Raw genomic sequence first — 72,089 nt, forward strand, 5'->3', positions numbered from 1 at the left:
AAAAGTTTATTATGATTGATAAAAGTTCATGATGTTTATTGATATGTTTACCTTTGTTTTCTGCTCCTGGCCGCCACATTCAATGAGCACGTAAGGGTCACTCTTCGAGAACCTCTCCTTGCTCGGAAGATTCTTTGCACTCAGAACCACACACTGCAGATGCGACATCTCTCAATCTTCTTATTCTAGTTATACTGATCGACCTCTACAAAAATGACTGAGCTTAATCTAACGTTGATAACTAATTATTGTAGTTCAAAAGTATAGGTGATTCTTAAATTTCAACTAGATCAAAGTTTGAACTTTTAGAAAGTTTGCAAAAATTGATATTCGAACTCAATAATCTATAATTTGTTGAATCACCGCTGGGTTTGAAATTTTAAGATTGCTTATTTTGTTTACGAAGCCAAAACCGATCCAAAATTTGTATGATTAGTTTAACCAAATTCTAGTTTTCTATGATATTTTTTGACAGAATGGTCTATGAATTAATAGTCATTTTATGGACAGTTTGGCATTTTATGGAAAACTAGATCACAAAAAGCTTTAGATAAATGATCAAATCTTCATCAAACTCACCGCTTTGCTTCGATTAATGTCGCTAACACTGACAGTTTATACAGAAATTTTTACTGTCGACACAAATTGAATCTGACCAAACACTATGATGTTACAAAAGATGACGTAGGTTTGTTTTGATAAATTTTTTGAACTACTAACCAGGTAAATTAATCTAGCGTGAGGTGTATAATTCTAGCTTAAACTCAGTTATAAGCTGTTTGCGTCAGAGATTCGGCTTCCTTTAGAGCTTTATTTGAAGACGCTACTTCAAAGTTTGTCCTGTAAACTTTCATTGATTAGTTTCATTGACGTTGGGGCAAACATAGACAGTAGAATAAGTATACAGTCTGTAACGAGTTACTTTATATCAAAGTCGAAACTATCAAACAATTTCTCGGGAAAAAAAAAGAAACCATTTGCGAAAGAAAATTATCTGCTTAGAAATTTCATTTTTTTAAATCCAATTTGTCCGAAAAAAGCGAAAACTGGATAAAAGCTTTTGTTCAAAGCTTTCCGTATAGTTTTCAAAAAGCATACATATTCATTTTTCGACCCGACTTTTTTTAAGTTAGTTATGATTTTCTAGCGAGCTAAAATTAGCTAATCCGATCACCATCTTTACTAAAAAAAAAAGAAAAACCAATTAAATAATAAAAAACTAGCAGTAATTGTTCTGTTCATGGGCTTTTATACCCATCGACTTACTTTTCTACAGCTGTGATGTTTAACAAACCAATATTGACAGAATGGTAAGAAAATGGTAAGAGCAAAGCAGAGTAGAATAGATTTGAGGCCACGCAAGTCAAAAGAGAGAAACGGTTAAACTGAAACGCAAACTGAGATCATGAGTAGGTCTTAAAACACACAAGAATATAATGAACTTTAATCTCGTTTTTGGTTCGTTCTTGATGAAAAGCATTTGCTCTGAGTCAGTCGTTGATTCAATGATGCTGATTAATAATGAAAAATAATGAACGTATCATTACGAATCCCTGCATGTTCAGGCGGTCCTTAAACTTTTGGAACAGTTTTGATTGCTAAGAAAAGATGAATATTTCGAAAAACAGTCTACATCATAACCCCCAACAGCTTATGTAATTTACAAATTGATGTATTTAGCGTCTGAGTGACTTTCGTTAAACCGGAAAAAATCACCTCGGTTCACCGGCGGATTTTGGAAAGCGGACGTCCCCCCCTCCCACCTCAGGGATTGCACCCCCTGCCGACCCAAAGTGTCCCCCCTTTTGTACTATTTTGAAACTTCCATTTTTGGCCAAAACAGAGTCATTATAGTGCTTCGGGATAGCTCGAAGAATCAAATCAGTCAACCTAAAAAAGGTCGACAAAATTTTCGAAAAAATTCTGAAAACCCTCCCTCCTCGTGAAAAACCTAAATTTGCCCCTGCGTCAGCTGGAACGACATCTGAGCCAGGTTTAATACCCGCTTACTCGTTCACACGTTATTACCCACACTGGAAATTCATAAACAATAATTGATTAAATTGGATTTTTATTGTCAGTATCTATATAATTTTGAAAAAATTGCATATTTACTATTAAAAATGATTATTCTCTTGACTTTTGTCATATCAATATAATCGATTTCAATATCTTATTGTTCCGACTTTCGATACGAAAGTAACGGAATATTTGTGCTCGGGGTGGGTTTTTTTCTTCAGACAAATTTCGACTTTTTAACTAGCCATTTTTGACGGATTTTTTTTATATCATTCGAAAGCCATTGTTGTCCTGAGCTTAAATTCGAAAAGATATTTCACCTGTGATCATTTTGCGTAAATTTATGAGGGTTTAAAGATTGCCATTTTGGCCATTTTGACTAATTTGGGACTATTAACGCGCGATATAATTTGCGCTATTAACGCGTAAGCGGAGATTTAATCCGTTTTATAAATCGTTCCAAATTGGTTGAACGAAGCTTATTTGCCGTACTTGATTTGTTACAAGAAACGAAATCTATCTTTTTGTACTTTATATGGCTTGTGGGGGGATGATTTTTATAAAAAAAGTTTCGAATTTAAAAAAATTTTAATTTTATAAATTTTTTATGTTATTACTGCTGCTCCATAAACCTTAAAAGGCAGTCGGAACATTCAGGGCTTCGCCCTGATACGAGCAGTCTTGTTTGTATTGTAATCCTTCTTGTTTGGAAGTTTTTCTGAATTATTCAAACCAAGTGAAGTGTTATCATAATTTATCAGTTGCTTTTGGGTTAATACACGTTACATCAGGTAAAAACAAATTCTCATAAAAACTTTAGAAAACTTCTCATAAAATCCTATCTTACCCCACCTCTCTTTTGCCCTCCTCCGCCTACTAATCCTCGTTTACATCCCAAAGTTTACACGCATCCTCCGCACCGGAGTTCCATATATAATAATCGATTATATTGAATTTCCGTATAGTCTGTCTCAATAAACTTCGATAATAACCGATTATAATCGATTAAAAATGGATTATAAGGAAACTATTTTTCTAATAATAAAAAATACGAATATAATAGATTATATTCGATTATTTTTGAAAGAAAATGAAACTTTTTTTCGAGGTAAAATAATCCATATTTAATTGATTATGATCGATTATAATGGAATTTTTCGAGGGGTTATTCATGAAAATTACAATTTTGTTCAAAATTATCTCATTTCCTGTTTAGTGCAATTGCTACGTATTACGTTTCATAAAATGTTACATTTCAGAATAAAACTTATATATGTTTTGTCTCTACTGTTTTAATTCATCACAGTTTAACTAACACTTCATTTCACTGTTTTTTTAACCACAACCCCCCTTTTTTTGTCTCTACTTGATCCCCCAGCTTACATTTTTTTTGTCTCGCTGTAATTCCACATCTCTTTCAACTTTAAGAGGAGGAGCGGCTTAGCGCATTTATATAATAGTGATTAGGTTTAAATTTCTAGTAGGTTGTGAGTATAGCGGATTATGTTAAAAATTTTGCAAATAATTTAAAATTCGATTTTAATGAAATATAACCCATTATAAAGGATTCTGATCGATTGTGTGTTGACGGAAGTAACCGATTAAAACTACCCCGTACCAAAGACCATGATTAATTTCATGTATGATCACTGTAAGTGCATTTCTAAAAATATTGCATTGGTGTACATGTCTGCTTTATATCTGGTCAGACTTGTTAAGTTAGTAAATGCATGGCGGGAGAATGTGCATGAAAAGTTAGACATTGTTCAGACTTGGACCAGACGTGTTTGAAAACAGAAGATAAAATAATTTGATTTCTCCTTTCCTCAAACTTTCTCTTAGTACTAATTTTCTTTTTAACAGATTTAGAAAGTTCTACGAGTTGCTTTCATTGATTCATTGTTTATTTTTTATTTTTCTCCATTCCTTTACGGATTCTAAGCAAATTTGTGTTGAGTTTCGGTGTCCATTGTGACTTAAATTTTTTATGATTTATTATTTAGTTTTCTCAAACGATGCTTGCACAGAAGCGGCATAACTATGCTTTAGAAGTGAGCAATCAAAAACAAAATATGCAACTGGTCTGCATCATACCTGATAAAATCATGTCAGTTTTCTGGTCTTACATGGAATTATAGTATTAATTTAACACGGGTCACCAATTTCAATTTTTCAAAAATTTGTCAAAATAGATAAATGACAATCAGTTATAATAACTAGAAATTAAAATCACTTTTCAATCATCAACACTTAGAAATGAATAAATTTGGCAAATCCAAGCAGATAGTCAAAAACTATCACATTCTGATAATTATCTAAAAGTCCAGATCGGAGCCTGTAACACAGTTTAGGTTCACACGAAATGGAGGAACATTTAATAGTATCGCATCTTCCGATATTCAAAAATTCTATTTATGAGCTGATATAAATTGATATAAAAAATATCGTTTCTATTTCTCTCTCTCTCCTTTTCTCTCCTCAGTGAATAACGATGTATATGATTGATGATTGAATACTTTGTCGCTTCGTGTTTCAGTTCATTCAAATTTTTCACGGTTAAATTAAAGAGGTCAGAACGTCAAAACTTGCTTAAGAGTGATTAACGTTTTCTGTTGTTGGCATTTGTTTTTTTTTAAATTTGCAAAAAACGATTTGCACTTTCAATCAGGTTTTTGCCTGTTTTATTGCTGAATTTTCAAACTAAAAAATCAACATACATTTTTTGATATTCCAAAGATAATAACTCTAACAAAATCAGTAATCTTGAGAAGAATTTCGCATTTCTATTTTTTTCATGGTCAAAACTGTCAACTGCTGTTAAAATCAACCAACTTGTAGAAACTGATCACCAAATTAGTCAATCACTGACAAGACTCGAGCCTACATATCTTCGAGCTAGTAGGAACTCTAAAGTACGTACACTGCTGAAACCAAGTTTAGTTTTTGTTGAAAAACGTAAGAAAATAGTCACCAAATTAAATGGAGGAAAGTGAGTTTTTTTTATTAATGGAAGAGACTGCAGCCCTTTTTTAAATCATCGTTCAACTATTTTGCTTTACCTGAAGGTCTCGTGATCACAGTTTTTGTTTTCATCACAGCTCAGTTCCAAAAAAAAGCAATAAACATTCTTCAATCCGGGTTAATTAGCAAATGACATACTCGTTATATTAAAGCGTTAGCGGCTATTCAATTCAACCATTACAAAAACCAAATTGTCTCGATACGAGCTCTATGGTTTTAATATTAGACCACAAGATATTAAACAGATGAGTTCCCGCATCCAAATTTAGGCGTAAGTAATGATTATAACGGATTATTATGATGATTTTAATTACTAAATTTAGGTGTTTAAGGGATTTATAATTGATTATAATAGTGATATTTTCCAAGAGATTATAATCCCTTATAATCGATTATAATTGGTTATAGTTCTTACTAAAAACCCTAAAAATCAATTATAATCGATTATAATTGATTATAATCGATTATAATCTCTTGTTTTGCCAAAACGTTCCCCATACTCGAATTATATGTTATGGGATATTATTTTTGTGTCAATAACAAAATCTCTAAAAGAGAGAACTCTTGAACACTTTGGTTCATCTGAACACAAAGTTTTACCACGAATTAAAAGTTTTATACAGATCCTTTCATTTTAGTGGAAAGGTTCCCGCGGTAGATGAAAAATAATTTTTCCGAATCAATCATGAAATTAAATCAACTTGCTGATGTTTTGTTTAAAAAAGCTTAAAATATGCATCACAAAACAAATTTAATGGGGAAGAAGTGAAAAAAAAACTTATAAATTTGACTTAATTGGAAAACTTTAAAAATATTTTTCTCATTTTTCATAGGAATCAACGTCCACAAAAAGCATAAAATATAAGCAATTTAGATGCAACTTCGAAGACAAAAATGACCAAACAAAAGGGATTATAATGGATTTTTGTGTTTTGTGTAAAACTAATGAAATTGAAATTTGAATAAAAATAATGGTTTATAATCAATTATAATCGATTATAATTGTATCGAAAAATAGACGAATAAATAATCGATTATAATCGATTATAATGGATTATAAGTAATTATAATTTGATTCTAAAAAGAGGGATTATAATTGATTAATAAAAGATTAAAATTGATTGTTTCTCAGTTTTAGTAAGACTGGTACTAAAATCGTAAAGTAATCGATTATTAACGCTTGAAACTTAAAGCGGGTTTGTTCCATATAAAGTATAATGTGTATTCGGTGAAGTGATAAAACCAGTCGAAAATATCCAAATCACTTGTTTCTGTCCTGAACATTTTATCAGTTTTTCTAAAATTAAAAAAGTATAGGGCAATGAAATGAGCGGTCTTGTTCTATAAGTATCTAATTTTATTCAATTCGAGGCCATTAGCGGTTGAGTAAGCTTTGCACAATTCTGGATGTTCTCATTATTGTTGTGTTTTTGAAAAATTCAAGGTTTTATTACCAATATGGTATATTTTTGTCTGATTAGTTGAAGTTACCTGATAGTTGTATTTTTAAATCTTATGTATAACATTGTTCTGATTTTGGATTTTACCTAAAAAAATCGAAAAAACAACTGCGATTAAAAGTTTTGTCAAATAAAACAGACTGATTGCATCATTACTGAAAATTGATGCTCACGACTGCCCTTCATCTATCTTAAGTAATTCCTGGTGAAAAAAAAGTAAGACAAGAAATTTTTATCGTTTATCTTAAAGATTCTACCACTCCTCGATTATAAAATTTTCCTCTTCTATGGCAAAATTTCTGGACTCATGAAATTGTCGTACTTGATTTTTCAAAATTTATGCATAGTAAATAGAAAATTGATGATTTGAAACATTTTTTGGCACATTTATTCAAATTTAAATTCAATTATCAGTGTTTTTCAAAAAAAATACTTTTGGTTGAGAGCTCATACTGCGCCTGGATGAAATTATTACACCAAATTGAGCGCAATGATTATCTGGTAAAATATTGAAAGTACTAAATTGCTTATTGGTAGTTGACTATTTTAAAACTGTTCTCGATTGTATTTTTAATCCACTTATAGAAAAATGGTATGCTCATAAAGTAAATTTCCATCTCGCGGTCCACTGATCGTTTCAGTCTGTGACTCGCAACCCCATACAGACACTGTACCCTCTGAGGCTCACACCAGCTATGTCCCATTAGGTAGAGCGGGGAACCACTGTCACCTGGAAAAAATCGAGAGACAATTAAGGGAAGTAAGTTTGAGTTAACTGTCCATGAAAGTAAGTTTGAAATGTAAGTAAGCTTAAACGATCTGTCCATTTAATTACACAATCAACAATAGGCCAAGCTTACAATTTTACAGAGTTCACAAAGTAGAATTTTACAAAGTAGAATTCAAACTTTTTTTGAAGAAAATGTGAATACTCATTCTTGCTGTTTTTTTATCAGTTTCAGTCAGCTTTTATTCTACAAAAAATAAAGAACAAAAAACAAACTGAAAAAGCGATCAAAGTTCTGTGCTATTTTCAACATATTTAAAATGATCAGTCCACTTTCAGGCCGCATACATTTATGAAAACCGCACATCACGCAAACTAGAATAAACAAGGTTAGGCCACAAAAAATATCATGTAAACCGACTCTTAGTATGGCTGGCATCGTTAACAAATGAACTTGTACGCTGTTTTTGTTGATAACAGAACACATTTATTGGAAAGAATAGTCTTTATAATCAGGCATAGACAAAGAGCACAGATCCTGTGACTGTATTCTTAACAACTTCCAAAAATAGTCTACTTTTTTCAAATTTTTGTCGTTTTTTTTTGTGATGAGAAAACTATACAAACGCGTAGAATTTTATTAATCTGGAGACAATCGAAACAGGAAACTTTTTGTCAATCAGCCATTCAAAGCTAACTTTTCTGGAGATTTTTCTGGAGATAAATATTTTTTTTTTTCATGAGACAGACTTACTCGATTGCATTACTTGCTCGAAATTAAACTGAAACTCAGCTCAAAACTTTGAACCAGTTTTTCTCATCATTGGGAAAGTTTCTGGAAAATTTTCTCATCATTGGAAAAACTTGTGTTTTTCCCCTTCCGAAAACAATTTGTGGCACCTGATTTTGCGTGAAGAAATGAAATTAAAAGAAAATAACTAGTCAAAAGTCCTTGGAACTCTAATGGTTAAACTTGCGATCAATTACGCCGGATAAACTCATGGATGTTCTATTTTAGCTATCGAAGTTTTAAAATGTAGTCGCTTGACTGGATTGTTCTCCATTTCGAAGTTTTCAAGTTTTCGGAGTGACTAGCAATTTTATTGTGTAAGAGACTTATTTTGCGCGTATATGACCATGAACCCTATTTTTATTCAGCTGTGATTCGGGTTCTAAAAGATATAAAAGTTGTTATTTAAAAAATTGCTCTGATTTTTTTTTGTTTTTAGAGAAAATCTTCTGATTTTGCTTTTAATGATGCCCGACCAAATGATATAAGATCATGTTTTTTTTCTTTTAAACTTTTTCCTTTTTTAATTGTTTTTATTGAAAAACCAACAAAAACAACGAACAATCGAAAACAATTAGAGACAACAAAAGGCTCGATTTTTTTGGAATTGTAGAAAAAAGTGTTTAAGTTTTGATTGTTTTATTTTAAACACTTGTGATTAAACAATATGTGCGCTACTTGAACAGCAATCAGCGATCTTTGCTTCTGCTTCAGATGCTAGTTTATTCAAATACACGATGAAGTGATTCAAAATATCATTTCTGATCTCAAAGAAGATCAAAAACTGCCGCGTTGTAGTCAAACTTCTGGAATTGGGAGCGAGATGGTCAAATTAAGTTATTACGCAAAAAACTCACTTTTTGTACATCAGTTGCGGATTTAGGGTAACGCCGTTCCCTCTACCGGGATTTGACCCCCTAACCACTAAAAGTCTTTTCTTGGTACTGTTTTAGGACATATATATTCGGCCGACTCTTTCTTGAACTTCTCTATAGCGCTTTCGGGGTGGGGGAAGGGATGGGAAGACCGCAAAAAATTGGCTATCATGAGCTGATTACAGTTGGTATAGACAACCTTATTTTATTGATTGACAAATGTTGGTTATTTTCAAAACTTGTGTAATGTAATGGACATTACCTTGACATGGGACACTGTCTCTGATAGTGTTGTCTGTGCAAATGAACTCCTCTCTGCATTGTGCTTTTATCCATCCCGGTCGCTGCTCGAACAAGAACGTCTCCTGTAGTGTTTCCGGGCTAAAGTCAACAGAAATATAATCTTGTTGAAAATTTCTAACATATTGGTGCATAATAAGAAATTTGGAACCAGATCTAATCTAGAACTATTTATTTAATATTATTCTGAATATAATATAAAATATTGAATACTAACCAATCATACTCCATCAAACTAACAATCCACTTATTTGTAAGTGCTGAAACTCTTTGTAGTTTCAGCACCAGAGAGATTTGAATTAAACTTAGAATATAGTTGCCTTTTCTAAAGAGACCGACTCGTATAAACCAGTATACACTAGATCTATTGAGACTAGGAGATAAAAGAGTAAGATTAAGATTGGTATTAGACTAAGGAGTTGCACGAATCTATCCGGCCGAAAATAAGCGTGACGAGCAGACGGTATACCTTATCTGAAATTACTCTATAAGTATTACCAAAAAGGTCTTAACTCATCTGGTGCGACCGAAAGTCTCGAACAAGACCCTAACCAACTTAGATTAGAAACAATAACTATAACATTAGATTAGAATTAGACAAATACAGCATTTTAAAAATATTATATGACAAAAATTTAGTAGAAATGTCTCTAAGACTCAATAGATTATCGCCAATTTTCCAAACAATACGAGAAGTTCCCGGTATTGGAAGAAAACCTCGGACAAAGTACGACATGCGATTAGGAAGAAAGCTACCAATCGATTTCATGATTGTGCGACAAAAACCAGATCAAACTTTTTTTATTTAGAATACTTCCAGCAGTAAATTTAAATTTTCATTTACTGACATAAAATTTTGAAGAAAAAACTTCAATAACCTTTAATGGCGCTAAACTTAATAATTATACAATAACGACCGATAAAAACAACACTAGTCGTTCTCTTCGAAAAATCTGCAGTAAATTAAAAACATCTTGGAAAAAATATTCATTGAAAATAAAAATACAAAAATTAGTTAGTTCAAAGCATAAATTGTTGGTATATATAAATCATTCTTCCATCACATAAATCATTCCTCATCACCTAAAATCAAAACAGCAAATCTAAAAAACTAACAAACATCAAAACTAAAATCTAAACCCTTTTTTAACTTATCCTTTTATCAAAAAAAAATTATCAAGGCTTGTCCTTGTTTTCACTTAAATTAATTTCATTTAAAAAAACAGATCATCAAGGCTTCCCTTGGACCTTTATATTAAATTAAATTAAATCTTAACTTCTGATCATCAAGGCGTATCCTTGGATCAAATAGAACAATTTTGTTATTCCCCTCCCAAATCAGTTAGTGTCTAACGACCTCAAACGTCAATTCACTACCCAACCCTTATTAATGACCCAGATTTAACAGATATTTTTAAAAAAACTAACCATTCTAATTAAGATAAACAGTGAAGATTTTCGGTTACTCAGCCTTCATTTGATTCCCTTCCTCTTGAACGACCCAGGCTAAAACACTTAAACTCAGTAAATCATAAAATAGTATCTAACGAACTACTTGCGTATTAATTATACCTGAACCTTTTGGATCGATTTAATATTCTCCAACCCTTGATCACAAATCACAACCCCTAAGCAAGTTTAGGTAAGTCTATCTTAACTTAGATTTATCACGAGAAAGTAAAAATCATTCTGACGAATCGTTATATGCTTTTCTCTCCAACCCGACAATTTACGCCCCAAGTTAAGCTAACCACAAAAACGTGTAAGAACTAGCAGCTTAAGACATGAAAAATTACTAACCCCAATATTGCATCCATCATCCTAAACTTTATGTCAAGAGATAATTTAGGAAACAAACAAACAATTATATTTTACAACTGTAAATTTAACGACGACAGATACGACCTCATAATCACACCACACAGAGAAACAATAGGATACATAATAACAAAAATACAAACACTAAGAAACAAAAGTAACCACAAACAAAACAAATTATTAGGAAACGATTTTCAAAAAGAAGAAACGCAGTCTCAGAATCGGAAACGAGCGCAATACAAGAACTCCACACTTTAAAAGACTCAATAAACAAAAAAATCATCAAATTGACAATCAAATATTATTTTCTGACTCAAAAATGACATCACCAGCGTCAAAAAAAAAATGTAGAATAAAAAAGTCATACATAAACAAACTAATACGTCTGTACAATTGGAATCAACCAATAAGACACATTGAAAACTACACGCTAACAGTAATAAAACACAAAAAGGATTCGAAATGAAGAAAACCTTGAAGAAAGTTCCACATTAACATTTTTAAACATCCACAAGCTAAAGCTCAAGGACAAGTACAATTTTGCCAAAATTTAATCGTAATTTTTTTTTTCGAAAAAGGAGATAGTCCAAGCACAAACAAACTTCCCGATGTGAAAACAAAAAGACAACTTCTTGACCACATGCCAAGAAAGCCATATGTAGTCTTACATCACAATATGGAATCTACACAATAGAAACCAACTCACCAAACGCATTTCATGACAAATATCTCCTTCAAACTGATGACGTAGATTTTGAGTTTTTAGAGAATACATAAAAAATATACAACATCAAATATCACATAGCGCAAATTCAAAATTCACAAACGATTATTTTCGCTTGTCTATAGCTATTTATCGATATTATAATTGAAAGAACTTCAAGGCAATTCACCAACTCAAACATCCCGACATACAACCGTACGACATGAAATATCAAGCTAAACAGATATATCAAGCTAAACAATTAGCACAATCTCTATTCACAAAGATTATGTTACAGTATACTCACTTACAATTGACGCAACGCCTTTAAACTTTAGTTCATTTTTTCCTGAAAGAGCAGGAAATAAGAGTTTGAACTCTACTTTCATAAATCATGTAAACTTAAAAGGAACAAGAAATCTTAAACAACAAGATATACAAACTCCATCACATTTCATAAATGAAGAAATTGTTGAAACAATAACAACAACAGCACATAAAAGCATTCCACCTATCCAACCAAATTTTACAACTCCGAAAACAAAAAAACCCAACCTTACAACAAACAACTACCCAATCCATGGTACAACCTTTTGTAGCTCAAAAATACTCACAAATGGTTTACTAAACGTTTCGACCAGTCACAAAGCCATCATATAAGCAAAAAACATCACATAAAAATAATTTCGCAGAACATGATTATAATTATGTAAATAGATCAAAACCAATAAAACTTTCTAATATGAATATTCAGAACTACTCATATTCAAAAGTCAAAATATACCAATACCAACTCCAAACTCAGTAAATTTTAATGACCAACCACAATCTTCACACAATCGAAGTGAAAATTACCCATTCTTTCATCAAAACAAAAATAATACAAATAGATACTATATTAGAAATCAACCCCCTTATTATACAGCTAAATATTTTCCATGAGATGACGAGGAATATTATAATAAAAATCATCAATGATTCTATTCAAGCCAAAGACCTCGTTCTTACAGCTGTGATCAACCAGATACTTTTGAACCATATACACGAGATGAACAAATACGACAACATAGAAATAATCATACTAATAATAATTTTCAACCACAAAATCCAGTCAACACACAATCTCACCAACCAACTCAAATACATAAGGAAAAGTCACTGCCGTATTATTTACAACAACATGAAATAACAAAAAGTCAACTTACAAACTTTTCTCAAATACCAAATGCCGCAGAATCACTACAAATGACTATGAATCCATACTAATGGGTGGATCATCAATATCATCGAATAAGCCACTAGGGATATTCACAGGCACAGATCCTGAAAACTCTGTAGAAGATTATCTGAATGCAGTCACATCAAATTTAATTTTAAATATAGGACCTGAACCAGTAAATAGGCCGCTTCATCAAAATTTGATACATAGACGAACAGCCTTAATCCAAACCACACTTGACGGCGCAGCTCAAAAAAATGTTTTTCAGTTTTACCTGTAAAAATAAAATCAGATTGGAAAAGATTCACACAAGATTTTTTTTTAATGTTTGATTCTGAAAGAAACAAACAACATCAAAGAGTTTTATGCAAGGAAAATCGTAGACTACTCAATAAAACAATTAAACAACTTACAGTAAGAATTGAAACAGTAGTCCAAAAAGCAAATTTACTCAATATCCATGATTATAAAAAGACGAAGATGACAGAAATCTTAATGATGACCTTAACACCTCAATCACGAAAAACAGCAATGAAAAAGGGAGCATCACATCCTTCCTCAATCCAAGAACCAGATTGAGACTTTAGGAAACTAGTAGATAAAGTAGAGCAAGCCGAAGTCACTATGAAATTATAAGAAACAGAAAACCTAAAGCTAGAAATTGTCAACAACATCCAAATCACTACTTCGCAAATAAAATATATTCATGACTCCGATACAGAATTATCTGAACAAATCACTGAAATCTTAAACATCTACGAGAAAAACCCATATTTTATAGGTAAACCATCATTCAAAAAACGGTGCGAAATTGCCCAAGGTACGGACACAGCGTTGCCAAATGGAGACAAAACAACAAGCTAATCAAAATAAACCACAAAAATATAATCAAAATAAACCACAACAAAAATTTCCATAAAAATAATAGTTCAGAAAAACCCACTCACAATTAACTCAATTTACTCTAGGCAGAAATCACTTTACAATTCAAACTATCGAAGACGATCACCAAACCAAAGAAATTCACGAAATTTCTCACAAAACAGATATTGTCGATCAATAATTAATCAGTATCGAAATTACTATTCAAGATCAAATTCAAACCGACCTGAGTTTTCGTTTGATACCAGTTTCCATTCAAAATCTCGAAATAAAAACTATTCAAATGATCGATCTAGAAACTCTTCATATGATAGACACAGAAATTATATCAACGATAGGAATAGAAACCATTCAAATGATCAAAATTATATGAAAAAACAATAGATCTAAACATTTAAGGCAAATCAATCAAGTACAAACGACTGAAGAAACTCAACCAGACCCACCTGGTATTGATATTTCAGAAAGCACAGAATTGCAACTAAATCACATAAATTGCGAATCAAACGACAGTGAAAGCGAAACAGACAATGCAGTTTCATTTAACATGATACATGTTGGAAATGACTACGAACATATTAAATCATGATCACTTCCTCCTAAATTACCATTCAAGAATAATAACCAATAACAAGACAATAGAAAAAATAGTAGAGGAAATAACTGAAGAAAAACCCACAGAATATTCAAGCACAAATCACATTTACCAAATATACCAAAAGAAACGCAATTCACTAAATAAGAAAGTTGGACAATCCCACTCCTCTTCGAAAGTCCAAAAAGCAAAGAACTTCAAACACCAGACCTTGAAATTTATTTTTCATTAGATTCGGGAGCGGAATCAAACATCATTAACATCCCCACTTGGAATGAAATAAAAATTTTACATCCAAAATTAATACCCTTCAATACAACAAGCAGGCTAGCAACAGCACAAGGATCAACCTTAACAAACTATGGAAAAATCTTCCTTGTTCTCACTCGAACAATGGAACAGAATGAACTCTTGAGCAAACCATTTAAACAAACCTTCCAATCACAGATAAAAAACATAGTATCAATGGAATCCCATTTGTTACTAAATATATACCAACAACAAATATTTTAAACAGCAGAATCCATATAGAAGATAAATACACAAGAATGAAAAACACAGCTTTAACCTTTTTCCAAAGAATAAATAAGCAACCACCAATTTTTTCTAAATTCTACCCTCTATACAATTAGGAGCGGAAACACCTGAAACCGCTAGCAGGTTATGAATACAACTTCTCAATCAAACAAGTTCACCAATACAATACGGAACAAAAAAAACAACATCTCTATATGTCTTACCTTGAATTCAGACCAATTCATAAGTTTTTTCGAGTAATAATTTCGTCTATCAAATACATGATGAAATCAAACCCAGACATAATTTCCTTACATGTATAAAACAATTCTCCATAAAAAGTAACCCTACCTCTAAGACTCTAAGTTTATTGCGAAACTAACGCAACAACTTCTTCCACAAAAGAAGTAGCGTATAGCGTAAATAATATTTTAAAACTATTAGATACATGTCAATCTACAATTCTTGACAAAAATTTATCGATAATTAATATAATAAGCAATGAAAAACGAAAAACAGATTATTTCACGAAAACACTTTACTTTAAACCAACGTTTCAATTATTAAAACACACAGAAGAACAACAAAAATTCCTAACAATGTTCAATTTTCAACACTACTCTCAAATAAAAAAAAGAATTTGAACAATTAGCCGATTTACTATTGAAATACCCAAAAGTTCACACAACATCTAAGTTTGATGGATGTTGGAAAAGTAAATTCACTACTAAATTTACCTCTAAAACCTGATGCACTTTTCAAAAAACAACGAGCAAGTAAAATTTCAATTCAGTTGCAAGACAAAGTTAACCAATTACTCTACATACTGGAACAATATGAAATCATTTTTTTCCAGTAAAAAAAGAAGAACATCCAAAAGGCAACACATTTATAAACCCCGTTAGCAAAAGGAGAACCACTGAAAATAGTTCTAGATGCAAGATAACTCAATTCACTCAATGATGAATCTAATTGTAATTGGCCTATTGAACCAATTCGAGTAATTCTCACAAAAACAAAAGGTAAATATTCCACAATAGCAGACATGAATAGTGCATATAATCAAACGCCGTTAGACAAAAAACTACGACGATTAAGACAATTCGTTATTGGAAATCAACAATATGAATTCAAAAGACTATTCTATGGAATCTCCATAAGACCAGCAGCATTCTCATCATTCATGAATAAAATTTTCCGACCACTCATACTCAAAAAAATGCAATCACAAAATTAAACGATGTTTTAATGCAGTCACAAACAAAACTTTTAGTACCTTGTCTTAGAAAAATATCATCAGGTATTACTACCTGAAAAAATGAAAGCAGCCCCGGATAAATCACATTTTTTTCTAACACGTGTAAGAGTTCTTGGTTATATTACAGAAGGAAACACTATAACTACATTGAAGTCTCGCATAGTTGCATTCCAAAATATTCAACCCCTTTCCAATATAAAGAAAACACAAGAGTTTCTTAGAATGTTAAAATTCTCAAGTAAATACGTATATAAAATGCAGGTTTACTTAAGACCAATCTAAAACATCCTTAGACAACAAAAAAATTTTGAATGGACAGCAGAACATCAAACACAATTTGAAGAAATCAAAATTCTTCTCACTGAACAAACTTCAGACACAATCCCAGATCGCGATCAGTCATTTTATGCTATGTGCGACGCCTCTTACTTTGGCATCGGTGCAGCATTACTACAGTCTCATAACGGAACAAATAAAGCTAATCTCATTTCAGCACAGTCAAGACAATTCGCACAAGCTGAACTTAGACTCTCTACTCTTATGAGAGAATGCACAGCTATATTAAATATACTCACAGACTATGAATTTTTAATACTTGGAGCAAAACATCCAAATGTTTTACTTACAGATCATAATCCCATATTCTTCCTCTTTACACAGAAATCAAACCCAAACCATAGAGTTTATAGATTTCAACTAATTTTAATGAAGTTTGAACAGCAGGAAAAAACCTCGCACTACCCAATAATCTTAGTAGAAATACACCACTTGAATTAATAATGAAAAACAGTCGAAATACCACAAAAAAATGAGTTTTTCCTTGCAAAAGATGAAACTTCACCCAGATTACAATGCAAATATGCAGTAAAAACAACTTAAGATCAATAGATAGCAGTAGAAATAATTAAAAACAGATCAATCCCATTTTAACAACCTACAACAAATTCCAGTTATTTAGATTGTCAAAACAATCACTACGAAGTTAATTGTACTAGGAAAATATACATTTAAACCAATACCATATTCATCATAGAGTAAAAACAAAACACAACAAAAAACAATCAAACACAAATTGTACAAAACAGATCTATTCTCTTTAATAGAAAAAGAAAACCTAATTGATAATTTAAATTTATCAGGCCCAACGAATAATGACTCAAAATATACAATGAACCGAGTCTTTAACCTCCATGATCCTCTAGATACAATACCTCTATAAAAAAAAATTAAAAAAAAAATTTTTTTCTCCTAAACACAGAAAAAATAACACTAAAATTATCACAGAAACATCAAAACCTTGACCCAGTTATTAGACAATTAAAAGCTTGGCACAAACATAAAACCAAACCAATTAAAGCTGATATCACAATTCTAGGAAATAAAACCCTTCTTAGATATTTCGGAAATTTTAATTATACCTCTATCAACGAAAAAACAGATAATTTAGAATACCAAACATCTGATCTCAAAGTACCCTGCCTACTTTTAAGTATATTGCTTATATTTTTTCATACTTCCCATTCTTTACACACTAAAAGGACACTCAGGATCAGAAAAAACATACTCCTATTTCATTCAAATCGTTTACTTTCAAACTGCACCAATTTGGATTAAAGTTTTATGCAATGATTGCAAAACATGCCAATTAAACGAAACAAACCCAAATCAAAAATAAACTGCAGAAAAACAAGATTTTAAAGGACAAAGTCCATACTTCAATCACAGAATTTCAATCGATACAAAAGGACCAATATCACCATCCTCAGAAGAAAACTCATATATAATGGTCATAGTCGATGCATTCACACACTACGTAGCACTTAACCCAGTACCTCATTGTAATGCTTATTATGCATATACAACACTTTGTGAACACTGGATAGCAAAATTCGGATTACCCGAAATCCTTGTTACAAACAATGGCACTGAATTCATAAACAACGAAATTATCAAACTATGCCACCAATATAATATTAAACCACAACCACGTATATCTCATGCACCGTGGACTAATGGACTAGTCGAAGGCATGAACCGTTCTTTACAAGAATATCTCAGATGCATCAATAACGGAAATGACACACGATATACTGAATGGTCAACAGTTGTGAAACTATTCTTCGTATCTTATAATTCACAAATCACAACAACTTTAAGACTGTCACCCTATGAAATGGTTTTCGATCAAACATCACGAAAATTGATATTGTTCGCAGCAAATTCTTCAAAAAATACACAAAGCAATTGTCAAACCACTGAAGAATCAATATGTTATAATCTACCACTTCAAACCCACAATGAAGATCACTTCAATCAGCCACAAATTTTAAAATTAGCTTCCGATACACACACCGAATGGATTTTAAACAGAGATAAAAAACACAATGATATATATCAAAAAGTAACAAAAAATTATCAATGACAAAATATTTTTCTCCAAACAAATTCTCGATTCACAACAGCTACAAACTTGAAAATCGGAACATACGTTTCAATTCCAAATTTTACAACACAAAAAGGAATTTCTAAAAAATTACAGCCACTCCGAAAAGGACCATATCAAATAATTGATAAACCCACTGATGTAATATACACACTTATAGACCTAAACAAAAAAGAAATTGTTCAACACCGCAATAATCTTTTACCCTACTATCCGAAAGAGTACGCTCTTCGGGTGCTGACTCAATAATACTCCTTTACAGGACTAAAAGTTGTTGAAAACAACTCCGATTACAAACAAAATCAAAACACTGATTTGAAATATATTCAAAAGCCATTTGAACAAAAAAATAAAAAAGTACTTAACAAACAAACATTTCAAAATTTAGATGACAAAAAGATAACTCAAACAGAAATAAAAAATAAAAAATTAGCAAAAAAAATTCTAGAACAACATCAAAAAGAAAAATCTCAACATAGACAATCATCGCGACTTCAAAATCAGCCACGAAAAGATTAAAAAACATTCATTCCCTAATCTAAAATTTTAAAGAAAATTAAATTTCAGAAACCACTTTAAATTTAATTAACACTTTCACCTCTCGAAAGATCTTTTAAGCACCCGTACATTTTCTCAAATTCATGCTGAAAAGCACTTGGAAAACTAATTCAAATTCAGCCAATAAGAACTTTTCCAAATCATCACCTTCTTTTTGACACGACTTCTTTAGCCGTCAAATAATCACCTTCAAGCATATCTCTAACTATAACTAAAAGGCCTCCAGGTCCACAAATAAGCAACCTGCTTGAAATTGACCACCGAAACAAAAAAATCTCAATATTAAAACCCTCCCCTATCAAGTAGATCAAATATCAACAATATGATCTCAATTTAGATCTCAAAACCGCCTCAGGCACAAATATTAAATTAGCCTAAAGAACAAAATGGACATGATCATTTAGCCTAAAGTACCAATAACTTTTAGATACCCCCAATCAGCCAATAAATAAAAATAAAACCAGGAAGATCCTTCAGAGCCCTTCACTCCTCCCCGCACTAATAATTGCCGAAACCCAATAGACTTAACAAAAAACAAACAAATAATCCGACCACACTCGAATTTAGCCTCGAAATGCTTCTTTCACAAACAGTCAGCCATATTCAAGATATACTTTCAAATTTTCTTTCAATCAATTCAATTTTTTTTCAAACTCTGCATAATCCTAATAGTCGATACTCTAGAAATACTCATCCTCCGCCTGATAATTTTTTGCAATTTTTTCATTCTTTTTTATTCTCTAGCCCAAACGAACTTTAATTTTGCAAAAATCCTCAGGTACGATGTTTCAATAACTATCCAAATGTTCCAGCTTCTATTTTTTCATAATTGCTAATCAAGAACCCTCACATCGATCCCCACCAACAACATCCCAAGAACCTCCACAAACACCAAAAAATAGTCAAACAAATCACCACCAGTGATCAACACGCATCTCTTTCCAAGACAACCCATATACATTTGAAGAAAGACACGCACGATTGTCCGAACCACTAGAACCAGTAATTCGCGAAGCACCTCTAAGCGAACCACATATACGAACCAGTATATAATACATACCCCCTTTCCAACAAGATATTAATAGAGCGAGACACTTGAGTCAAAATCAAAACACAAACGAAATTAACAGACAAATTATACATCCAAGACGAAATAGAAATTTGCAAACCCCAGAGTTCAATTCATCATACCTCAGTCAACTATAGCAAATCCTATGAACTTTTCCAGTAGTACAATTCAAAGTACTCCTCCAACCAAATCATAACAAAACACCTCAAACATCCCATCAGATTACTAAGGTTCAACCCTTACAGTTGAACAAATTCCAGAAAATTTTGTTAATCACCCAGCTACTACAGAACATCGCCCATATTGGATGACACAAGTCTTCACTCAAGGTGAGCCAAATTTAGTGAACAATCCCATAGACATCTCATCTGACACAACTTTGTCACTAACAGAAACAATTTCACCTCCCCCAACCCCTTCCTTAAGTCAACTCTCACCAACACCATTTCCTCCAAATTTTCCTACAAATCTCGACGCTAGATACCGATAACATTCAGTAAATAACATACCCCTACGATTAGATTGGAATACATTTGTAGCACTCCCTCCATTATTTGGTCAAAATCACGAAAGTAACAGATTACACAACTGGGCACTAAATAGATTACAATACCGACACGATATCCACAGAGATAAACAGTAACATAACATAACAAAATTTTACACAAGAGAACTTGACTCTGAAACTTGAAATCACAGTAAGACTAAATATTATAATTCACCATCCCAGCTCAATTTTTACCTCCCCCATTTATGACCACAGAAATCATCTATAAAATGATAGATACACAAAAGAGACAATGGGATATATAACTGTTTTTAATCCAAACTCAGGTCTAACATACACATGTATCTTTTAAAGATACTATTTTTCCAAACCCTTCTCTTTCCTTATATTTCAGAACCCAATCATAACAACCCTTCCCTCCCAAACAGGACCCCAGGGTTTATTAGTCACACACTATGACTGTGAAGAAATTGAACAAAAAATCATTACTTAAATATGCAATAAATCAAGTCACTCAAAGCGAGTCCGAACCAAAGCTATAGAGACGACAAACATAATAGCTACACTTTACTTCACTCAAAAGCCCGAGCTACAACATAACAGGATAAAAATTCACAGCGACATTTTCCGAAAAGAAAGTACATTGTTCTCAAGTCTCAAACGGAAATAAGAATAGACTAGATCAAGAATCTTTCTAACAAAATAATACTGAAAGTTTGTTTACCTCTCAGCCCTGAGGATTATAAAAACGAACTTCGCCGATTAAAAATTACATCAAACAAAGGCACACACAGAAAATTGGTACATCTGCACATCAAGCCGAACTTGAAAGATACCAAGGTCATATAAAACTAGACGACAAAATTCCATTTCACGGCGCACATGGAAGACTAACATAAAATCTCCATGATAAAAATTGAATAGTACACATCGAAATAGACAAACCCTCAGATTTTAAAGCAGACACTAAGAAAAGGACACAAGAAATAAAGTTTTTCGATTGGAAAAAACAACTTGAAAAAGTACAATTAACACGAGATTTAAAAGCTGATACAATAATTTATCAAGAAATAAGACTCCCTTGCAAGAATGACCAGGGATACTGCGATCCCACTACACAAACACAAGCAACAATTGTTTGATTCCCAGAAGACAATTGTACCACATTTCAAGTAGCAAAAATACACGCTAAGATGAAAAATTTTCACTAAATTTTTTTTTATTAAATCAATCCCTTATGAAGACGTAAACTCTGAAAAAATCAGACACAGTTAATAGGAGTTTAGAAACAATAATAATATCGAAAATAAATTGACACGTTTCTAAATTTACCCAGAGACGGAACTTGCATGTAAATACAACAAACCACTTTATAAAACACAATTTTCAGAATTCTTGTCGACTATCGACTAAGAACAAGGTTTCGAAATGAATACAGGAAAATTACTCACAATTCCACATGTAACACATCTTACAACCAACAACAAAAACATCCCAGTAAACCTCCTAAAAACACAGGAAACACTGGTGGAAAAATAAAACCACAAGACAAAGACAGTACATGTTTACAAGAACTATCACTTTTGAACAACACTTATTTTGGCACAATTCATTATGACGTTCGTCTAGACGTAAAAGACTTGAAACTAGACTACACAATAAGAAGAACTTTTCAAGAAATGTCATTATGCGAACTTGAAAGAACACAAATTCTACAATCATTTGCACTAGCAGTACTAAACATCCCTTATGCAGGAAAGTTTATTATTAGGAAACAGATCAAATTTCATTGATTACGAAGGAATATACTATGTTTTTACAGTTGTACCAAAATAGTATCACCTTTATATGTTTTTGAAGACAAAAGATGCTATAAAAGAATCCCAATATTCTAAAAAAAATGAAGTACCTTTTGTTCATACACTTTCATGAAGAACTTGTTTTTGGGATACAGTAGTCCCATGTGGATCAGAGAACAGTCACAATGGTGTACATTTAAGTCCTGACGAAGATAAATACTGCATTCTCACACCATACCCTCCACTCATGCAACCATTAAAATAATTTTCACCAGAACGTATTAGAGCTATTGCTCGCAATCCTAACATCGATTTACAATCGATCGGCATATACTCTAAATCCGACATTCAACAGCATATCCGTACACGATAATTTCAAGAATTACTCACAAAAATGGACACAATACAATGACAATCCATAGATCAAAACTTACGCAAACTTGGAGAAACAGCAGGCTTTTCAGACATCTACGCACAAGACTACAGCGGATATTTTAAAAACATAAAAGATAACATTTATTTAAATGCATAAAAAATACATACTACAACGTATATTACCAAAATTGTTTTTAGTTTTGTAAATTTGAAAAACGAATTTCTTGCCTTTCTAGGATGGCTCTACTACATCTTAGGAAGATTGACTACATTATACGCAATGTTTAACTTTCTTGGATTTTTTTTTCTCTGCTAAAAGGAATCTACAAAACATGCACAATAACCACACAAGTAAAAAAAAACAAGCAAGCGTAGCACGCATACTTTTGGCAGGATTTTTTGGAATTTTCTCTACATCAAAAAATAAAATACTTTTAGACGCTCAAATAAAAGAATACAATACCAAACTATCGACAACACCGAACACGTATGATGATTCACAAAACAATACGAATACAACGCCTACGGCAACACAATTATCGTGGTACTAAAACACAACCATCCTTTATCATTAGTACCACGAAATTTCAAAAACATAGCCCTGACAGACCTCATAGCTTCAAGAACTAATTACCCACAAAGCCTAATTTAACACATAATATCCCAACAACCTAACATAGAAAACACATACGAGCAAATTATAGAACAACCACATAGCACAAACTTTCGTTCTCAGAACAACCATCTTTTTAGCCCACGATGAGCCGCTAAGTTGGATCAATCCATCGCTCAATTTCCTACCCAGCCAATCTTCAAAGCAACCTCCCCGTCACACCACTCTTAGCTTTCTCCCACCTGAATCACCTCACGATAACACCTCATCCGGCATGGATTCAGATACTAATTCAAACCCCACTATATATAATACCATTTCCCAGTTTATTAACTCAGATATCGAGACCCCTGACAAATTTGACAACTCCGAACCCAGCTCATCTACGATTTCCCAACCTCATTTTCAACCACTTCACTCCCAAATATGATTTGAACCTCCTTCAACTCCCTCTTGTATTTCCAATGTCACACCCACAAACTCCCCCTTGACCAGTGAAACTTCCGACAACAACAGCTCTGTAAATACACAAATATCTCAAGAAATTGACACTTTTATCACAGTTCAGCAAAAATTACAGCACCCTCAAACACTAACCTTTCACCATCTCTCACAATCCATAATATTATCGAACCCATCAACCCCAACTCCCTTTTCAACTTACACCCCTTCGCCAAGCCCAACCTTCTCGTCAAACCCATCCTCATCTAGTACAAACCGAGCCTATCGAACTTTTAAAAGTTTAAAAGAAAATTCCCTAATACTCCGTTTCCCTCTCACCCAGGAACAGCCAGATCATTTGTTAATCACCCACTTCACACTAACACAAAAGAATTCCTTTAAGTATATTGACCCTTTTTCCCTCAAAACACCTACTTTCATTCAGACCCTAATGACGAACACCCTAATTATGTTAATGAGCACGTATTATACCAAACACTTTCATTGGCATCACTTTATCACTTCACTAATCCACTGTTACTATCATTATATAACACTCCTTGTGATAACGAACAATGCAGCACTCAACTCTACCTTTTAACAAAAGCACTCACTCCAAAAAAACTGACGCAAATTGGATATAAACATTCACTTATCAGATTCACCGCACCCAAAGCTAATGAACATTCCATCAATCACTCCGACATCACATCGTAAGACCAAACGAAACACCTTTTTAAACGACGATAAATTTGCTAACCCACAACTAACAGAAAAATTCTTCTTTAAAACTCCATATGTTTTCACCCTCAATACTCTAGATAAAAAAAAACGACCACGTCATATCAGCAGCACTCCGTGATATTCAAGCTTATGATTCATACTTTAAGAAATTTAACAACTTTTCACTAACGTTTCATTTCCTCAAACCCAAAGAACGTGATTTGCACTGCTCACACGGCATCATGACTTACTAAACAGACACACACTTATACTTACTGTAAGTTCATCCAACATCATTACAATCATAATACACCAGCACGACAATTTCACCACAGATATCAATACTTTAAATCCAAATATAACTCAACATTCTTTCTTAACTTCACATATTGTTTTAAAAATACTAACATACAAGGCATCCTCCGCAATTATGGTCCCATCAACCAGATGTATATATTCTGTCCCTTAACCAAAACCTTCAACGTAGACAAATCCCTACAGCCCGGTGAAATCCCAATCCTAGAAATCATCCATAACACCAGATATACCCACAAACCTTTTGACTTCATCCAGAATACACCATATGAATTCTAACCTGGCCCTGAAGAACACAAAATCATAAAAGCACTCGAATTGCTTTGGCCACTTCTCCAAACTAAATACATCATTCGCTTGTTACCTAAATTAATAACATCATCAAAAGTCATCCATGACGTTTTTCCTCATGGATTTTTCCCAAACGAATAAACTAATTTGAATTAAATAATTGATATTAACAAATTAGAACAAAACTAACCATTCTTCAAAATGTTTTCCCTTTTTTTTTAGTCTTCACAGGCACGATCATCAATGAACTACAAAAAAGAAAAACGAAATAAAAAACAGAAAACTTTTTTCTAGGATCAAAAATTTATATTAACCAATTGCAATAAATTAAGCAGTAAAACTTACCCCAAAACAGCAATAACTTGATTTATAACTTTTTTCCCATATGCAGTAAATATTCTTAAAACGGAAATAAATTAATAAATTCAACTCCCCAAAAGAGATAAAATTAATATTTTGAGAACAGTAAATTAATAAAAATTGCCTATAAGTTTAAAGCAGTACTAACCTTTTCAAAGACGCTCCTTTATAGTTTTAAATATTCATTCGCCCACAATCCTATCCACAATCGCACAGCTCGCCCACGAAGAATTGCTTAAAATAATAAATTTAAGTTTTAACTTTCACTGATAACAACTCTAACCAGTTTTATAACATTTCAAACTTTCCTTTAACCCGGTTGGAAAAGATTTATATATCAATTCAAACTAACCAACGCAGCTTACTGAAACCCACAAACCACAACCTAACAGCATGACTAAGAAAAAAAACCCACAGTACTCAAATTGGATTAAAACCAGCTTAGAACTGGATAATTTATTCTTTTGAAGTCTACTGTCAAGTCTTAACACAAACGAATAAAACACAAAGAAGTCGAAAGACGAACCCAAACCAAACGATTTGATTTTTGAGAAAAGGTTACAACCAAAACAAAAAAAAACCAACACTTACAAAAAGGCACAAACGGTTGAACACAAAGAACCCTCCAAAAAAGAGAGCATGAATTTATACTCCACTCCTGGTTTAACCCACCAGAGAGGACGTCCTTAGCATGCTCAATAGCCGGCGTAACCCACCGTGCTACATCCACGCTTTGTCACCCACACTCTATTTTCGGCGAGAGTTACTCAAGGTTGAGTAGCTTTTAAAAATAACCGAACTAAACAAAAACGCCTTTGCGATAAAAATTAATACAAGATCATAACTAAAAACACAATTAACAAAGATTTGTATATGTAAATAATACAATGTACTCTATAGATTACATACAGCCCAAAGACGAGCAGCAAGGAACTTGACAACCCAATCACACTCCAACTACGGAATTGCAAACACACCCGATATGCTACCTACAGTCATTATACTCAAAGAATTTGAAGTACGACTTGGCATCGCAGCAAATGAAACCCATTGAAACAGAACAATGACCTCCTCGATGTTCAAGTATACGTACCGATCCAAGTTACCAAGCATTTCACTCGAAGTCAAGCCTCATGCCACATCCGAACGAGATTGGAGCATTGCTGTTCTCTAATTAACCAAATCAACACTCATCACAACCGATCAGAAATCATGATACAATCTACCGTGATAAAGAGCAACCGCTTAAGAACAAGTTCATAAAGACGATTCCAGCTTCCTGAAGCAACGGATACCAATCCGTCTTTCTAATCGGAAAAAAAAGAATATGCTCGCAACTTCTAAAGAAGAACACCATCATCCATCCTCCACTACAGTAGAACACTGAAAAACTAAAACTCTCTAAACCCCGGATGGGTGGAACCAGATCTAAACTAGAACTTATTACTGGATATTGTTCTGATATTTTATCTCTATAAAATATTGAATTACTTACCAATCATACTCCATCAAACTAACAATCATACTCCATCAACTCCATCAACTAACTATTTGTAAGTGCTGAAACTACTTATAGTTCCAGCACCATAGAGATTTGAAATGAACTTAGAATATAGTTGCCTTCTCCAGAGAGACCGGCTCGTATCAGCCAGTATACACTAGATCTTTTGAGACTAGGAGATATAAGAGTAAGATTAAGATTGGTATTAGATTAAGAAGTTGCACGAAACTGTCCGCCGAAAAAAAGATAGCGTAACGAGCAGACGGTATACCTTATCTGAAATTACTTTATGGGTATTACCAAATAGGTCTTAACTCAAATTAATATTCCAGAAGAAACTAATTCAACGGCAAAGCTTATGTTAATTTTGAACCTTTAACGAATCTGCCCCTTTTGCAAAAGTAAGGGTTAATTATCAATGTCACTAAGAAATGATCACTCTGTAACTTTGTAAGTAGATATCGTTTGGAAACAATTTATTATATTAATATAATGTGCCGTGATACATATACAGTTCAGTATATACAGTTCCGTGACTTATTTTAAATCCAATTCCACATTCGCTAATGTCAGGGTGTTTGTTTTTTGAGGAAAAGCCACCAAAAGACTGTCCTCAATAAGAAAAAAAAATCCGATTTACATTTCTGTACTAAAAAGTCGATGGTACCTTCAAAGTTATTTTTTGAGCACAATTGTCAGGGCATGAATGAGTTTAAAAACTATCAAATTGTCGATTCAATTAGCTTTTTTAAAAAGATTTTGCTACTTACTACAATTTCTTAGTTTGATTGACAAATCCAATTCCGCACATGCCGAGCAGTCTTCCGTAGGAGGGTTTCTTGTTACAGACTGGAATTACGAATCGTGGGTCGCCTACAGGCTCATTCAGCTTGAGTAGTGCTATGTCGTAGAAAGGCTCGAATTTTGGGTAACTGAAAAAAAACTAGAGGCATTAGTTAGAAGCTTTAAACACAGCAATAAAAATTCTCAAAGACACTCACAACAATTTAAAAAAATCGATAAAAATTCCTATCAACACTTATAGTTCAATTATTAATCAGTAGCGGATTTAAGGGGGGGGGGGAGGCGGAGACTTTAGGGGGAATTTTTCTAAAACTGCCTTTGACGCCAATATTAACTAATTTTAAGGGGGTAGCGCGCGCCGAAAAAATGCAATTTTTTGTCAAAATTTACCAACATTGTCTCAAAACGCCTTTTGTGATTTTTTTTCAAAATTTTGCCTGCGGCGCAGAAAATTGTTTCAAAACAGGGTCTTTTTAGTGCTTTGAGAGAGCTCAAAAAATCAATCAGTCAACATAAAAAAAAAGTCGACAAAGTTTTCGAAACTTTTTTGAAAATCCGCCCCCCTTGAGAAAATCCGGAATCCGCACCTGTTAATAATCATACACACAGCCAAAAATGTTAAGAAATTTGATTAAAAATTTTAACGAGGTGCCAGGGGGACGGATTTTCAAAAACTTTGTCAATTATTTTTTTTTGTTGTCTAAGTTGATTTTCCGAGCACTCCAGAACACTATACATAACCTGTTTTGACCAAAAATTTAGAGTCGCAGGCAACTTTTCGAAAAAGAGGTAAAAAAAACAATTTTAAAAACTTTTTCTAAAAATTTGACCAAATTTTTTTTGGCTTTTTTGGAGCGCTCTCTCCTTCAAATGTAGTATGTATTCGGCGCCAAAGGCGTCTTCAGAAACATTTTAGGCTTGGTCAATCTAAATTGGATGTCATAAAATAATACCCACAGGGGAATAAAACTACGTCTAGAAATAATTAAAATGGTTACGATCGCAAAAGAAAACAAATTACTACAGCTTTTCTTGAGATGTTTGCAGTTTTTTTTCCAATTTCAAAATCTCAGATTATGTCAATGATTTAGAAAGCACTCAAGACTACATAATCAATGAAGAGGTGAAAAATTAGCAGACAAAATAACTCGTGCAGATGATGTACTTTTATATGCCGGGTTTACTTTCAGGGCTAGTTATCGCTGATTCAGAATCAAATAATGAATCACTACTGCGAATTTACTGGTCATGGATAAGTGGCCACTGATCAGGGTCTGAAACAGCGATGATTTTCCTATGTAATTTGCAGCAATGAAGCATGGATAACTCATGGTGAAAATAGTTATTTCAAAATGCGCGCTGTTTTAGAAAGAAATCGGCGCTAGGTCATGAAATGATAGATGTTTCAGTGATGATTTAACGCTAATTCAGGGCTGATATTTTCAGGGCTGATTCAGAGATGATTCGATGCTAAATCCAAAAAGTTAATTATGTTTTAGTCCTGATCATGGAAAAATGGCTACCGATCAGAGCCTGAACCTCTTTTTTTTTGGTTTTAGAACGTTCAGCACATTTGATTCAATTTCTATCAATTGAGCCATACATTATCAAATAAGTTTGCCTCAATTCAATTTTGGCTTGTTGAAGAGCCGGAGTAAAAAGCAGCTTATTCTATTCAATTATAGGATCAAGTTCCACCCCAGCGCATAATTCAATTTAAATTGAAGAGCGTTGCATGTGAAATGCTCGATTCTAGCTGAAAAATTCTAGCTTAAAAACAAGTTCAAACGGCTTTGGGGGAGGATAAAAACTCGGTCCCAATTATAATTTTATACTTCTCATCAATAAGTCTAGATAGCAGAAAACGAATCTTTTATACCTACGAATTTTTGTAAAAGTGATCACAGGCCGTGTCGTTTTTTAATCCATATGCTCAGGTTTGTAACAGTTTTCAGATGATTTGAAACATGTCTAGTTTGGCCCACAACAAAAGAAAACTAAGCATACATTTTGTGTAATTTTCTGAATATCAAGATTTGGAGTTGAAGACTCCAGCCAAAGATGATTGGAGTAAATAAGCAACGAATATTTAGAGCAAACCACTGTTCTGTGAATTTCTAGAGAAACAGGATCAATGTTTTTAAGTTTACTCACCCAATTTCAAAACACGCTTTATTGGTAAATAGCCGTTAAATTCATTGGTGTAAAGGTCATTAAAAAGGAAACTTAAAATTCAGAAAGAGGTGTAAAGGCGAAGCATGAAGTTGTGCTAAATCAACGAGTGTTTTCTACGTATTCTTTTTTTGAAAACTTACGCGTCTGTAACCCGAAAAGAATTTTCACACAAGCCGTGAGCTTAAAGGATTTCTTAAAATTTTGATATTTAAATTGTTCAGCTGTTTGAATAGGAGAAAATTAGTTCGAGAATTCGACCAATCAGAAACCGAGTTGGGGTGTTTTGGTAAAAATGGGACTGTTTTTCTTTCTATTTCAATTTAGTTTTCGTAAAAACTGGACTTCACCGATAAAAACAACCTAATACGGTTTTCGAATATCCAAATGATACTAAGCTCGAATATCCAAAGGATACAAATTTTTAGCTTCGGAAATCTTGATAGTTAGCGAGCAGTCTTTTGCAAACTTTAATGCTTATTGGCGCAAAAAAGAGCAACATTGAAAACAAGCATTCTTTTTGCAATGGTTTGAATTAAATTTTAACTAATCAATTAAAAAAAACTAGATAGACTCAATTTTAGAACAACAATTACTATTTTTTTTCAGCCGCTTTAAAAAGCACAAAACTCGAAACTTAGATAGCAAATCTTCAAAAAAGTATTTTCGGGATAAAAATACTACTTTCATTAGTTCAAACGCTGTAAATGCCCGCAATCAAGTTTAGCCGTAAGTAATCGATAATAACGGATTATTAGGATGATTTTTTGACAATTCTAATTGATTATAATTACCAAAATTAGGTGTTTAAAGGATTTATAATTGATTATAATCGTGATACATTCCAAGAGATTATAATCTTTTATATTGGATTATAATTGATTATAGTTCTTCTAAAAAACCACCCTTAAAATCAATTATAATCGATTATAATTGATTATAATCTCTTATTTTGCCAAAAATTTGTCAACTCAAAACTAAATTCGAATTATATCTTATGGGTTATTATTTTTGTGACAATGAGTAAATAAAATCTCTACTAGTGAGATCTCTTGAACACTTTGGTTCATCTGAACACAAAGTTTCACCACGAAACAAAAGTTTCATTGAGATCCTTTCATATTAGTGGAAATATTCCCGCGGTAGATGAAAATTAAATCTTCCGAATCAATCATGACGCTAAATCAATTTGCTGATGTTTTGGTGTTTAAAAAAGCTTAAAATATGCATCACAAAACAACTTTAATGGGGAAGAAATAAAAAAACGTATAAATTTGAATTAATTGGAAAAATTTAAAAAATTTTTACTCATTTTTCATAGGAAGCAACGTCTACAAAAAGCTTAAGATATAAGCAATTGAGATGCAATATCGAAGACAAAATGGACAAACAAAAGGGATTATAATCAATTCTATTTGATTATAATAGATTTTTGTGCAAAACTAATGAATTAGAATTTGAATAAAAATAAAGGATTATAATCAATTATAATCGATTATAATCGATTATAAATGTATCGAAAAATAGACGAATAAAAAATTGATTATAAGGGATTATAATTAATTATAATTTGATTTTACAAAGAGATTATAATCGATTATTAATTGATTAATATCGATTGTTTCTCAATTTTAGTAAGACTGGTACTAAAATCGTAATATAATCGATTATTAACGCTTGAAACTGGATGCGGGTGAACCCCTTAATCTGACATACCTTTCTGCATATTTTCTGTGCACGCGTTTGGCTCGTACTCCTATCTTGCGCGTCGGAGAATCGTTGACGGAAAAATCGCCCAAGTAAACAGACAACTGATCCACTAAAAAGAAGCAATTTTAAAAAGAAATACCTACACCAACGATTGAAAGTTGTTGAATCACCTGTTCCTCTTTCATACTGTTTTTCAAATGAAAAATTTTAGCTGAATTAATGTTTTCTGATTTGAACCGTAAATAGAGGTCACGGCGATTATTGACCAAGTTGATTTTCCGAGCACTCCCAGAACACTATACATAACCTGTTTTGACCGAAAATTTAGAGTCGCAGGCAACTTTTTGAAAAAGAGGTCAAAAAAGCCAATTTTAAGAACTTTTTCTAAAATTTTGACCAAAATATTGCGGTTTTTTTGGAGAGCTCTCTCTCCTTCAAATGTAGTATGTATTTAGATTTTTTATTGAATTGCGATGCTGCGCCAATGTTAGCTTCCCGACTGATCAAAACAAATAGTCGTGACTGGGTCTTATAACTGCGGATGATGTCTGGAAATATCATTTTCCGGTCACAATGACCTGAGAAGCAGTCGAATTACTTAGATATTTTTCCGTTTTGTCAGCCAGTTTTCAATTGTTTTTTTTTAATAGCGCTGGTTGCTTCGTTCGCGTACAACTTTTCCCGGCCCTGCCAGTCATTGACAAATTTTCATCGATGCCGGTTGATTATTTCTGAGTCTTGCCGGTCACTGAAAATTTTTTTGACCGCTGTCAAATTTTTTTGGTCTGATCTGTCGCGCAAAAGTTTTTTCGCTTATGCCGGTCGCGAAAAAATTTTCTTGGGGTCCACCGATCGAGGAAGATTGTTCATTCGTTCCCAATGTCACAGTTACTTTTCTCGGTCGCAGTGTTTGCGGACAAAATGCGTTCAGTTGCGTTGTTCGCTTAAAATTACTTAAATCGCACCGGTCGCGGATGGATTTCGCTTTAGGTGATTTTAATCGAATTTTATTTCACTTTTTTTTAAACACATTAAATTTTACTAACGTTTAAATGGGAACACACAGTGTGCTGCTGTTATAACCCAATATGCAGTAATGATAGACCCTCCGCATCTCTGACGATCTCGAATATTAACCACGACAAAAAAGGGGCGTTTTCCCGATACATTTTCGCCCTTTTCAATTAAGTTTCGGAGCGGAAACTTAAAATGTTCTTCGACTGAATAGGAAGAGTTTATACGCTGATTCAAATTTTTGTCAAAACTAACAGACTTTGAAACTGCTTCTGAGGAACTTAAAGAATATTTTAGAAGATATAAATTAAAAAATAGAAAACAAAGAGTATATAAAACAAAATTCAGCAGCTTCATCTCTATGTTTTGTTTGCTTGAGTTATGATGACTTGATTCAAATTGACTGTGACCTTTATTCAAAAGGCCATAATCGATCTTTTAACTTTATATCAAAAGAAGATATTCAGATTGTTTTATGAAACTTAAGTTTGTTTGCTAATTTCAATTTTGGTTGATCTCTGAACCGTTTGGGTAGAGGAGGTTGAAAAAAATCCGAAATCTTTGTCGACTTTTTTGACCTGCCGACTTTTTTTATCGACTTTTTTGTCAACTTTTTTTACTTGAGTGTCTGAAGGGTTTCGTAACATTAAAGAGGAGCCAATTTTAAAGAAAAAAAACTGTTCACGTTTCCATATTGGCTTTTTTTCGGATTTTTGTCGGCTCTCTTTTGGCGAATTCTCTCTCAAACTTGATATATTTTCGGGTCCTTTTCGGGTATCTTTTTCATTGAATCTTCAAGCAAAAAATAGTCCCTCACTCACTTACTGAGTTCAACAAATTTTTCGCTTTTGAAAAACTTTTTAACTTTTAATTTCCATAGGCATACGCACATTCATAGGTGCAGAAATTTGTGTGAAATTTTGTAAAATAAATTTTTTCATGAATGGAAGTTGTATGATAAGCAGTTTTTATGTTTCACATTAAAAGTGGAAACAATTTTTCTTTAAAAGAAAATCAGGAGAGAAAAATATTTTCTATGAAAGTAAAGAAAAATTTTTTGAGCCCCTGTTTAAGTTTTTGAGTTTTTTGTGTAAAACACAATAACCAAGATGCTTACCGTAAAAAGAAACCCATGTATGAGCTGAAAATTTTCACATATATAATCTGTTTTTGAATTTAACTGTACTTTTTTCATTTCAAATGTATTTCTTCTACAGAGAATTGAGAGCAAAAAAAAAAACCAAAATTTTTTTTGTAATGCTAGAGAGCTTCTACATTATAAAATTTAGCAACAGAAAACCGCTTCCTCTTTCTTATAGAGTTAAACAAATCTTAACAATTGAAAACAAAATATACCATTACAGTGCACAGACAGGACGTCCACTCCACAAAGGGGAATCCGGGAGCAAAAATCTGGTTAAACATTGTTGGAAACTCTAGAAAAGGCGATTCTTTAGATCTAGCGTGCAGTTAGAGAATCCGGAGTCACAGATATTCAACAGGAGGCAGATGGTTGATGAGAGAAACCGAGTTGATCATCTAATTTTGACTTCTGCTGTTGTGATTTGTTTTTAGCTGTTTTAAATGACCTTCGGTATTAACAAAATACGGGTTAACTTTGTTCGATACGACCATCGGTCGATCGCAGAGTGTTCGCTCAGCTATGGTTTTAGAACTTTTTAAATTAAAACACTATATTTTATCTGTTTTATTCTCTTAAGTAATTGTACAGTAGTTGTACATAACTCGTAGGTTAACATAATACTTTATAATGACCCAGCCGAATGATTTGAACGTGGAATCCCCCTTCTGGCCTAATCATACCCTAGAGCCACCGCATGCCTAGAACTAATGGAGCGACCAATTTCAATGTGCAATAATTGCAAAAGAAAATCTGGACAAAGAGAGCCGAAACGGACTAGAGGTTCCAGAAACGCATATCCTTATTTTGGAACAAGTAACAGGAAGCGAGTCGGACACGGACAGAGCCAGCAGAGAGACGAGGAATAAGAACGCAATGAAACAGTACGAAGCCGCCGAGGAAAAGCGGATCAAGGAAGAGAAAAGAAAATTCAACGGAATGAGATGGACGGAAGCGGATAAGAAACTGCGTTCAACATTTGAGAGTAAGTGTGTAAGTCAGCATTCATCAAATGACCAAATTTTCAGCAAGTTTAAAGAACTATTCAACAGAGTGGGAAAAATTTCCAATGATCACAAAGTAACTCACTTTCACTCACCGTTTAAACTGGTAAAAGTAAAAGGGAGGAGAGTTCCCCTTCACTTACTCGCAGGTGAAAATGAAGAACTGAAAAGAATGGAGACCGAAGGTCGCATGATAAAACTTGAAAAATGCGTCGAAGATTGTTTGATGAGCTCGATTGTAATTACCCGCAAGAAAGACGGTTCGATTAACTTGGCATTAGATTCCAAATTTTTAAACGATCACATTTTTAAAAATAAGTACCAAAATCCAAATATTCATGAACTCATAGACAACGTGGCCCGTCAAATTTCAAAAATCCAAAAGAAAAGTTTGGTTCAGCAACTTAGATCTGAAAAACGCCTACAGTCAACTTAAATTGGCGAGAAAACGAGCAAACAGTGTAATTTTAGTACAGTAGGAGATGAAACAACGGGAACTTATCGATTTTTAACTAGATTTTATGGACTGGGTGACATGCCCAATGAATTCCGACGGGTCATGGACACCTTTTTGAAGAACATACCTTTCACAAATTGTTATATAGATGACATTTTGGTAGCATCGAAGGAATCATTGGATGAACATAAAGCAATAGTCTATAAAATCTTAACAATTCTGTACAAGAACAATATGGCGGCGAAATGGGTGAAGTGTCCGTTTTTCCAAATTGAAACAGAATGGCTAGGCTTCGAAATCTCAGGCGAGGGAGTGCGACCGTTGGTCGGTAAAGCAGATGCCATCAAGATTTTATCAATTCCTACCAATCCCTAAGAACATTTCGGATTTGCGATTGTTTTTCGGCTCGCTAAATCAGTATGTGAAATTCGTCCCGAACTTATCGACGCTAAGTTCTCCACTACGTCCCCTGTTGAACAAACAAACTGTTTATAGTTTTCTTTCCCCAGCCTACGAAGAATTAAAATCTGAAATTGTAAATATCGCAGAAAACAACCACTTCGACATAAAAGAAAAAACCAGGTTAAAAACGGATGCTTCGCATAGTGGATTAGGCACAACTCTAGAACAGTTACAAGGGAACCAGTGAAAACGATTGCCTTCGCCTCAAGGTTTTTAATTACTCATGAAATGAAGTATTCCACGAATGAATTAGAATTACTGGGCGGGTTGTGGGCCTCAGAACACTTCAGGGATTACCTTCAGTCACGGACCACAAAGCCTTACTCTCTGCGCTTTCGGCAAACTACGGAAATACGACCATGCATAGTCGATTGACCCGCTCGGTAAACATACTATTGCCTTTTAATTTTAGAATTTCCCATATCCCAGGAAAAGATATGGAAATTAACGATCTTTTATCCAGATTACCTTCAGGCAAAGCCCTTCCACCTTCCCATTACGACGATGATTTTGTAGTCGCTTCAATCGACAAAATTCAGAATCCTCTATAATCGAACACATTTTAACTCTGTAGATGTATATTTTCTGATAGACCGCCGGTCGCTGTAAATAGTATAATTCTCGTGAACAGTAATATCCCGTGAGGAGTAGAAAATTCAAGCGACGTGATTAGTCAAGACTTTTCGAATAGCGCTTTAGCTATCTTCAAACTCAAAATTATTGTCGCTATTATATCTTGTATTGATCAGCTAATAAAGATTCGTGATAATTCTCACACAAGAGCAGAAAATTGCACCTCAAAATGTTTACCTATTGATAATTCTAAATCCAACTTCAAGAGCATCTTTTTTTCGGACAAGGTCCTTTTAAATTTTTCTTTTTTAAAATTATTAAGTTTTACCTCAAAACAAAAAAAAATTAGATGTTACGAAGATGGTGGATATTATCGGCCCTTTACTAAGTGTTCCCGAAGAACACAACATCGCTCTGAAATCTAAAGATGACCACCTTCCGGACGATCATGTGAAACTAGTCAAGAGTTACAAAGCAGACTTAAATTTACCCACGTCTCCCATACTCCCCGAAAACTACTGTTCTATGAAACTCCTACAACTGATGATGAGAGAAGTCAAAGTGATGTGGGACTTGATCGAGACAATAAAGACGACACGACCAACGACCAATGGGCATTCATGGATCGTATATGAAAAACTTTTCAAAGGATCTCCACGTAAAAAACGACCAACTATTTTTAGACAACAAACTAGTCGTTCCAGCTACTATCAGGGGAACTTTCAGCACAATGCTACGCGAGACCCACCCAGGGCAGTTTGGGATGAAGTCTCTCGCGGAATATATTTGGTGGCCTCACATTTACCGAGAGATTTACCATCACGGGAAGTCCTGTAGTCAATGCCTGAAGGCCGGTTAGAACCTCAAAGTTTTGTCAGGAACCGACAATATTACAAAACTGCCGGCTCTGACTTGTGCTAACAAAGAAATAAATCTGGATTTCGCGGAAACTTTGGACGCGTTTTGGGGAACACAAAAATACATTCTCTGATGTATCGACCGATTCACTAAATTCCCATAGGCCAGATTGTAAATAATACGTCCTCGAACACGGTGGTTTCATTCTTAAACGACTATTGTCACCTTCACGGATTCCCAAGGAAGACTAGAGTCGATCATGGTTCTTGCTCTGTATCACACGATTTTAAACATTTCTGCGAAAAACAACATCGAGATCATTTATTGTTTAGTCGGCGATCATACATCCAACGGGCTGGTGGAAAGACTGGTTTATACGATAAAGTCTAAACTATTAGCAATGTCATTTGATTTACCGAAACCTTCGTTAAACTCCTCGATCGAAAAAAATTATCTGGAACCTAAGAATCACAAAACAAGCTTCAACCTGTTGTATCCCGTTCGAGAAACACTTTAATAGAACGGCTAACACTATATGGAAATATCTAATTTCCTTTTAAGACCGTTTAGATAGAGAGAAGTTGATCCTATCCAACCGACGGGCCAGTAAATGGGAATTGCAGGCCGGTGCGGAAGACGGTTGCCTCAACGAAGATAGGACAGCCCATCGGACCCGGAAGACAACTTACCGTTAGCTCAAACAATCCCTAGCACACTTACACCAGAGGGCCACAACCAGTACAGAGGTCCTAATACGTCGAAGAAATTAGTTGCTGGAGGTGAACTATTTAGAAGGGCTACCAACAGAAAATTGGGGAAACTTATTTTAACTTATTAAAGAAGGATATGATTGACTCGTCCGACCACACGATAACTCTCGATAACGGTCATATTTTACAAAAATCGGACTTGGCTATTAAAGGAAAACTATTCCCCAGTCCCAAAAAAAATCGTGGTGAGCCAACCATCCATCGGGCACAAGTTACATGTACATTCGAGTTTAGCCAGAAAGAGGAAGCTATCTCCGCCAAAGAAGACGATATTGACAGACACCCGTCAGCTAAGGCAGGGCACCCAAGAGCGGGTAGGCCAACTCAGACGTCTTATTCGCCAACAGACGCCGAGATCACGCAAGATCTCATCCACATTTCCTCAGTTTCTTCTTCCTCTTTAAACTTAAACTCTTCGGATGGGATAATAGACGACTACTTCGACGACATGACTAACAATAACTTACCTCCCAGCCACCAAGCCGAGTCTAATCAAGGGTTAAGTGTTACAGGTAATGCTCACTCTCCTCAAAGTAGACCAAATCTATCCGTCAATACAGACCAACGGTCGATCATAGAAGTGCCAGACTCTGCTGAAATAGAAGGTTCGGAGAATAACCTAATCTTGTTGGACAGTGCCCCAGAAGGTTTGGCCCCATCGGTTTTCCAACCAAGACATTCCAGACGGCGCAGGAACCTAGGACTCCCTAAATTCATTGGAGAACGGCAAAATATTGACATTGTGTTTGAAAAAGACGACAGACTACACTTACAGTGCACGATGATACTATTAATCAACCAAGGGCTACATTCACTATTTCCTAACCTTCGGACCCGTTAATATCATTAGCACAGGCACCACCATTACCTACCCTGGTCGGAGAAACTACGCTGACATGGTCGTCTAAGAAATCCTGCCCATCGAAAAGGGCAAATTATCAGCCGATTATGTCAATTTTAAAAAATACAAACTCCGGATCCTTCTCATCATTTTAACCTACATTAACTGACACATTTAGAAAAACTAGCGACATATCCTTGACTATCGACTCAGACGTAAAAGCAAAACAAGATGATTACGACAAAAGTTTTAACGGATCTTCCTAAAACTCGCAAAACTTTTTAAATTCATTTTATAGTGTACACACTTAATCGATCATTTTATTGTAGATAATGTTGTACATGTTAAATGTACATCTTGTAGATAAGGGATTTTTTAAATAGCTTTAGTTAATTTGTTTTTATCCTATTTGCTGCATAACTGTAAATTCTGTATATTCACCCTGTACATTTGTACGTTCCTATGTTCAATTGTAGATGCTGTTTTGCTTGCTGTACTAAATTTTTGTGGCGCAGTTGTTCCTACTTCGAAAGTGAGTGTGTATAGAGTTAAATAAGGAAAATATAGTTTTATTGTTTTTCCCGGTGGGAAGTGTTGTGATTTATTTTTAGCTGTTTTAAATGACCTTCGGTATTTATTAAATACCGGTTAACTTTATTCGGTACGACCTTCGGTCGATCGCAGAGTCTTCGTTCAGTTATTGTTTTAGAACGTTTTAAAATAACACACTCTATTTTATCTGTTTTATTCTCTTAAGTATTTGTACATTAGTTGTACATAACTCATAGATTAGCACAATACTTTTCTAGCTCCTGTAATTGACACTCTCAAACAAAAATTCTACTTCCATCCGCCTACCGGCAAAAAAAACCATCGGCCGAGCCCTCAAGAAATGTGGAGTTTTTTGCTTTACATACTCATATTGAAATTAATTTTTTTGAGCAGATTTATAATCCAAAAAACTCATTTTTATGCACGAGTATCCAAAACTAATTCGTTGAATTTGTTGTTTGCCGTCGATATTTAACTAAAGAAGTAATTGTTTGTGGAAAGCAAAAGCTGTTTTCCCTAAACACAATTATCTTAGTTTTGACGATTTTCTATGTATTGTAAAATTATTACCCTTACAGAAAGTTAAGAGCCAAATAATTTAACTGAATTTGGTAATGCTAGTAAGTTTTCACCTTGAAAAATTTAGTAGCAAAAAACCGTTTCCTCTTTTTTTACAGAGCTAGGCTTATCAGAACACCTGAAAACAAAAATTACCATTGCTGTGCACAAACAGAATGTCTAATCCTCAACGGAGAATCGGGCAGCAGAAATCTGGTTTAGCAATGTTGGAGATTCTAGGAACGGCGAACCCTTAGATCTGGTGTGCAGCTAGAGAACACGGAGTCACAGATATTAAACGGGGGACAGAGGGTTGTTGAGAGGAAACCGAACTGAACATCTGTTTTTGGCTTCTGCCTGAAATTGACACTCTCAAACAAAAATTCCGCTTCCATCCGCCTACCGGCAAAAAAAAAACACTGGCCAAGCCCTGATGAAATATGGAGTTTTTTTGTTTTACTTACTCATATCGAAATTAATTTTTTGAGCAGGTTTATAATCCAAAAAAGTCATCCTTATGCTTTAGTATCCAAAAATAATTAGTTGAAATAGTTATTTGCCGTCGATATTTAACTAAAGAAGTAATTGTTTGTGGAAAGCGAAAGCTGTTTTTCCTTAAACACGACTTTCACATATAATATTTAATTTTTGATGATTGGCTATGTATTTTAAGTTTTTTACCCTTACAAAAAAATAAGGGCCAAAAAATACAACTGAATTTTGTCAGGCTAGTAAGTTTTCACCTTGAGAATTTTAGTAGCAGAAAACAGTTTCCTCTTTTTTTACAGAGCTAGGCTTATCTTAACATCTGAAAACAAAATGTACCATTGTAGTGCACAGACGGGATGTCCAATCTTCAACGGAGAATTTGGGAGCAAAATCTGCTGAAATAATGCTGGAGTTTTAGGAACGCCGAATCCTTACATCTGGTGTTCAGTTACAGAATCTGAAGTCACAGATATTAAAAAGGAGGCAGATGGTTGTTGAGAGGAAATTGAACTGATCATCTGCTTTTAACTGCTGCCTGTAATCAACACTCTCAAACAAAAATTCCACTTCCATCAGCCTACCGGCAAAACAATTTGCCAAGCCTCATGAAGTATGAAGTTTTATGGTTTTGGTGACTCGTATCGAAATTGTATATTTTTGAGCAGATTGATAATCCAAAAAACTCAACTTTTTTTTAAAAAAAAGCTCGAAACCACATTTATTTTTCCTTGCATGTATTTCTTTGCCTTGATCAATGCATGGTTAACTAAAAATTCAATTTTGAAAAAAAGTCAGCTTCGAGGTTTTTGCCAAAATTCAGAAGTTTGATACTTTCAAAATATCATTTCTTTCAGACAAATCTAACCCTGTTCAGACCGTTTCCGATGCATTGTAATTGCAAGACGGTCAAACTTTTGGTGACTATATTTTTGAGTAACCAATGTCTTTGCCCTTTGTGTTTGGTGTTCTGAACACAGCCAAACGTTTTTGAGAACTTACATTTGAAAAAAATCAACATTTTTGGTTTATAGAAAAACCTTAGTCATACAGTTTTAATATATGAAAAAAAACTAACCATAGACCTTTCATGCAATTTTCTGTACTTATGGAAATGCATGAAAAGTTTATGATCCATATGAAAATTGTATGACTAGCTTTTTTGGTTAACCCGGGTAACCAATTTCATGCAAACCGTAAAACCAAAAGAACCATTAGAATGCTCACCAAAAATTCCTCACAATTTTTTTCCACTGTTTCAATTGTTCAGTATCTCAAAATATTGACTATGTGTAATAATTATCAAAATCTTACCGCACGATTTTTCAATCATTTTTAGAATCATTTTCATGAGCAGACAAAAACTGTCGCGAAAGAAAAAAAAATCGAGAATACATTTACCATCGCAGATGAGCCCAATTGTTTTTTGTTCCCAGAAGAAATTTTTTGATTTCAAAAAAATGCTGAAAACTTCGTTTTCCGAGAAAGTTGTGAGCAAAATCATTTGATTTATGTCATCGAAAACTAAATTTTTGCCGACTTTTTTCAGCCAAAGTAAAAACCTCTAAAAATTGAATAAACGAACAAAGTGAACAAAGATAGAAAATTGAATGTTTAGTGGAGCAAAAAGTTTGATTAAATGCTCGTACCGTGTATAAACTTTGACTTTTTATTTCAAATGTAAACTTTAATCAAATCAAAATTAATTTTTTCTAATCTTTGTTCAGTACAAGGTCAAGTTTTGATCTTTTTTTTTAAAATTAATTATAGTTAAATCTGATTTAAATTCACGGCTTAGCCTTGAATTCTACAAAAACAAACATCCCTTACGCTTTAGGTTTTTTTTCGGGCTATTTATCTTTATTATTTGTGCTGAGTTTGCTTATTTGTGCTGATAGGTTAAGCTTGACTGTTATTTTTTTTTCATATTTTCCTTGCAGGGTCATATTTCATTGTACAGATTAGAAGAGATTTGTTACTCCAATTTTCTTTGATCAAGAATCGTTTCATCCTCAATTACACCGGTCGAGATGCTCGATTTATCATTCAAATTTTTCGATCAAAAAATATTGTTTCGCCCTTTTCGACCAAACTTTGGTATTTCTCGACATTTTCGACCAAATTTTTATTTTTGTTAAATTTTCCGACCCAGTTCAGATAGGTTTCAATTTTCACGGTCAAAATTCGATATGTTTTGTTTTTCTCGACAGTCTCCACCAAAAACAGTTTTTTGAAATTTTTTGAAACTTTAATTGTTCGACCCCACATAGCTATGTTGACTTTCTCGACCAGAAATTTGTATGTTTCGACTGTCGCCAATTTCTCAATTTATAATTTTTTTCATTTTTCTGTTCAAAAGGCTTTTTTGTTCTCTCAGTGAAAACACATCTGGTTTGTTTTTTTATATCAAAAGTTCGAAAAAATCTGCTCGACAAGAACCAGTAAAATGCAAAATTGCAACATTAAACACTATTTTTTCCCAAAGTTAAATTTGCTAGTTTTGCGTTTGTTTTCTATACCAATCAGGACTGAAACTGTCGATCAGAAAAATGATATTTGAGGAAACTCTGCTAGAACTTATTTTTTCTTGCCGCAGAAACCCGTAGATTTCTAAAAAAAACTTAAAGGGTTTCTTCTGAAACTTCTAGTTTTGCGGGAAGCAAAGAACCTCAACTGAATATTGCCGGTTGCAAGTTTTTGACGGAAGTATTTTGTGAACAAGTGTTTTTTGCTCAATTTCCAGTTCAAATATAAATGAGTTCTTGAAAAAAATATATATAGTTTTGAAAAAATTAGGTTGAGCTGGACCTATGTTTTGACTATGCTTGACATGCATTTCGACTATCTCGACCAAAATTAGGTATGTTGTCGACTGTGCTTGACCTATGTTTTGACTTTCTTGACCTATGTTTTTACTTTCTCGGCCAAAATTGGGTCTGTCGAGAAACTCGTGAGAGTCGAAACATAACCATTTTTTGTCAAGAATTTCGAAACACATCTAGGCGGTATCGAAAAAATAATTTTTCTTAAAATATAGGTCGAGAGTCAAGAAACTTGAAACATATCGAAACTTTGTCGAGGAAGCCGAAGCATATATTATATGGGTCAAACAAAATCTAGCAATTTTTGTTGGGTCGAAACGCTCGAAACGTTTTTTTATGAGTAATGGTCGAAACAATGCAGATATTTGATCGAAAAATTCAAAACATAAATCGAGCACCTCGACACGGTATGCAATCCTTAATCGGCAGTTCGATCGGATATAACTGTGTCGACGCCGGTCTTGGGTGTTATCAATATACATGAGCACTTTCGACAAAGCATCACCATGTTTGACTGAGATTGCTTGAAGGCAAACTAAAGTTTGAATGCCCTCAAAAGACGAATTCGCTGGTCATTTTTAAAAAGTTGGCCTTCTTTTTCAAAAAACTCTAGGAGTTCAATCGTGTAAGATGTTTTTTTTCGGACCTCGCCATGCAGAGTCTAATAGTTTTTTTGAGTCTGTGGGTAACCCGTTTTGACTACCGGAAAAGACCCGAAGATATTAAAATACAAAACATTTACCCGTGTCGAGGTGCTCTATCTATGTTTTGAGTTTGAAAGTCGAGCAATTGCAGTTTTGCAATTAAAATTCCGTGCCTGAGAAGCACTTTTAAGTCGAGCACAAAGTCAAAACATACCCGAATTTGGCCGAGAGAGTCAAAACAGACCCAATTTTGGTCGAGAATTTTAAGTCGAGCACAAAGTCAAAACATACCCGAATTTGGCCGAGAGAGTCAAAACAGACCCAATTTTGGTCGAGAAAGTCGGAACATTGGTCAAGAAAGTCAAAACAAGGTCGAGCACAGTCGAAAACATACCTGATTTTGGTCGAGAAAGTCGAAATACAGGTCGAGCACAGACAAAACATAAGTCGAGCAAACCTTATTTTTTCAAAAATAGGTTTTTTTTTTATTTCAAGAATTCAATTTTATTTAAATTGGAAGTTGAGCAAACAACATCTGCTTGGAAAAGACCTCCGTCAGAAAGCTGCAATTGGCAATATTCAGTTGAGGAGGTTTGCTTGCCACAAAACGAGAAACTTCAGAGGGAACACTTTAAGTTTTGGAAATCTAACGATTCTTGCGGCAAGAAAAAGTAAATACCACCGACAACTTCTCTTCAATTATCAGATTTCACATCAAAAGTTTCATTGCAGAGTTGAAAAGAAAAAAGAATCAAAAATTGGAGATTTAATTAAATTGGGAAATAAAAACAAAATTAGTTTTCGATGGCGGAGTTTTGCATTTTACAGGTTCTTATGCATTATTACAAAAAGTCAATTCAAAAGCACATAATTTAATTTTTTGTCAATTTAATCATGCTATTTGGCAGAAGAGAAAATGAGAAAGTCGAAACAGATGTCAAGCACAGTCGAAGCATACCCATTTGTGGTCGAAAAATTGAAACATAAGTCGAGATAGTCGAAACATAAGTCGAGAAAGCCGAAACATAGGTCGAGCACAATCGGAACATAGGTCGAGCGCAGTCAAAACCTAAGACAAGCACAGTCGGAACAAACCCAGTTTCGATCGAGAAAGTTGAAACATATGTCGAGCAAAATCGAAACAAAAAGTCGAGTTGGTCGAAAAACAAAGTCGAACAAAAAATATCACCACCAAGAAATTGATGTTATTTTTGGATATTTTGCTCGACTGTGTTCGACAGTTTTGTCGTTGCCTCGAGAAATTGCTCATATGTATTTTGGGATCAGCAAATTTGCTGTTTTAGCTAACTGCACTTTAAAAACGCTTAAAGATTGAAATTTTTGTGCTTGGGGTGTTTTTTTTAGACAAACTTCGATTTTCACACCAGCAATTTTTGACGGACTTTTTTTATCATTCGAAAAATACTGTTGCCCTGAGCTCAATTTTAAAAAAATGCATCCCTTGTGATTTAGTCCGTGTTGAAAATAGTTCCAAATTAGATTGAGGCATGCTCTTTTGTCTCAATAGTTTGTTATATGCAAGTTACATCACTTCCACTTTGTTTTTACATAGTGTGTGTGTGTGGGGGGGGGGGGGGAGGGGGGGGGGGGTGATTTTCAACAAACAAGATAATTTTTTTTTTGAATGTTTCTCGTTTTTTTTAAAGAAAATTTTGGCTCTTTTCCCCCTACCTCCAGCGATTTTTCATTTGTAATTTCTCTGTTGTCATTGTTGGATTGCTACAAAATATGGCAAGCTTAACTAACCTTGTAAAACCTCTCGTTACGCCAGAAAATTGATGCTTATGTGAAGTAAGGGGGGGGGGAGGAGGACTTCATTTTGAGGGGGAGGGGGAGGGGGGGCGGAGGGATGGAGAAAAGCCGAAAATTTTTGCCAATAAATTTTTTCAATTCACTTTATATCTTTATATATAAAAACGCTTCGCCCTGACACTAGCAGTTTTGTTAGTTTTGCCGTTTTTTTGACTAATTTTGAACCAGAACTTGAACTAACTTTTCAATTGCGGTAAAATTTCTGTGTTATTGCCGGCAAAATAAGATATCATTTTGGAAGATAACAATCTGTAACACAGCCGTCAACAAATGAAACCAATAACAGTTTTCTCGATTCTTTTATCGGCGATAACATACGGCTTCGCCAGTGCGCTGCTTTTTCCATGGCTTCACCAAAATCATGAACTTTAGACAATTAAATACACAATCGTTGTCTTTTTTCCTTCACCCCACCACAACCTGCAACTCCTCCAACCTAGCGCAGAAGTTGTTTTGGGTTTTCTTTCATTGACAAGGGTTTGAGCTATATTCGGGAGAAAGTCCAAACTTGATTGCCACAAGTTTGGTCTTTATACATCTCACCCATTTAAAAAAAGTGAACAGAAAAAAAACATACGTGGCTGTGATTTGGAAAATTGGATTTGATTGAATGCGGTTAGAGGGAAGCCATCAAATTAAACTCGTGGCTCTTTTTCCTTTTTCCCCCCACCTCACACGACCATCAATTTTATGGTGTAACGAGTGATTTTACAAGGTTAATTATGAATACCAAATATGTTTGGCACAGCTTTATTAGTCCGCATGTCAATTTTCATAACAATCGGACAATGTGAACAGTAACTTTACAAGTAAAAAATTGCAGGTGGGGGGAAAGGAAAAAGAGCCAAACTCGTAATTAAAAAAACATCCGAAACTTATTATCTTTCAGATGAAAGAAAACGTCCTAATTTTAGAACAAAACTAAAATTTTCGTGAAGATCTTTGAAATTTTGATCACAGCACTTAATAGAAATCATATCAAAGCTTGAATCGTAACCCTTTCCACAGAACTTGAAAGTCAATTTCGAAAAACAGTTTCATGTTTTCATAATACAATGAAACTTCGCATGGTGAGCAAACTTAGAATTCTGAACAGACTTGTTTTTCATACTTTGCATTGTCCCATCAAGCATTAGCAATAATAACACGTGAAACAACTAAGAAAATAGAAATTTGAAACGAGGGGGGAAACTTAAAAGCAAGAGTTGAAAAATAAAGTACAAAAAGGGGAAAAGAGCTCACTTGTTCAGACTTGTCGAGTGACTCTTTGTACGAAAAAAGGGTGATAGGAGGATACGTACCTCCCAATCGACCCTTCTTTGCGAAGCTGATGCTGAATAAACAGTACGCCTGTTCAGCTGCCATCATCTCCACATATTCTCTGGTCACAGCTGCCCATTGTGTTGATCGCAGTGTTTGTTAGTGTAGTTCTGATTAGAATTTCGAACCTCTTAATCTTTTAAGAATTGTTTTTTTTTCGGAGTTCTTTTTTTTCGTTCATAAAACAACTGTCGGCTCTTTCTCCTTTCCCCCACCTGCAAATTTTTACAAGTAAAATTAGTGTCTATGAAAACTGATATACACCTGTTTAGGCTAATTAGGCCATGTCAAACGTATTTGGTCTTCATAATCAACCTTGTAAAACCACTCATTACACCATCAAATTGATGCTCATGGGACCTTAGGGGGGAGGGGGGAGGGGGGAGGGGGGAGGGGGGGAGGGGGAGAGAATGAAGAGCCCAACTGTCACCTATTAAAAACAGCCTTCAAAAAAAATGCTGGTAGAAAACTGTCAGATAGAGCAATTTTCCTGTAAAAACTTTTAAGAAGTTCTAAAATAATGAAGTTTTTTTAGGATGGTCAACCTGGTTTGTTATCCAGTGGCCCGCACTCTTCCTCTCGTAATAGCACCTAAAAAATGGCGTGTGATTATAAAGACAAAAATTGCAAAAGCACCCGGGTCGAGGTCCCAGACTCGTGTCTAGACTTTCAGGGTCGCGCCGCATCCGGATTTAGACTCAAATTGCATAGTCGCGCCGAGATTTTGAGTCTGGAAAGTCTGGACATGAGTCGTGCCGTGGGCTGAGAATGTCCGGACATGTTAAAAATTGGTCGCGAAATTCTTGACATGGGTCGCAAAAGTCTGGACATGGGTCGCGAAAGTCTGGCTGTCTAGATTTTTGCAACCAAATTTTGTTATGTCCAGATTTTCGCAGTCCACAGTGCGACTCATGTCCAGTCTTTCCAGACTCAAACTCTCGGCGCGACTATGCAATTTGGGTCTAAATCCGGATGCGGAGCGACCCTTGGCGCGACTCATTACCAGACTTTCCAGACTTTATGTCCAGACTTTCCAGATTCAATATCTCGGCGCGACTATGCCATTTGGGTCTAAATCCGGATGCGGCGCGATCCTTGGCGTGAGTCATGCGCTATATCAACATCGTTCGCGAAAGTCGTGCCTGAGTTTTTCGGTCGCGAAAGACTGGAAATGGCAACTCTTGGTCGCGAGAGTCTGGACATACCAAATGTGTGTCGCGATGTTTTGGTCGCGCCACCTCCGCTACGGTCGCGAAAGTCGCGACAGATCATCATGGTCGCGAAAGTCTAGAAACGACAGGTTTTGGTCGCCAAAGTCTGGATATGACTAATTTTGGTCTGGAAAGTCTAAACATGCCAAAAATTTGTCGCGAAAGTCTGGTCATGAGTCTGGGACCTCGACCCGGGTAGAACTGTTGTCTGAAACAAAAGAACCGGCAAATCTGTTGTCTTTTGGGGCATGGAACCCTTGTGTCAGACACAAATTCATATCATTACTACTTCTATTACAAAAAAAAACTGTTCAAACAGCAATTTTATGGAAAAATTTGATAAAAATGTGTTCACTTGTTCAAGATAAATGGTTAATTGTCCACATTATTTTAGCACAGTTGTCCAATGAAACATTACGAGGCCAAACTGTGCACTAGATAGGCGCACAATTTTGTGTCCGTGTGTTCCTGGATTCCAGAGACAAGTCTTTAACATTGCCGATCATTTCCGACTATTCGTTTGTTTCCTTTTCCCCCACCTGCAAGTTTTATTATATAAATTTTCTGTTCACATTGTCTGATTGTTACAAAAAATAGCATGCAGACTAATTAGATCATAAAAAATAAATTTGGTTTTTTATACAAGCTTATAAAACCCCTCGTTACACCTTAAAACTGATGATGTGGGAGCAAAAAGTCAACTATTCAATTTTTTGATTATTTGCAAATTCATTGGGAGCTTCAACAAGAAGCTTCAAAACTATTAATGCAAAACTTACATTATATTCAAACTTATAATAATAATGTTCTCTTCTAATTGTTCCGACTTTCGATACGAAAGTAACGGAATATTTGTGCTCGGTGTGGGTTTTTTTTTTCTTCAGACCAATTTCGACTTTTTAACTAGCCATTTTTGACGGAGTTTTTTTTATATCATTCGAAAACTATTGTTGTCCTGAGCTCAAATTTGAAAAGATATTTTACCTGTGATCATTTTTCGTAAAGTTATGGGGGTTTAAAGATTGCCATTTTGGCCAATTAGGGACAATTAACGCGCGATAAATTGCGCGCTATTAACGCGTAAGCGGAGATTTAATCCGTCTTAAAATCGTTCCGAATTGATTGAAAGAAGCTTATTTGCCATAATTGATTTGTTACAAGGAGCTAAATCTATCTTTTTGTACTTTATATGGCGTGTGGGGGTGATGATTTTCATTAAAAATTTCAATTTATAAAAAAAAAAAATTTCATTTGATTTTATTACATTTAATTTTTTGATGTTATTACTGCTCCATGAAACCTTTAAAGGCAGTCGGAACATTCAGGGCTTCGCCCTGATACGAGCAGTCTTGTTTAAGTTTCGGCTCTATTCAGTTCCTCCCTTGGTTGTTTTTTAATTCAAAACCTTAAAGCCTATTTAAAACGATTTTCACGTTATAAACTGTATTACATGTCAGCATGAACAAATGAACAAATTTTTTTTTACATTTCTTACATGCAAAACTCCATGTGAATACTTTATGACAGTTTTATTTTTTTATGTTACGAGGGGAGTGGAAAGCTGTAAAAAAGCCAAAGTTTCCTCTTTGCTATTTCAACTTAAGCGAAGTTTCCTTTGTTTTCTAGTGCCTTTCAAAGACGACGTCAACTTCGAAATTCAAATTGGAGACTTCTCATTAAAAAATGGGGTCAGAAAGGAGCGCAAGATAACCAGCGATGAAGAAAAGAAATTCATTCACAAGCACTATGATTATGTTTTAGTAAGTGGAGAAAAATATTCAAAATTGTCAACTTTGTTGAGTTTTGATCGAAGTTTGGGCTCTTTTCCAGATTATTTTGATTATTTGGTTATTTTAAAATTCAGAAAAAAAAGCCCATTCAAATTGACTTGATGTACTTATTTGCAATAAAACGTGTCGACGTGAACAAGTGAAAAAATATTTTCAACAATTTTTATATGCAAATTGACTAATGAACAATTTTTGCACAATTTTAGTTGTAACTTTTTGAGTGGGTTGGGAAACTGGAAACGAGCCGAGTTTTATTATATATTTTATACGTGGAAAAATCTCATTTAAGCGGTTTTTGCGCGTTATATATGGGTGCTGTTTTGAGACGAATATATGGGTGCTGTTTTTGCGCTATATATGAGAGAAAGGATTATTTTTTTCCCAAAAAACAATTTATGAAACTGGATTTTTATCTTTTTGTATTTAACGTTTGTATTTCAAACTAGTTTTAAGTATAACTTTTCGTAAGACCACAATATTTAATGGATTATTAAAAAAATTCTAGAGATTAAAATACAGTAAAAAGTAGTTTAAATGAAATTGCTTTAGTATAATATGAGGTCGCCCATTAACGATATTGCAGTGATTACGTTGCCGGATCCATTTTTTCTCTCAAATGAGCCACTTCCAATGTGTCACCAGATTCTAACACCAGGCGACGACCCCCAGGAGTGGAGCCAGCGGTACGTACACTTTATTATATACGATACATTTTTTCGGCTCTTTTCCAGTTTCCCGAACCCCTCGTAAAATTTCAAAATGAAGCTGTTCAAAAATTGTTCACACGGCGTTTTACATGTAAGAAATGTTGTAAAAGTTTGTTCACCTGTTCACGCTGACACGTTTTAATGCAGTTTATAACATGAAAATTCATTTTTAATACGTTTTCATATATTAAATTTCCGAAAAAATCAAAGGGGGTGACTGGAAAAGAGCCATTTTTTTTTCCATATCTTTCCCCTTAACTCCGGCGTTATCTGACCGAAAAGTTTCAAAGAGTTTATTCAAGAATGAAAGTTTTGGTTGCAAGTTAATCATATTGGAATCTTTTGGTAAAAAATAATGGCTCTTTTTCCTTTTCCCCCACCTGCAAATTTTTACATGTAAATTTGTTGACCACATTGTCCGATTGTTATGAAAATTTACACACAGACTGAAAAAGCAACGGCAAACATATTCTTCATACTCACCCTCGTAAAACCACTCGTTACACTAATAAGTTGAAACTGGCGTGAGGTGGGGGGATAAGGAAAAAGAGCCAAAATAAGCAGTATAAAAGTAGAAAATTAAAATATTAAAAGGTTATGTTACTTTTGTTATATTTTCTCGACCCCAACCCTGTTCCATCTCACATAAATATCTGTTTTATGGTGTAACGAGTGGTTGTGAATCATAATAGGTTTGAGAAAAGGATTTTTCTCACTCCCACTTTTGCACTTTTTAAATTTTCCATTTTCCCAGTTCTCTTTTGCGTTATTGTGGCTGAATTTTGTTGTTACGACAAAAAAAATTGATTAAAACAAAAATTTTCACAATAGCCTGTTCATCCTGCAGCATTTCATTCAATTCGAAAACGAAAAATTAGTTTATCAAACTTGAGTCCAATCCGAATGTGAGGTGAAAATGGAAAAGTGCCTAGTTTTTCAAATTTGAAATTGATTGATGAGGAAAGAGGAAAAGAGCCGTTTTCCTAAATTTGAGTTTTGATAGTATCATACTATTGAAGTTTTTCAAAAAATTCGAGGTGAAAATTTTTCTATGGAATTGTGAAAAAAAAACGATCTTTTTTCTGGAACTCATTATACGAAAGTCTTTTCAAAAATGATTTTTCATGTTATAAGCTACTTTAAAACGTGTCGGTGTGAACAGATAAACAAATTTTTACTACTTGTCTTACATGCAAAATGCCGTATGAGTAATTTTTGAACAGATTTATTTTTTAATTTTACAAAAGGGTGGTAACTTGGAAAAATTGTGATTTAGATATTTTGGCTTATTTCAATTTCCTCTAATCTTTGGTTTTCGAAAGCTACTTCAATATTGCCATAATGCAAGGAATTTTGACATGGTGAACAAACTAGCAATTGTGAAAAGACTTGTTTTCATAACTTACATCGTATCATGGTAATTACCTGTAAAATAAGTAAGAAAACAGAAAAATTTAAATGAAGCAAAGTCGAAAAGGCCAAAAGAAAGCCAGAGAAAAACTAGAAAGTTACAATTTCTATAAATTTTTTTAAATAGTGATTGTTCTAAGGTTTTTTCAAAACTAAAAAAATTTAAAGTCTTTAACACTTCACCACAAACACTTCAAAACGTTGTTTCACATGTGTTTTGATGGCTGAAAACACATTTTTTAAAACGTAAAATATGAAGAACATATCTGTTCATTACAATTAGTTGATGCATTAATTATGTGAAATTTCATAGCCTTAGAAAAAGGTTAAAATATATATTTTTTCATTTTGAAATGCAAATATGGCGAAGATTAAAAACAGCCAAATTTTTTAAAAATCAGGCACATCAACTACCAGGAGTTACTATTTTAAGTCCAATTCCGAAAACGTTCTTCGCATTTTATCTTAAAGCATTTTTTGACCGGAGCAGAGGTTTTCAACAGAAATTGAGTTTTACGGATGGTTCTAAAATGACTACCAATTGGGCTACCAGTGGGATCTTTTGAAATTTCCTGTTTTGTGTCTTTACGGCTAAAGGATTCAGAGTGGATACAAAGTTTGAAGGAAAAAAAGCTACGAGTTTGTTCAACATGTCAGTTTTCCTTGCAATAAAATTGAAAGCCAATTATTGGTACAAGAGTGGAGAAGCCAAAATTGCACACTATCGGATTCAGATGATTTTAGGATATTGTATAAATCGCCTTAGAATTACCCAAAAAGTCGTCCTCTGAAACTTCATTACGACACTGTTTTCTGGCCGAGCAACGCTTATGTTTTCTAAAAACGCTTTCGTAACATGATAGATACTAATTAGAGTACAATACTTTCGAAGACGCTTTTAGAGTACAGTTTTTTCAGTATTTACCCTCCCAAAAACGCCTCTAAACGGCAGTTTTGACCTGTTTTTGCTTAGAAAAAACGTTAAAATTTGAAGTGCATGACAATGAAAAATGTCGGAAAAATTTGTGAAATGAAAATCAAGATTTGAAAACAATATAATCATAAAAGTTTTATGAGATTGGAAAGAAAATTTTATGAATTTTGATTTGTTTCCAGATTTTTACAAACGTTTATTAAAATTTTCATATGATTTGGTTTATGTTTGATTAGCTGTGGGTGTTTTTTTTTCAGATTCTATATGGCGTCATCAGGAATGGGGTTGACTGAAGTACCAGTTGCAGGAAAACGGGCAAAATATCTTTTCTAGTTTCCATCTTATAATTTTCATCTCTAGAATGGTCGACGCCCAATAGATTCTTTTGAGAAATTGAAAACTTTATCTAAGGTGAAAAAAAGTGATGATATCTTTTGTTCACGACGATTCGTAAATTTTTTTTGGTTCAAAATGTTTTCAGACTGTGCGTTGTAATTTTGTGATTTTTTTCTTGTACTTTGGCCAAAAAATGGAAAATTAAAGTGTTTAGAATTCAAAAACATTCCTCAGAAATATTAGAGGAAAACTAACGAAAAATTTGAGAAAAAAATCGGGTTTAATTATTGGCCTGGAAAAAAGGATCAGAGCTAGCTTCTAATTAAGTATCTAGTAGTTTCTTTTAGGGCTTAACTTTTTTCTAATTCTTATCAGTTCAGTATTTAATTCGAATGTACACTTGTGTGTTTTTTAACTTGAAAGTACGCATTCAGCCATAATGGCAACTAAGACAACAGAGAAAATGTAAGTTTGAGTTGTGAGGGGAGTGGAAAAGAGCCTAAGCTTAAACAACGATGGGAAATTTCATCAACAGGTAAAGAAATGAGCTGTCTTACTGGCTTGTTCTTTTTTCTTGTCGATAAAAATAAAATGTGAAAAACGTTCTCTTAGAGAAGGTCAATATAAAACTAAAAACTTTCCTTCTCACTTTTTGATTTGTTCATATTATATCAGTAAAAACGCATATTTTTCTGCGTGTCCGTGTCTCATACATACGTTCACAATTTCAGTATCTCCGCTCAAATGCTCAGAATAGAAGTCGAATTTACTTTTGTAAAAAATTGCTTCTGTTAAAAGGTTTTAAAATTTTTGCGTGGTGCCTTTCAAAAACAGGGGCAAAAAATCACATAAAGACAGAGATACATTGTATGCTGTAAATGTGTAAAAAAAAATTTTTTGTAAAATGACCCGAGTACAATTTTCAATTATTGAGCAACCAAGCTAACCATGCGTTCTTCATAGCGAAAAAACTTTATTTTGATACAGACACAGCGCGAATTTTATTATCATAATGATATCTGCATGCTCTAGAAGACTTTTTGAAAAAAAAACCATTTGAAACCATATTCTCAGTATGGTTTACAATATGTTGCTTACTGCAAACTTTCTTAAACTAAAATCTATTGCCGACAATATAAAATTATATATTTTTTTCTAGTTCTGAATCACGTTGCCAAACTACTGTACAGGTTGTCATATTTTCTTTGCCTTCATTTTGTACACTTGAATATTCTTCTTGGTTAACATTTGGGATTTTTTCCAATTTCCATTATGAAAAGCATTTTAACATTGCAATCCTGCAAAATTTTTTATGGTGGGTGACCTGATAATTGCAAACAGATTTGTTCTTCATACTACACATCATAATATCACCCATTTAGCCGTAATAACACGTATAGCAACTACAGATGCATAGAAGACATAGAAATTGCAGCTTTTTGATTTCAACGAACAAATGAACGAACTTTCTTCACTTTTTGTCGTTTTTTTTGCAATTTTTCAAGATATAGCGTTGAAATCTTGACACATGCTTTATAAAAATATTTGGAAGGAGTTAGATTGATCAATGGTTGAGAAAAGTTATTTAGAAGGCGTTTCCGAAGATAATTTTAGAGCAAGAACTCCGTATTTTAATCCTTTAAAACAAAATTTCTGAACTTTCGATCCAGCTAGCTCCTTCCAAATAGTTTCAGATAGCCCGCATCAAAATCTTATTCTATATTTGGAACAGTTGCAGAGAAGACGACAAAATGCGAGGAAAAAACTCGTTCATTCGACCGTTCAAATCAAGAAGTTACATTTTCTATGTCTTGTGACTGTATGAAAACCGATATTTTGAAACAAAAGAGTGAAAACCGCCAAGTTTCATTTTTCAAACATTATTTTAATGTTTATTTTATGAATCAAACTGTGAAAAAAGTCTTCAATTAAAAAATACAAGGTAAACAGATTTCTCAAATAGTGTGAACTTCAATTTTTGAAAGAAAAAAAGAGTGTTAATTGTAACTCGCATACAGTTGGCGACTTCATTAAGATTCTGGACGGCATTATTCCTACATTTTACTTACTATGAATAGCATTTTTGAAGTTTACCGCTCTTTTTTTGTGTATTTTCCCCTAAAACCAGTTTGGTGCTATACTTCAAGGCTTACAAGGCATTGACATTCTAAACTAACATTTTTTTGTTCTATAAATTTGTTTTTCTAAACTTTTTGAAATGGAAACCGGGAAAAAACTCAGGTTTTTTCCGATACTTTAAAAGAAGCGATGTACGAAGAGGAGTTTCCAGAAGATGTCTGCATACGCGCACTTGACAAAACACCAGGCCATGAACAGCCCCCCTACGATCCCATAAGGTTTCTATCCAGTCCCTATTCGATAGACAGAGACATTTGTGGTCGTATGTTGAACACAGGAAAACTAGCTCTGGGAGATTCGGGTAAGAGTTTTACCATTAATTGAAATTGGAAATTTTTTCCAGTTTTCCAACCCTCCTCTTGAAGTCAAAATTGAAGGGTTGTCTAAAAAACTGTTTACCCGGTAATTTACACGTAGTAGGTCACGCTGGACATAAAAAAAGTCTTTAGTAATGCTGAACATTTTTAGAACATAAGATCTCATTTTAAAAGGAGCCAAATTTTTTCTAAGAAACTCATCAGAATTGAACATTTTTCTAAAAAATTCATCAAAATTGAAAATTTATCAGAATAAATTTTAGTTTAGAATTAAAAATCCTTATCAATTTTTGGGATTTTTTTACCAAAAAAAAACGGTTGAATGCTGCTTGCAAAAAGCCTCGTTGAAACAAAAATTAAACACTTTTTAAGGATGAACGTAGATTTTTTTTTTCAGGAAAATTCTGAAATTTGTTCAGTCTCATATTTACTTTTTCGCGGTTTAAAATTTGATTTCTTTTGAAGTTAAGTTCATTTACTTTGTTAATAATTGAACAGCGAAAGTTATAAGGTCACGAAAACATGATTGATTTCTGATTTCGAGAATGGAATTGAAATTCAGGTTTTACTGCGGAACGAAGTTTTCACATATTGATCCAGTTTTCTCAAATTGGAATATTTTCATCAAAAAAGTCTCCATCACAAATTGTTCTGGAAATTCAAAGAGCTTTAATATTTTTTTTTTAGAAATTAGAAGTTGAGATTTTTCAAAAACCAACTCAGTATTTTTTTTCTGTTTAATTCCGTTCACTGACCCTCTTACAACCGTTAGTTGGCTTTTTCTGTTCTGTAAACCTTTTTGATCATCGTTTCAATTACAACTTTTCAAAAAAGACATATTTTTATTTACAAGGATGCAACGATAAGTAATTTTTATTAATAGGGTCAATTTTAAATAGGTGAATCTAAGCAAAGAGGAAAGAAAATAATATAAATGAAATCGCGAAGAATAAAAATCATAACCCAAAGTTTTTTAGGGGGGCCGTTGTTTCTATTCGACAAGAAAGAATTCCACAAAAACGACCCCACAGACAAACCACATCAGATGCCGAAACCCTATTGTTTATATGGCATATCCCACTGGGGACGGATGGAGGAACCAGACGGAAAAAGGTAATCATGGAAAACAAAAAATCACTCAAGTTAATTGGTTGAAATTAAACAAGTATCCTAATTAGCTGAAGCAAGGCGACCAAAAGTGAATCAAGTGCGTTCAAGATTTTTTTATCAATGCGCGAAGGTTACCAAATAAATCACATCATATAAATGTCCAAAATTGTCTATCATTTTATCGGTGCGTCAATAGGGGCTCCCGCTTTTGATTTGGCTTAACTTTCTCGACTCAGACTTTGTGTAACGCATCCAAAAAGTCATTTCAGAAAGAATAACAAAAAAAAACTTTCACAGAGAGCCATTGTTAACTGCAGCTCAAGTCAATGATACGTCTTTTCCTTTTGTTTAGCTTTTAGTCAATTAACGTGTGAAAACTCTAATATATGTCTTTGTGACTTTTTTGTTTTGCTGTAATTAAACTAATGCTCCAATAACTACAGATGTCCATTCATACAAAAAATTGCATTTATGCAAGCACTTAGGTTAAAACCAGATATAGTCAGGGGCAGATTTAGGGGGGGAAGGCGGACGCCCCCCTCCCCTCATGGTTTCGACCCCCTGCCGACCCAAATGGGTCCCCCCTTTGAACTATTTTGATATATCCATTTTTGGTGACGGACCCAAAAATATTTCTAAAAACGCCTATACTAATTTTAGGTGGGGAGCGCGCGCCGAAAAACCGCAATTTTTTGGTCGAATTTTTCCAAAAAGTGCCTAAAAACGCCTTTTTTGGCCTGTTTTATCAAAAATTTGTCTGCGGCGCACAAAGTTTGGCCAATCTAGGGTCTTTATAGTGGTTTTGGTGTGCTTAGAAACAATTTGGTCGACCTAAAAATTAAAAATGTAGACAAAGTTTTGAAATTTTTTTTGAAAGTCCGTCCCCCTCGAGATATTCGTAGATCCGCGCCTGAACGTGGATATGACACAAGAAAAAACGTGAAAAACTTTCAGTTTCGAAAAATGGAATTTTGTGTTTTACCGGTGGACTACTATCTTTTTATCCAATTTTCTCGAATTGAGTTAGTTCGACAAACACTTTTTTTTTCTTCAATTTTTTTTGAAGAAAAAGTGAAATTAAAAAAAAACAAGGACTTTTAATTTACAATGTTCATAATTGGACGAAATTGTTCAGACAAGCGTAACTTCTGACTAATAGCTAATAATCTGATGTTTCAGGCCCAATCATGTGTTCACCCGACTTTCCTACTACCAAAAATGGATAGATAGCGTTGCCAAATACTAACGCATATTTTACGAGTTGTATAGCAAATATGAAATTGAGTTTCTTGGAAAAGTTTTTTTTTGAACAGAATCTCAACTCATAACAAGTGCGTTTCAGGGCAGTAATGAGATAAAAAGTTGAAAAAATGAAGTTTAAAAAACAGAAGTAATAAATAAAATTAATTATTTATATGAATGGACAAAACCATTTATACGAAAAACAGTTGACTTGATTCAAAAATTTTGATTCTTTTGGTGTGCTTTGATGAGTTAAAATTAATTTTAAAAAGTCAAAATTTTGAAAAGAAAACAGATACAAATGAGATAACTCTACTAATATTCATTTATACCTTATACGATCTGACCGAGTTCTCCACCATAGAAGAATTTGCGAAACCAGTTATATCCATATCTCGTTTAAGAAAGAATTGGAAAAATTTCGTAATACAACTTTTTTGTTTCAAAACTTGCGTAAACAAAAAACAACAAAAAAATTATTGAAATATTTCATCAAAATTTTGCAATTGTTGCTGCTTGCTGCAAAAGTAATCATTCCATTAACCCAAACCTTTGTAAAATGTGAAAAAATTATTTAAAAAAATTGGGTTAAAACATACCCTGCTGGACAACAAGATCACTTTTTTCCGTGAGTTCTTTCGAACAAGCAAAACAAAATGAGGAAAGTCGTGTTTCTCAGTTTAGACCCTTCAGCCTAGTTGCAAAAAATTATAGCCCGTCCAGTTTGTCAGTTGTTAATTGATTGTGAAAAAATTGTTGTGCTTTCATTCGCGAGAGCATTGAGTTATGACCTATTTGGTTAACTCATAGAGTAATTTCGGATAGGGTACACCGTCTGCTCGTCACGCTATCTTATTTTCGGCCGGATAGATTCGTGCAACTTCTTAGTCTAATACCGATCCTAATCTTACTCTTATACTATCTAGTCTCAGGTTGTTTAACTAGTCTCTGCTAGGCTCAATAGATCTAGGCTATACTGGTTTATTGCGGCTGCTGAAGTTCCTTTGGAGAGGCAACTAAATTCTAAGTTAAATTCAAATCTCTCTGGTGCTGAAATTACAGGTAATTTCAGCACTTACAAATAAGTGGGTTGTTAGTTAGATGGATCATGATTGGTTAATATTAAATACTTTACAGTGGTAAAATATCTAATTTATCCAATCATAAAATGTAGTTTAGATCAGGTTCCACCCATCCGGGTTTTACAGAGTTTTTTAGAATAGTCTTTCTGCAATTCAAAGGATGGATGATGGACGTTGGTATTTGGCGAACATCATATTTCTTCTGGGTTCTCTTGTTAGAGAAGTTCCAGGTTCAATCGCTGTGTCTTCTCATGACAACGACTGGGTTTTCGCAACAAACTCAAATCTGATTTCAGAATGGTTGGCTATGACAGGTTTTTCTGTTTCATGTAGAGAACTTCTTTTGGGTTGACCTTGTCTGGGAATGGCGTGGAGATTGTGCGTGGAGGGGATGCCTGGTTACTCGGATCTGTACGTATACTTGAACATCGAGGTGGTCATTGGTCTAGTTCAATGAAGTCCTTTTCTGCGAAGTCAAGTCGTACTCTAAATCCTTTGAGTTGTGATTGTGGGCGGCATAGTGATTGTGGTTGGCCATTCTTTTTCGAGTGTAGAGGGGTCATTTTGTCTTTGGATGTTCGTCTTTGGTGTTGTATGCTGATCTATATACTGCAAGGTGTAATTTACATTTTATAAAATTTTTATTAGTTCGGTGTTTTTATTATGATTTTGGTTAGTTGTTTTCACAAAAGCTTTTTGTTTTAGTTTGGTTATTTTGAAGAGTTACTCACCCTTGAGTACCTCTTATTAAAAATAGAAGTATGGTCACAAAGCGTGGATGTAGCGCGGTGGGTTAGGCCGGCTATAGAGCATGCTCAGGACGTCCTCTCTGGTGGGTTAGGCCAGGAGTGGGAGTATGATTTCGTGCGGTTTCTGTGAGAGGTCCTGTTATGTGACAACGTTTTATGTTGGGTTTATTGTGGTTTTTCTTATGTTTCATTGGTTGTGTCCTTTTTTCAAAAATCAAATTGTTTTTGGTATGGGTTTGTCTTTCGACTTTTTTGTGTTTTATTATTTCTTTCTTAGACTTTATAATAGTCTTCAAAAGAATAAATTATCCAGTTTTAAACTGGGTTAATCCGGTTTGGGTACCGTTGGTTTACTTTTCTTAGTCATGCTGTTATTATATGTGTTGTGGTGTTTAGTAAGCTGCATTGGTTAGTTTTGTTTAGTATATAATTCTTTTCCAACCGGGTTAAAGGGAAGTTTGAAACTTGTTATCGTGTGTTAGAGTTGTTGAGTGTGAAAGCTTGAAACTGAAATTCATTAATTAAACAATTCTTCGTGGGCGAGCTGTGCGAGTTTGGATAGAATTCTTGTCTGAGTGAATAGAAATATCAAAAGGTTAGTACTGCATTTTCGTCTTATCAATTTACTACATAGAATTTCAATTTTACTGCTAGTTTTGTGGAAAAATTAAGTTACAAATTTCCATCATTATTAGAATTACTGCTTTTAGGGAAATAATTTATAAATTAATTTACTACATTTGTATGAAATTTATTTAATTTAGCTGGTGCAAAAGATTATTAGAGTTTTGAACAATTTGAAGAAGTTTTCTATTTTTTATTTTTCTTTTGTGTATTTTGCAGATGATCGTGAGATGAAGACTAAAAATCTAAATGAGACATGGATAAAGAATGGTTAGTTTTTTAATTTGAATTTATTAGTTAAGAATATGTATAAATTATACTTACCTGTTGGTCGTCGGGGAAAAAACCGTGGGGGAAGATGTCGTGGATTATGTCGGAAGTTGTTAGTAATTTTGCTAGTTTGCGAATGATGTTTTTAGTTTGAAGCAGTGGCCAAAGCAATTGAAGTGCTTTAATGGTTTTTAGTTCTTCAGTGCCAACTGCAAACTCATAAGGTGTGTTTTGGATGAGATTATATAATTTGTGATTGTATTTAGTGTTGTGGATGAATTCTAATATTGGGATTTCTATAGGTTGAACAAATTCATGTGGGATAAGGAAGGGTCTGGATTCTTCTGCGTTGAAGGTCTTTGTGATGGGACAAAAAATATACATTTGGGTTATGGGATCATAATTGCGAAGAATACCGTGAAGGTTAGTATCTTTGATGCAATATGTGAAGTTAAGAAAAAATGGTGAAGTGTATTTAGAGTTAATAAATTGAAAACGGTGGTGTGGTTGTCTTGATGGAGTGTGTAGATCAAAGTGATTTTGTATGAAGCGATAATATGTATATCTGTGGGTTTGTTTAGTTCGTAATATAATATCGTGTGAGCAGTGCAAATCTCGTTCGTGTGGTGCAAGGAAATGAAAGGTTAGTGAAAATAATTGAAATTTTTCTTTAAAACTTTGTATCGGTTAGTGCTTCAGAAATGATGTGATCGAATTTGCGATCAAATATATTGAGTGTAAATACATATGGTGTTTTGGTGAAGAATTTTTCTGTGATTTGTGGGCTAGCGAAACGGTCATCATCTAAAAATTGGTCTTGGTTAGCTCGGATGATGTTGTGATCGTAATATTCTAGCGTATATTCGTTAGCTCGGGGTGCAGTGTATGTTTTTAGTGACTTTTTATATCCTATATAAGTAAATTGTCTATGTGTTAGTGGTGTAGTGAGTCGATATAGCATATTTTGATTTCTTTCTATATCGATGTGAGTATTCGATAAAGGTAGGCAAAGGGGGTTAGTAAAATGATAATATGATGTCCAATGAAGTGTAGGCATTAAAACTTGTTCATCTACAAAACTGCGTGTGTTGTTAGTGTCGTTAGGGGTGTTCAAGGTATACTGTGGAAATGAAGGTAAGGTGATTGCTTAAAATTCTTTCGTGTTAGTATGATTTGGGTGATTAATATATTCACGGGCTGTTCCTGGTTTTGTTGGAAATGGATGGTTTGGGAATTTTCTTTTGAAAGTGCGGTAAGCTCTATTAGTGCTAATTGATGATTCGATGGATGTGGATGATGGTGCTAATGATGCGGTATAAGCTGAAGAGGGTGTAGGGGTAGGTGGGTTTGATGATTCTATGGTTGATGAAATCTGGTTTATGGTTGAGGTGTCAAGGTGGAAGGGTTGTTGTTGTAGGGTGATAAAGTTATCTAGTTCTTGGGAGATTTGGGGGGTGTCTGGAGAATTGGATGATCGGTCTGAATGAAATGAAGAGTAGGTTGGGGTAACTTCTGAAGCATAAGAGGGTGTAGAAATGGATGGGAGTGGGTTATTTGGTGGGATTGGTTGAAAAGGGGGTTTTGAAAAAACTGAGGAGTTGGTTTGAAAATTATTGGATGGAGATGGTTCAGAGTCAGGGGTTTCAATATTTGGGTTATTAAGTTGTGAAATGGAGTATAAAACTGAGATATGTGAGTTAGTGTCTGAATTCATGCCTGATGTTACATTATTGGTTGGGAAATCGAGTGGCGGGAAAGCAAAAAGTGGAATTATTGTAATTGGAGCGTTGAGGTTGGTTGGGTGGGAATTTGAGCGGTGTAGGGATCCAAGTTGTCGGCTCATCGTGGGCTAAAAAAATTATTATTTTGAGACTGAAAAGCGGTGGTATGGGGTTGTTCTATAATTTGTTCATATGTATTTTCATCTAGTGGATGGTGTGTCATTATATGTTGAATGGGACTTTGTGATATGGTTGGTCTAAAATTTGGATTATGTGTTATTGCTAAATTTCGAAAATTTCGTGGGACTAGTGATAATGGATGGTTATGTGGTAGGGGTGGTAACTGTGGTGCTGTAGGCGTTATGTCTACATTGTTATGTTCTTCGTCGTATGTGTTCTGTCTTGTTGCTATTTTTGTGTTGTATTCTTTTATTTGTGCGTCTAAAAGAATTTCGTTTATTGATGATGAAAAAATTCCAAAAAATCCTGCGAATAGGATGCGTGCTACACTTGCTTGTCTATTTTCTTGTGTGTGTATAGCGCATGTATTATAGATTCCTTTTAAGAAGGAGAAAAGAAATCCTATAAAGTTAAACATTGCGTATAGAATAGTTAATTTTTCTAAGATGTAATAGGGCCATATTAGGGATGTATACTAAGATGTAATAGGGCAAATATTTATAGGCGAGATATCTTGTGGTCGGTATTTTTCACCGTTGAGATATATATAGTCTTTAATGTCTTTAAAATATCCGCTATAATCTTGTGTATAAATATCTGCAAATCCTGCGGTTTCGGCAAGTTTGCGTAAGTTTTGGTCAATTGATTGTCTTTGTATAGTGTCCATTTGTGTTAATAATTCTTGGAATTGTTGTGTTCTAATGTGATGTTGTATATCGGATTTTGAATATATTCCAATTGATTGTAAGTCAATATTTGGGTTTCGAACAATAGCTCTAATGCTTTCAGGTGAAAATTTTTTGAGTGATTGCATTAATGTGGGATATGGGGTAAGAAGGTAATATTTATCTTCATCAGGGTTCAGTTGAACTACATTGTGGCTATTTTCTGATCCACATGGGACTGCGGTATCCCAGAAATAGGTTCGTCTTGAAAGTGTGTCAACGAAATGTACTTTATTCTTATAAGAGATAGGGATTCTTTTATAGCATCGTTTATCTTCAAAAACATATAGTGGTGATACCTTTTTGGTACAGGTATAAAACCATAAAATGTTTCCTTCATAGTCTAAAAAATTTGATCTATTGCCTGATAGTAAATATCCTGCGTAGGGTATTTTTAATACTGCTAGTGCAAGTGATTGTAGGATTTGTGTTCTTTCTAATTCGCATAGTTGGTGAAGTGTTTCTAATTCGGAGAGTGACATTTCTTGAAAAATGCGGCTAATTGTGTAGTCTAATTTCATATCTAGGTGAATATCATAGTGGATATTACCGAAATAAGTACTATTCATTAGTGATAGTTCTTGTAAACGTGTGCTTCTAGTGTCATGGGGCTTTAGATGTCCACCAGGTTGACCTTTACTTTTTTGAAAATTAACTGGTATATATAATGTTCCTTCGTTTGTAGGGTGACTTGTGGCGTATGGGTCGAATTTTACTTTTCCAGTGGTCATGTCGAATTCTTTTTCGTATTCAACTAATATCTCGGAGTATTGTGTTTTGTGAAGTGGATTTCTGTATTTACATGCAAGTTCTGTTTCTTGATATATTTGAAAACGTGTCAATTTATTTTCTATATTGTGTATGTTTCTAAAATTAGAACTTTGTTTTCGTGATGGATGGACTTGTTCATATGGAATTGATTGTATAAAATATTTTTCGTGAAATTTTATCATACGAGCGTGTATTTTTGCTACCTGAAATGTTGTACATGTGTCTTCGGGGAACCAAACAATTGTTGCTTGTGTTCGTGTTGTAGGGTCACAATAGCCTTGATCGTTTTTACAAGGTAATCTAATTCCTTGATAGATCATTGTGTTGTCAGATAAATCGCGTGTGAGTTGTATTTTTTCGAGTTGTATTTTCCAATCGAAAAACATTATTTCTTGGTATCCTTTTTTTTTGTGTCTGCTTTGCAGTTTGATGGGTTATTTATACCAATATGTGGTATCCAGTGTTTATCGTGTATGTCTTAAGTTAATCTTCCGTGTGCGCCGTTGTATGGATATTTTTCATCTAATTTTATATGTCCTTGATATCTTTAAAGTTCTGCTTGATGTACAGAATCTGAAAAAACTTGGAAATATACTAACTTCCTATCTGTGTTTTTATTTTTTGTGATATTTAGTCTGAGTAACTAGTTTTTACAATCTTCGGGATGGAGATGTTAAAGTCGTTCGATATTACTCTGGTAGAATGATTCGTGGTCAAGTCGGTTTTTATTTCCATTAGAGACTTGTGAAGAATGTACTTTCTTTTCAGAAAATGTTGCTGTGAATTTATATCCTATAACTGTTGTTGCTCGGGCTTTTGAATAAAGTGTCGCTATTACATTTGTTGTTTCTATAGCTTGTGATTCTGTTTCGCATTGTGATACTTGATTTATTGCATATTTGTGTAGTGTTTTTTGTTCGTTTTCTTCACAATCGTAATGTGTTACTAATAAATCTTGGGGTCCTGTGCGGGGGGAAGGGTTTATGTTTTCATTGGAGGTTATTAGAAAATAGAGTTGGAGAAAAATTAATATTTTTAGAATATACATGTGTATGACAATCCTGAGTATGGGTTATAAAATGTGATGTAACCAATTGTCTTTTTGGTATATCTGTCGTATTTATATATCAATTCAGTTGTTATAAATGGTGGTGGTAGGGATTGAGCTGTTATAATTGGTGGGTTTAATGGACAGGGATGTTGAGCATTGTTGTTTAATTTAACCGTGATTTCAAATTTTAATTGTAGACTATTTTGTTGGAGTATTTGGATGTTATGATCACGAATGTCTTCGTGAATGTCTTGTCTATATTGTAGTCTATTTAGTGCCCAGTTGTGGAGTCGGTTAATTTCTGGGTGTTGTCCAAATAATGGTGGAGGTGCTGTGAATGTATTCCAGTCTAGTCTTAAAGGGATATTTGTTGATGATTGTTCTCGGTATCTAGCGTCGAGGTTATTTGGGAAATTGAAGTTAAAAGGCGTTGGTGAAATCTGGCTGATTGATGGTGTTGATGGTAGTGATAGTGTTTCTGGTAGTGATGAGGATGTTGTTGTATCCGTAGAAATATCTATTGGATCATTGATTAAATTTGGTTCACCTTGTGTGAATGAATGCGTTGTCCAATATGGTAGTCGTGATGTTTGGTTTGTAGGGTTAAAGGGATTTTCACGTATTTGTTCAGATGTTGGTGTTGAACCTAAGTAATCTGAGGGTAGGCTTGAGGTGCTACGTTGTGAAAGAAGCGTAGGGGTTTCTGGTAATATACCGATGGGGTTTTCTGGAGTACTTTGTGATGGGGATTGGGGTATATCAAAATGAACTCGGGGAGTTTGAAAATTTCTGTTTCGTCGAGGATGTATAATTTGTCTATTTATTTCTACTGTATTTTGGTTTTGACTAGGATTTCGTATTCTACTTAATTCTTGTGGTAGTGTTGGGTATAAGTTATATGTTGGTTCGCTTAGAGGTGCTTGTCGTTGAACTGGTTCTAGTGGTTCAGATAAGCGAGCGGGTCGTTCTTCAAAGGTATATGGGTTATCTTGAAAGGAAATTCGTGTGGATGTTTGGGGGTTTTGGGTAGTTGAAGATGGTGTTGGGTTATCTTGGGATGATGTCGGTGAAGACTGACTGAGTGATTGTTGGTTAGCAACTTTTGATGGTTTTCTATTTATTCTTTTAGTGGAAAAATTTATGTTTATTATAGTATTCTTCTAGAAAAAGAATTAGGAGGATTGTTGCTAGGGCGAATGTGATGATTGCTTTCTTTATACATTTGCATATTGTCAAGATGAGGGATGATAGAAATGTTATAAAAATTACAAATAGTAAAAAAATATCTGTTCTACTAAAAATGGTTGGTATCATTTAGATAAGTTTTGTGAATCGTACCTGTGGATATAGTCAATAGCTTTTGAAAGCTGGAGGTATAGTTCAAATATGGAGTAGAAAATTAAAAAAATATTGCAAAAAATGATTAAGATTATTAAAAAAGATTCAAAGGTATCAAAAAGAAATATTATTAAAAGTTTAAATATCGTTAAAAAGTTTATGAGAATGTTAAGAATTATGTTGACTGGTCGAGAGAAGAGTATTTAAGAAATGGCTTCTCGATCGAATATTTTTTGTTGTTTGAGGCAATTTTCAAGTGTGGTCGAATTATTTATTGGTTTTTTGACAAGTGGGTTGAGTTTTGTGAAAAATTGTTGGGGGCAAACTTTATGGTGATCGGGAGGTCTTCTTTTTCTTTATTTTTATTTGTCAAATGATCTGGGGTATTGTGAGATTTTTATACTTTAGGCTAAGTAAAATGGTCGTTCTTTTACTTTAGGCTAATTTAACATATTTGTTTTGGGGATATTTGAGGTCTGAGTTGGGGAAATATTGTTGATCTTTGGGTTATTAGATAAGGGAGGGTTATGATATTATAGGTATATTTATTTTAGTTGTCAAGTTGGAGTGGTTTGCTTATTTTTGACCCGGAGGTCGCAAAGTTATAATTATAGATATGCCTGGAGTTTTATATCGTTCGTCTAGTTGATCTGTGTTAGAGTTAGAGAAGGTGACGGATTGGATGAATCCTATTGGCTAATTATGAACTAGAATCGCTGCGTGTTTATCAGCATGTTATTTTGAAAAATGAAAGTTCAAAATATTTCAGAGGTGCAAAGATTATTAAATATGAAATTAAAGCTGTTTTTGAAATTCGACTCTCTTTAATATTTTAGATTGTGGGATGAATGTTTTATAGTTTTTACGTGGTTGATTTCTAAGTCGTGATGACTCTCTATGTTCTGATTTGTCGATTTGTTCTTGGGGTATTATTTTTTCTGTCACTTTTCTATTTTTTCTTTCTTTTTGAGGTATATTTTGATCTAGCTTTTTTGCATTGTTTTTCGTTGTAGTTGATTTTTTATTTTGGTTTTCGAGGTGAATGTCGTGTTGTTCCTTTGTTTTATTTTCCGTATGTGGGTTAATTTGAATAACTTTTAAACCTGTGAAAGAATATAATTGAGTTAGTTCGCGTAGTGCGTATTCTTTTGGGTAATAAGGTAATAGGTTGTTTCGGTGTTGAACAATTTCTTTTTTGTCTGAGTCGGTAATTTTATATGTGACATCAGTGGGTTTGGCAATTATTTGGTATGGTCCTTTACGAAGGGGTTGTAATTTTTTAGAGATTCCTTTTTGAGTGTTAAAATTGGGTATTAAAACAAATGTTCCAATTTTTAAATCGGAAGCTGGTGTAAAGCGTGAATTTATTTGTTCATTAATGTTTTGTCTTTGTAACTTTTTTGTTACTTTTTGGTAAATTTCATTGTGTTTTTTATCTCTATTTAAGATCCATTCGGTGTGTGTACCGGAGGCTAATTTAAGAATTTGTGGGTGATGAAAATGATCTTCATCGTGTGTATGTAAAGGTAAGTTATAACAAATTGAGTCTTTATTCGGTTGACAATAATTTTGTGCATTTTTATGAGAGTTTGCTGTAAACATAATTGGTTTGCGTGGCTTTTGATTAAAAACCATTTCATATGGTGACATTCCTCGAGTTGTCGTGATTTGTGAATTATATGCTAAGGGAAATAGTTTTACATCTGCTGACCATTCGGTGTATCTTGTATCATTTCCATTGATGATACATCTAAGATATTCTTGTAGTGAACGGTTCATACCTTCGACTAAGCCGTTTGTCCAAGGTGCGTGAGATGTACGTGGTTTGTGTTTGATGTTATATAAATGACATAGTGTGATGATTTCATTATTTATGAATTCTGTACCGTTATCTGTAACTAAAATTTCGGGTAATCCGAACTTGGCTATCCAGTGTTCATAAAGTGTTGTGTAAGCATAATAACATTTGTGTATGTGAAATGTTAAAAGCTATTAGAATCATACTTAAAGGGAGACAGGGAACTGTAGAATCGTTTAAATGATATTCTAGAAATCTGTGTTTTCGTTAATTGTTGTATTATTAAATTTTCGAAAATATCGGAGGAGTGTTTTAGTTCCTAAAATTGTGGTATCTGCCTTTACGGGCTTAGTTTTGTATTTGTGCCATAATTTTTAGTTGTCTAATTACTGGGTCAAGCTTTTGATATTGTTTCAAGCTGTTAATTGTAATTTTATCTGTTGGAGGGAGAAAAATGTTTTCAATTTCTAATTTAGATAAGGGAATTGTGTCAAGTGGGTCATGGAGGTCAAAAACTTGATTTATTGTGTATTTTGAATCGTTTGTTTGTGGTCCTGATAAATTTATTTTATCAGTTAGATTTTCTTTTTCAATTAATGGAAAAAGGTCTTTTTTATGTGGGTGTTGTTTTACTCTTTTTTGTTGGGTGTTATTTTTTATCCATTGTCAGTATGGAATTGGTTTGAAAGTTGATGTTCCTAGTAGATCAACTTCGTAGTGGTTATTTTGGCAATCTAAATAAAGTGGGAAGTGTTGTAGATTGTTTATCTGTGATTGTTCAACGTCAGTTTTTACTGCATATTTGCATTCTAGTCGGGGTGATGTTTCGTTTTCTGCAAGGTAGAATTTTATATTTTTGGGTATTTCTACTGTAGTTTTTCGTGTAAGTAATTCAGGTGGTGTATTTCGACTTAAAGTGTCTGGTAATGCAAGATTCTTTCCTGCTGTCCAAACTATATGTAAGTTTGGGAATTTCATTAGAATCAGTTGAAATCTATAAACTCGGTGATTTGGATTAGATTTTTGTGTAAAGAGAAAAATGATTGGTTTGTGATCTGTGAATAGAACTGTTGGATGTTTTGATCCAAGTATCAGGAAATCATATTCTGTAAGTGTATATATTATGGCTGTACATTCTCTCATTAGAGTTGAGAGTCGTAGCTCTGCTTGAGTGAATAATCGAGAATTTGCTGATATAAGATTCATTTTGTTTGTGCCATTGTGTGATTGTAATAATGCTGCGCCGATGCCAAAATTCGAAGCATCGCACATTGCATAGAATGGTTGATTTGGATCTGGAATTGTATTCGAAATTTGTTCAGTTAGGAGTTTTTTAATTTCTTCAAATCGTGCTTGATGTTCTGTGTTCCATTCAAAATTATTTTGTTGTCTAAGTATATTATAGAATGGTCTTAGGTATAATTGCATTTTATAGACATATTTGCTTAAAAAATTTAACATTCCAAGGAATTCTTGGATTTTCTTTTTGTTTGTTGGTGGTTGGAGCTTTTGAATAGCATCAATGCGTGATTTTAATGGAGTGATTGTTTTTCTTTCTATATTGTGTCCTAAGAATTTAACTCGTGTTAAAAAGAAGTGTGATTTATCGGGGGCGAACCTTCAGAATTTCGTTCTGAAGTATTTTGTGATAGTTTTCTAAAACATTGAACATTTCTTCTTTTGTCTGTGATTGCATAAAAACATCGTCTAAATAAGTGATTGCGTTTTTCTTGAGTATTAGTGGTCTAAAAATTTTGCTCATAAAAGCTGAAAATGCTGCTGGTCCTATGGATATACCATTGAATAGGCGGTTGAATTCATATTGCTGATTTCCAATAACAAATTGTGTTAAACGTCGTGGTTGTTCATCTAGTGGCATTTGATTGTATGCACTATTCATATCTGCGGTTGTAAAGTATTTTCCGTTTATTTTTGTTAAAATAACTTGTATTGGTTCAATAGGCCAATTGCATTTTGATTCGTCTATTAGTGAATTAAGATATCTAGCGTCTAGAACTATTTTTAATGATTCTCCTTTTGCTAGGATGATAACAAGGTTGATAAATGTGTTACCTTTTGGTTGTTCTTCTTTGTTTACCGGTGATATAATTTTGTATTGTTCTAAAATATCGAGTAATCTGTTCACTTTAACGTGTAAATGAATTGGTACTTTACTTGCTCTTTGTTTTTTGAAAACTGCGTCAGGTTTTAATGGGAGATGTAGTCATGAGCTGATTTTGCCAACATCAAATTTAGATGTTGCATAGACTGATGAATATTTTATTAGCTGTTTGGCTAATTTATCAAATTCGTCTTGTGTTATTTGTGAATGTTGGAAGTTAAACATTGTTAAAAATTTCTGTTGATTCTCTGTATAGCTATTTATGTTGAATGTGGGTTTGAAATATGGGGTTTTTGTGAAATAATCTGTATTTCTTTTTTCATTACTTATTATATTATTTATGGATAATTCCTCATTAAGAATTGTGGATTGACAAATATCTAATAATTGGAGTATATTATTTACGCGGTATGCTTTTTCGTGTATTGGTGATATCGTAGCGTTGGTTTCGCAATAGCCTAAAAGTCCTATAAGGAAATGTTACTTGATAGGGTGTATTGTTGTATACATGTAAAGAAATAATATCTGAATTCGAGTTTTTCAAATATTTTATGGATGAGATTGTGATTTTGAAAAACTTATGGATAGGTTTGAATTCAAAATCTGACATATAGAGTTGTTGTTTATTTTGTTTTTTATCATATTGGTGAACTTGTTTTATTGAAAAATTATATATGTTTCCTGATAGTGGTTTCAGGTGTTTTCTTTGTTGATTATATATCGGATAAAATTTTGAAAAGAATGGTGGTTGTTTATTTAATCTTTGAAAAAATGTTAGGGATGTGTCTTTTGTTTTTGTGTATTTATCTTTGATTAGTATTTTACTATTCAAAATGTTGATTGTTGGTATATATTTAGAGATAAATGGTATTCCAATAATATTGTGTTTAATATCAGTGATATGGAATATTTGTTTAAATGGTTTATTTAAAATTTGATTTTGCTCTATTGTTCTTGTGGGGAGAAGAAATAATTGATTTTTTCCATAGTTTACCAATGTTGATCCTTGTGCTGTTGCTAGTTTACTGGATGTTTCAAGAGGCGTTAGTTTTGGGTGTAATGATTGCATGTGGGAATGTTTATTATGTTTGATTCTGCTCCTGAATCAATTAAAAAATCAATTTCAAGATCTGGTGGTTGAAATTCTTTGTTTCTTGGACTTTCTAAAAGAAATGGTATTGTCCAAATTTTTTCTTTGGGTTGTTCTTCTTGTATATTTTGATAGATGTGATTTGTATTCAAGCATTTTGTTTTGTCATTTT

The 72,089-nt window shown here is 33.8% G+C and overlaps 2 protein-coding genes across 2 annotated transcripts in view; both read right to left on the minus strand.

The window, feature by feature from the left end:
• The window catches only part of LOC134855265 (flagellar attachment zone protein 1-like), a 44,305-nt gene extending 42,913 nt beyond the window's left edge, over window positions 1-1,392 (minus strand). The window contains exons 1-3 of the mRNA XM_063871740.1: window positions 1,267-1,392; window positions 721-840; window positions 52-205 (exon numbers count right to left, since the gene is read on the minus strand). Of these exons, the coding sequence (XP_063727810.1) occupies window positions 52-168 (117 nt within the window). The 5' untranslated portion in view covers window positions 169-205; window positions 721-840; window positions 1,267-1,392. The remainder of the gene's footprint in view (window positions 1-51; window positions 206-720; window positions 841-1,266) is intronic.
• A 5,527-nt stretch (window positions 1,393-6,919) lies between these two features.
• LOC134855611 (coagulation factor IX-like) lies at window positions 6,920-33,296 on the minus strand. Its single transcript, XM_063872156.1, has 5 exons — window positions 32,912-33,296; window positions 31,872-31,974; window positions 27,950-28,111; window positions 9,155-9,273; window positions 6,920-7,230 (listed from the first exon to the last, which is right to left on the minus strand). Exons 1-5 carry the CDS (start codon window positions 33,234-33,236, stop codon window positions 7,028-7,030), a joined length of 912 nt encoding a protein of 303 aa, XP_063728226.1. The 5' UTR covers window positions 33,237-33,296; the 3' UTR covers window positions 6,920-7,027.
• Between the last annotated feature and the right edge of the window lie 38,793 nt (window positions 33,297-72,089).

The sequence above is a fragment of the Symsagittifera roscoffensis genome, chromosome 10 (assembly GCF_963678635.1).
Source record: "Symsagittifera roscoffensis chromosome 10, txSymRosc1.1, whole genome shotgun sequence".
NCBI lineage: Eukaryota > Metazoa > Xenacoelomorpha > Acoela > Convolutidae > Symsagittifera > Symsagittifera roscoffensis.

Bases quoted from the DNA above. Each gene is read 5' to 3' on its own strand.
- LOC134855611 (XM_063872156.1), bottom strand. From the start codon at position 33,236: ATGAAGCTGCTGAATTTTGTTTTATATACTCTTTGTTTTCTATTTTTT. The intron at 28,112-31,871 runs GTATGTCAGATT...GTTTTTTTTCAG, and splicing joins CACAGAAAATATGCAGAAAG to TTACCCAAAATTCGAGCCTT. The intron at 7,231-9,154 runs GTAATGTCCATT...GATTTTTTCCAG, and splicing joins AGACAGTGTCCCATGTCAAG to GTGACAGTGGTTCCCCGCTC.